Source organism: Capra hircus, chromosome 19 (genome assembly GCF_001704415.2).
Source record: "Capra hircus breed San Clemente chromosome 19, ASM170441v1, whole genome shotgun sequence".
NCBI lineage: Eukaryota > Metazoa > Chordata > Mammalia > Artiodactyla > Bovidae > Capra > Capra hircus.
Window position 1 is genome coordinate 37130129 of NC_030826.1, and position 65778 is coordinate 37195906.

The 65778-nt window shown below is 47.4% G+C and overlaps 1 protein-coding gene across 2 annotated transcripts; it reads right to left on the bottom strand.

Annotated features, from left to right (window-relative positions):
- Window positions 20381–60607, bottom strand: IGF2BP1 (insulin like growth factor 2 mRNA binding protein 1). 2 transcript variants are annotated; one of them, XM_013972119.2, is made up of 15 exons: window positions 60131–60607; window positions 58923–58983; window positions 36386–36434; window positions 35808–35859; window positions 31457–31520; window positions 30034–30315; window positions 29196–29330; window positions 28093–28215; window positions 27243–27378; window positions 26354–26476; window positions 25871–25987; window positions 24987–25061; window positions 24142–24273; window positions 23606–23719; window positions 20381–20931 (listed from the first exon to the last, which is right to left on the bottom strand). In XM_013972119.2, exons 1-15 carry the CDS (start codon window positions 60303–60305, stop codon window positions 20839–20841), a joined length of 1731 nt encoding a protein of 576 aa, XP_013827573.1. In that variant the 5' UTR covers window positions 60306–60607; the 3' UTR covers window positions 20381–20838. The 2 variants fall into 2 exon arrangements, with proteins under 2 accessions (XP_013827573.1, XP_005693752.1); XM_005693695.3 differs by having other exon boundaries at window positions 25871–25990.

Consider the following 65778-nt stretch of genomic DNA (forward strand, 5'->3'; position numbering starts at 1 on the left):
CTTTAGCACCTGATGCAAAGAGCCGACTCATTGGAAAAGACACTGATGCTGTGAAAGATTGAAGGCACGAGCAGAAGGGGGTGACAGAGGATGAGATAGTTGGATAGCATCACCGACTCATTGGGCATGAATCAGAGCAAACTCTAGGCGATACTGAAAGGCAGGGAGGCCTGGCACGCTGCAGTTCATGGGATCGCAGAATCAAACATGACAGAGACTGAACGACAACAAGGGTGACTATAACCAAAAAGACAGACAAGAATAACAGGTATTGGTGAGGGTGTGGAAAAAACTGGAAGCCTCATACATTACTAGTGGGAGAATAAAACAATACAGCTACTTTAGAAAACAGTTTGGCACTTCCTCAAAAAGTTAAACATAAAAAGTTACCATAACCCAGAAATTCTATTCATAGGTATATACTCAAAGAAAGTATTGTACAAACACTTGCACAGAAAGATTTATAGCAGCCTTATTCATAATAACCAAGAAGTAGACACAACCCAAACATCCATCAGCTTATGAATAAACAAAATGTGGCATGTCCATACAGTGCAATAACCTGCAACATGAAGGAACCTTGAAAATATTTTGTTAAGTGAAAGAAACCAGTCATAAAGACCACATATTATATGATTCCATTTTTATGAAATGTCCAAAATAGGCAAATCTATGGAGATAGGAAGTAAACTATGGCTAGGGACTGGAGGATGTGACTTCTAATGCGGTTTCTTTAGAGGGAGGGAGGAAAATGTTCTAAAATTAGATTGTGGTAATAGATGCTCAACTGTATGAATGTACAAAGACCACGGAATTGTATACTTAAATGGGTGAATTTTATGATATGGAATTATATGGATATATGCTTCCCAGGAGAAATATCAATAACCTCAGATATGCAGATGACATCACCCTTATGGCAGAAAGTGAAGAGGAACTAAAAAGCCTCTTGATGAAAGTGAAAGAGGAGAGTGAAAAAGTTGGCTTAAAGCTCAACATTCAGAAAACGAAGATCATGGCATCCAGTCCCATCACTTCATGGGAAATAGATGGGGAAACAGTGGAAACAGTGTCAGACTTTATTTCTTTGGGCTCCAAAATCACTGCAGATGGTGACTGCAGCCATGAAATTAAAAGACGCTTACTCTTTGGAAGAAAAGTTATGACCAACCTAGACAGCATATTGAAAAGCAGAGACATTACTTTGCCGGCTAAGGTCCGTCTAGTCAAGGCTATGGTTTTTCCAGTAGTCATGTATGGATGTGAGAGCTGGACTGTGAAGAAGGCTGAGTGCCGAAGAATTGATGCTTTTGAACTGTGGTGTTGGAGAAGACTCTTGAGGGTCCCTTGGACTGCAAGGAGATCCAACCAGTCCATTCTGAAGGAGATCAGCCCTGGGATTTCTTGGGAAGGAATGATGCTAAAGCTGAAACTCCATTACTTTGGCCACCTCATGCGAAGAGTTGACTCACTGGAAAAGACTCTGATGCTGGGAGGGATTGAGGGCAGGAGGAGAAGGGGATGACAGAGGATGAGATGGCTGGATGGCATCCCTGACTCGATGGACGTGAGTCTGAGTGAGTTGGTGATGGACAGGGAGGCCTGGCGTGCTGCGATTCATGGGGTTGCAAAGAGTCAGACACGACTGAGCGACTGAACTGAACTGATGCTTCCCAGGTGGCTCAGTGGTTACGAATCTACCTGCCAATGCAGGAGACGTGAGTTTGATCCCTGGATCACGAAGATCCCCTCCAGTATTCTTGCCCGGAAAATCCCATAGACAGAGGAGTGTGACAGGCTACAGTCCATCGGGTTGCAAATAGTTGGACATGACTTAGTGACTCAGCACATGGGACTATATTGTTAAAGAGAAGCAATGAGGGCACTTTCCTTTCAGGATGGTTAATCCTACATCTTATCAATACAATTGATGTTGTCTTGGCACTGATTAAATATGGTAGTTTGCTTTCTATTTTTTAATTGAAGGATAATTGCTTTACAATGTTGTGCTGGTTTCTGCCATACAACAAGAAGTCAGCCATAATTATATATATGATCCTTCCCTCTTGAGCCAAGCAGTTTGCTTTCTTCATTATCAAAGCAACCCTGAAACTTAAATATTAATAACCCTATCTTGCAGATGAGTAAACAGCTCTTTTCCTGAGTTTGAGGTTAAGTCTATATGGTTCCGGCACTCTGCCTGAGGAGAGCGATCGCAAACCCAGGGTTAGTGCACAGCAGGAAAGAACTGTGGTCTGAAGGAGCCAAGGTCAAGGCTGAGCCTACAGGGAAAGTAGAGCTGATTTTGACTCTGGGAGTCCAGGTGGAGGACAATTACACAGGTGCTGATTTCTTCTAGTCTAATCAAGAAGGTACGTTCCTGGGGACTTCCCCAGTGATTCACTGGTTAAGAATCTGCCTGCCCATGCTAAGGCTGCAGGTTGGATCCCTAGTCTGGGAACTAAGATTCCCACATATGGCATGGCAACTAAGCTCACATGCCTCAACTTCTGAGCCCACTCCAGAGGCCAAGCTCCACAACAAAAGAAGACTCTGCCATGAGAAGACCACGCATGGCTAGTAGAGAGTAGCCCAGGGTTGCTGCAACTAGAAAGAGCCCACACAGCAAAAATAAGTAAATATCTTTTTTTAAAGAAAGAAAAAGAAGGTAGTTCCTGGCTTTTGGACATGAAAAAAAAAATGGGGCTAGTGACAGAAATAATTACTCTACACCCAGTAATCTCCTCAGGTCCATGCCCAGTGCTAACTCTGAGTAAACACTATGGGCTCCACCCTTGACCCTCAGTGCCAGGATATCTTACTTCTTCCCCCAGGGTTGGTGTGGGGGTTGCACCAGCTCTGGCTCACCCTGGGAAGTTTCTACTCTTCAGTCTGAACTGTAAGACTTTGTGAAGTGAAAGAAACAAAGTGCCCGGGTGCAGGGGCTCTTCCCTCTCAGCACAGTTGGCTTTGGCCCAGGGGAATTTGCAGACACTCTTGCAGGAGAGAGGGGCCTAGTAGACAGCTGTTTGGACAGTTTCTGGACCCTCCTTCCAAGCCATGCCTTGAGACGGTGAAATTTTTGACTTCAAACAATTCACAAACCAGCCACAAAAGCCATTTCAGCAAGGAAGAGATGTGAGATAGGTGTTTGTATCTTAGTATGATTTCATCTCCAGATGATGTCCAGAAACCAAGGACCCTCTGAGCAAAACCCTTATTCCTGGAGAGTGAAAATACTATTGAACTCATTCTGGGTCCCTTCTCTGGATTAGGTTTCCAGCCTTGACCAGTTTTCTAGCCTGTCTTTTCCCCGCATCTCAACTGCCTCCAAAGAAGGAAAATATCACCTTATTTTCCCTTCCTGGATGGCATCACCGACTTGATGGACATGAGTTTGAGCAAGCTCCAGGAGTTGGCGATGGACAGGGACGCCTGACATGCGGTTGCCCATGGGGTTGCAAAGAGTTGCCCATGACTGAGTGACTGAACTGACTAAACTGAGGTTGACTTTGCCCTCAGTGACTTGGTAGATTCGTCTCTGCCCTGGAAACCATTGCCACTGCAAACATTACCACTTCCTTGTTCTTCCCAGTCTCCTGCAGGAACATCTGCTCACAGCTTCCTGCCTCAACCACCCCGTCCTTGCTGAATTCTTGGGACATTATTCCCAGGCTCTCCTCACCCTGCCTTCTCCCTTCAGAGTGGGACAGAGGTAGGGCTGTCCACGTTGGTCAAGAGAGGAAAGACAAAGTTCAACTTGGGATGAATACTGCAGCTCCTGGAATCACACGCCTGCATCAGTTAGGCTACCAGATGGGAAGATGGGAGGTAGAATCTGCACTTAGGGACCTTCTCTCTCCTTGCCGAGAGAGCAGCAAGACCCAATTATAAATAATTGGGAGGCCTACCCAGCCTCACGAGTTGCTGTCCCAGGGCTTACGTCTCTGCCTTGTCGTACTGCCTGATTGAACCTCATCTGCTGGCCTCTTCAGGTCTAAGGTTGTTTCTCTTACCGACCCAGGTTCTTCCTCTCCTTCCACATCCATGTGATTGTATGACGAGCCTCTGCAGGGATCATTCCACCCTTTGTCCTGTCTAGCCTGCATCACACACTCAACTTCATCCCTAGGTGGCTCAGCAGTTTCTTTCTTATACACTTTGTCCCATCCTAGACCATCTCCTGCCTACTGTGTGTGCGTCATGCCACTGTGATATATGCCAGGACCAGCTGCATAGATCACAGAGTTGTCACTTGTATTCTTAACCATTATCTTCATTCAGTGTCCATAACTGCCCAAATCCAGCAAGCATGGGTAGGGGTGAGGGCAGGGGGCAAAAGAATCACTGGGTTGGTGTTGTGAAACTCCCTCCCCGGATCTTCCTTAGCACTCTCAAATTCCAGTGGGCCAGTCTCCTAGGCATAGATGGGGAAAGGGAGAAGGTGAAGTGAGAAGGCTTCATCATGTGGTTTGGGTCTCTTACAGCCATTCTAGATCTCTTCACCTCATCCCTAACCTTGTAATTAAGCAATTTATTTAAATGGGAGGCATCTTCTAGAAAATTTGGAGAAGGAAATGGCAACCCATTCCAATATTCTTGCCTGGAGAAGCCCATGGATGGAGGAGCCGGGTAGGCTACAGTCCACGGGGTTGCAAAGAGTCGGACACGACTGAGCGACTTCACTTCCACTTTATTTCACTTTCTAGAAAATTACCATATTCAGAGACCTAATTGCCATTCTTAAGTGTGCTTTGGTGGAAGCTGAACATCAGTTGTCTGGTTAGTTGTCTTTTCCAGTTTTTCCGGCTGCCTGGGGATGATACAGGGCATGAAAGATCCAGCAAATGTTCCAAGTGTTCCCCACTGCTGGGTACTTTTTGCTGCAAAGGCAATGGCACTCTCTGATTGCATGTGCTCAGGGAATCCAAAGACATGACCCAGTCCATCTGAGAGTTCTTGGATAGTATGATAGCACTCATCTCCTGTGCTACTCCCAAGAACATATTCATGGACCCCCAAAGGTAACCACACTCTAACTGTATGTGGAAACTGTGAACATATGATACCTGGGAAGAGGAATTAAGAGTTGCAGGTGGAATTAAGGTTGCTTAGTTTGAGATGATGTGGGTTTGATCCTTGGTTCGGGAAGATACCCTACAGAAACAAATGGCAACCCATTCCAGTACTCTTGCCTGGAAATTCCATGGACACAGAAGACTGGCAGGCTACAGTCCATGGGGTTGCAAAGAGTCAGATACAATTGAGCACACATGGACACGGTTTGAAATGAGGAGATTATCCTGGACTTTCCAGGTGGCCCTAATGTAATTGCAAAGATTCCTGGAAGTGAAAGAGGGAGCCTGGAGCATCAGCATCAGAACCATGTGTGTGAGAAAGACTGGATCGGCCACTGCTGGCTTTGAAGATGGAAGAGGCTAGGAGTCAAGAGTGGGAGCAGCCTCTAGAAACTAGAGAAGGCAGAGAAAAGGGTTCTCCTTCAGAGCCTCCAGGAAGGAACACAGTCCTGCCAATAACTTGATGTCAGCCCAGCAAGACCTACTTTGAATTTCCAAACTACAAATCTAAGATAGTAACTGTCTGTTGACTTAAGCCTCTAAACATGTGGCAATTTATTACAGCAGCAATAGAGAAAGAACACTTGTCTCCTGTGGCCAGTGCCCTGCAGCACCCTCAAGAGAGAGTAGGGGCCAACACAGTCTACTTGCTAGGGCCAGGCTGGTCTGGTAGCCCTAACTGTACACTCTAAAGTTCCCTTTGCTACTTCACTATGAAGCTGGCAGTCTGGGCACATTTTCCAGGCTTCCTTAGCCTCCTAGGCTGGAATCATTAAGCCTAGTTTTAGGGCCCAGTTCTGAAGATCAGCCCTGGGATTTTTTTGGAAGGAATGATGCTAAAGCTGAAACTCCAGTACTTTGGCCATCTCATGCGAAGAGTTGACTCATTGGAAAAGACTCTGATGCTGGGAGGGATTGGGGGCAGGAGGAGAAGGGGACGACAGAGGATGGGATGGCTGGATGGCCACGTGAGTCTGAGTGAACTCCGGGAGTTGGTGATGGACAGGGAGGACTGGCACGCTGCAATTCATGGGGTTGCAAAGAGACGGACACGACTGAGCGACTGAACTCAACTCAACTCTGAACTGTTGGAGAAGGAAATGGCAACCCACTCCAGTATTCTTGCCTGGAGAATCCCATGGACGGAGGAGCCTGGTGGGCTACAGTCCACGGGGTCACAAAGAGTCAGACACAACTGAGCGACTTCACTTTCACTTTCTGAACTGCATACGGATGACCACGCCCTGTGTGACACTGTATCCATGGAGTTGTAGTCTTCACTTGGGCAGTGTAGATCAGCTTGTTGATTCCACTGATGTTTATCTTTGGAGGGTCTCTTTCTACATGGGTTGTGAACAGGGGGTGTGGGTCTTGTACAATTTGCTGCCATAGTGTTAATCCCCCCAGAGCCTGAGACTTGATGATCCGGTCGCCTCCGGCCAGGCACTAGACCACACCATCGTCCCATGCATTAATAAACAGACCTCAAGGTCCATTTGGGGGAGTGTTTTCAGGACAAGCACCACAGCCTGCACTCTAACCACTGAGCACAGCTCTTCTGCCCATGCAGTCTGAAACCATCTTCTAGGGATGGACAACAAAACACCATACACTGGGTGGCTTAAACAACAGAAATTTATTTTCCCACAGTTCTAGAGGCTAAAGTCCAAGATCAAGTGTCAGTGAGTTTGGTTTCTTCTGAGGCCTCTGTCCTTGGCGTGCAGATGGCCACCTTCTCATTGTGTCCTCATATGGCCCGTGTTGCACTTTCCTGGTATTCCTATGTGTCCAAATTTCCTCTTCTATTTTTTTATTTTTTATTTTTGAAGTTTTTATTTTATATTGAACTATAGTTGATTTACAATGGTGTGGTAGTTTCTTATGTAGAACAAAGTGATTAAGTTATATATATGTATATATAACTTGTTATATATATATATATATATATACTTTTTCTCATTTAAGTTATTACAGACAATGGAGCAGAGTTCCTCGTGTTATACAGTAGGTCCTTGTTGGTTATCTACAAATTTCTCTTCTTATAAGGATACTAGGCAGACTGGATTAGGACCTACTCTAACAGCCTCATTTTAACTTAACCACGTCTTTAAAGCCCCTCTCTCCAAACACAATCTAATTCTGAGGTACTGGGGCTTAGGGGTTTCTGTTTTGTTTTGGCTGCACTGGATGGTTTGCAGGATCTTAGTGCTCTGACCAGGGATTGAACCTGGCCCTCAGCAATGAAAGCACAGAATCCTAACCACTGAACTGCCAGGGAATTCTGGGGGTTAGGGTTTTGATATATGAATTTTAAGGGGACACAGTTCAGACCATAACAGCTTCCAAGAACGTTGGTTAGGTTACTGGTCCCAATTCACGCTGAGGTTAATATTCCCTCCCTGTCAGAATAACGTCTCCAGGTAATGGTACTGGACCCTGCTGGAGAGAGGTCAGCCTCTTCAGGTCTTGGTCTGCCTACCAGAGACAAGTTATGGGAGAGATTAGGTTGCCTTGCAGCAGCCCAGTGACACATTCTAATCTAAGTCACATGAAGGCAAATCGTCTCTGATCACCTGGATGCAGAGAGATGCTGGAGCCAGGGTTAGTGAGGTCTCCAGTGTATGAAGCTGCTCCAGTCTGCACAACAGGGCACTGGGCCACATTCAGTTTGTAGGGATCCACAGGAAGATATCAGCTACTAATGACTTTTTCACTAGCCACACAGGGTTATTATAAGGTGATAACACTTTTTAAACATCTCTGCCTCCATTAGCTTCTTGGTCTAGTGACATCCTGTCCTTCCCTGCCCCCCACCCCCCCGCCCCCAGCATCCTGTGTTGGTTCAGTCCTAAGAGTAGGCTGGGAAGCCTGCTGGAAACAAGACTGTGGACGTGTTCCACTATCACTTTTCCTGCCGTGGCACTTCCCCATTGGGAACCTCCTTTGTGGTCAGCAGCAGTATCAGTGACAGCCACTTGAGTGCCCCAAAGGACCCATTCATCGAGTTACAGTAGTCCACTGTCCAAGCTGAGAGTCTGTCCCAAATTCAATGGCAGTAGTTTTCCAGCCATATCCCTGGGTATTTCCTGGCATCATAGACTTGTACTTCTGTGCCCAAAAGGATTGAAAAGATCTGGTGACCTTGGTTGCCATCAAGTCCCCAGCATACCTTGACCAGCACCATCAGCCCTCCTTAGGGAAAGAGAGGAACTCGGCTTCTGCCCTAGTCTTATTTGTTCTTGAAGGGGTGATGTCTGGTCAGACAGGTGATGTGAAGGCGTCAGACCAGCACCGGTGTGCACAGCGCAGGCCTCAGCAGGGTCTCTCAGCCCTCCTGGCCCTCCTGTTTGTCTACAATGAACAGCACAGCTGGCCTGGCATCTTCACCTGCCACAGCCCAGATCTTTACATTTGTGGCCTTCTACTGGCCTGAGAGTGGGGATTTCCCTCACGGGCAAGTCCTCAATCTCCTGTCTGGGAACTCCCTGGTGTGAATGCTATGCCCACACTGTCCTACAGTGTGAATCTTCAACCCCTTTGTCTCCTCTTTAGTCTGAAGGGCATTTACTTTGCCCTGTGTCAGGCCTCTATTCTGGGGAGTTGGTTGCCCAGTTGTTAAGAGTTTTCTGGACTTAATTGTCTCTGATAATTGGTGCCAACTGAACAATCCAGTCAGACCCTGAGTGACTATCTCATCACCTGGGTTCTCATGGTTTCCATATAATTACAGTTACCTTAAGGAAATGTTTAGGTTCCCCTTCTGTTACCACGGATGCTCATCAGACAAGGTAAGCTCGGGTGAGGTAGGCCACTGTTGTACTGTGGAGGTAAAGACCCACTGAGTGCACTAAACCATTGCATGTTCGTCCAAGGTCTTCCTCCGTGTCCACGTCATCAGCCAGGCAGGCTTCCACATCAGTCATTAGGCAACCACATGTTTTCTACTTTTTCTCACTCCAACACAACTGGTATAGCTTCTTCCTTCACTACAGCTAAAGCGCCAATCCCTCTAGTTTCACTGGGGGCTAGAGATTGAATGTTTGTGTCCCCCAAATCCATATATTGAAACCTAATTCCCAAGTGATGTATTTGGAGGAGGAATCTTTAGGCAGTGATTAGGTCATGGAGTGAAGTCCTCATGAATGTGATTAGTATCATTATAAAAGAAACCCTTTCATCTGATGGGAGGACACAGTGGAAGACATCCATCTATGAACCAGAAAGCAGGTCCTCACCAGACACAAAATCTCTAGGCAACTTGATCTTGGACTTCCCAGCCACAGAAAATTTCTGTGGTTTACAAGGCATGCAATCTATGGTACTGAACTGTTATAGTAGCCCCAGCTAAGATACTGGGCTTTTGTCCAAACCTCATGTTCCTCCTCTTTCACTCTTTGTAAGAGCAAACCACAGGACTGTTCTGCAAAACTGACTGCACCTGGCCACCAGGGAGTATTTTATATCAGGGTACCCCTGTAGGTGGGAGGAAGCAGTTTTGCTTTCCCAGGCAGCAGATGGGTGAACAGCAACTATACTATAGTTTTCTTAGTGTTATAGGATCCTCTAACCATGGGCAACAGTCAAGTGCCACTTTTTTCCTGTCACCAAATGCTTCAGTAACCAGGGTGCCACCATCTGAGAATCCTGATCCACAGCTGCCTTTTTCCAAAAGGGCACTGTGGTCTTATCAACCTCCAGGGGAAGAAGGATTAAAAAATTCCAGGCAGCCAGCCTGTCACTGGCTACAATGACAAGATGGGCCCAAGCCCCATGTGGTATGGCTTCTATAGTGAGTTGCATCGTGTCCCCACAAAAGATATGCCCACCCCAAACCTTAGAATGTGATCTTAACTGAAATAAGGATCTTTGAAGAGGATCACAAGATCATCCTAGATGAGGGGGTCCCTAAACCCAGGGAGGATTATCTTTATTAGACACAAGGACAGAGACACAGAGAAGACCATGTTGGCAGAGACTGGAGGGATCTGTCTTCAAGCCAAGGAGGGCCAATGATTGCTACTAACCACCAGAAGCTAGAAGAGAGACATGAGATACATGTTCCTAAGGGCCTCTGGAAGAAATAGACCTGGTGACAGCCTGATCTGACTTCTTATTCTAAGGCATCAGTTCTGGGGTAACTTGTTACAGGAAACTAATATGGCCTCATTTACAGCAAGATGAATAGGCCAGGACTTCTCTGGTGTACCAGTGGTTAAGAATTCACCTGCAAAAGCACAGGACACAAGTTGGATCCCTGGTCCAGGAGGATCCCACAGGCTGTAGGGAAACTAAGCCCGTGCACCACAACTACCGAGACCACGCTCTAGAAACCAGGAGCCGCAACTGCTGAAGCCCGCACGCCCTCAGTCAGTTCCCTCAGTCATGTCTGACTCTGCGACCCCATGGACTACAGCACGCCAGGCCTCCCTGTCCATCACCAACTCCCAGAGCTTGCTCAAACTCAGGTCCATCAAGTCGGTGATGCCATCCAACCATCTCATCCTCTGTCGTCCCCTTCTCCTCCTGCCTTCAATCTTTCCCAGCATCAGGGTCTTTTACAATGAATCCGTTCTTTATATCAGGTGGCCAAAGTATTGGAGCTTCAGCTTCAGCATCAGTCCTTCCAATGAATATTCAGGACTGATTTCCTTTAGGATGGACTGGTTGGATCTCCTTGCAGTCCCAGGCACTCTCAAGAGCCTTCTCCAACACCACAGTTCAAAAGCATCAATTCTTCGATGCTCAGCTTTCTTTATGGTCCACCTCTCACATCCATACATGACTACTGGAAAAACTATAGTTTTGACTAGAGGACTTTTGTTGGCAAAATGATGTCTCTGCTTTTGAATATGCTATCTAGGTTGGTCATAACTTTTCTTCCAAGGAGTAAGCGTCTTTTAATTTCATGGCTGCAGTCACCATCTGCAGCGATTTTGGAGCCCCAAAAAATAAAGTCTGACACTGTTTCCACTGTTTCCCCATCTATTTCCCATGAAGTGATGGGACCAGATGCCATGATCTTCATTTTCTGAATGTTGAGCTTTAAGCCAACATTTTCGTGTGAGATGAGTGCAATTGTGCGCTAGTTTGAACATTCTTTGGCAATGCCTTTCTTTGGGATTTGAATGAAAACTGACCTTTTCCAGTCCTTTGCCCATTGCTGAGTGCTCCAAATTTGCTGACATATTGAGTGCAGTACTTTAACAGCAAAGGGTTTGAAATACCTCAGCTGGGATTCCATCATCTCCACTAGCTTTGTTCGTAGTGATGCTTCCTCAGGCCCACTTGACTTCACACTCCAGGAGGTCTGGCTCTAGGTGAGTGATCACACCATTAGAGCTTCATAATAAGAAGCTTATACACTGTGACTAGAGAAAACCCTGAATGCAGCAATGAAGACCCAGAGCAACTGCCCCCACCCCTGTGAACAGGCCAACTCTGACCGACTTTTAACAAGAGTTACGTTTAGAATTAGGAACACAGAGTTTTCTTGTTTCGTAAAAAAAAAAAAAAAGTTTTTTCTTGACTATCAGAGAAAATCATTGTTTCAAGACACATGACTTGGTAAGCATGTCTGCGTCTCAATGAGGCTCACAGGTTGTGGTTGCCACCACTGGCAGGCCTCCAAGGCCACTCAGGAGGAGACATTTAACTTGCCAAACAAGACATCAGTATTGAGTGAAAATTTTGGACACCAGAGGAATTTTCTAATACTTCATGCAGTCACAATTCAAACAGGTGACACATTTCCATACCAGCTACACATTTATACAATGAATGGGTTGAACCCTTCACCTGCAAAGTTACTTTTTTTTTTTCCCCTCTCTTCACTTTTTTGCCCAAACTCTAGTAGGTGTTTTTCTCAAGGAAACAAAGGTGAAGCAGTAGCTGAAAGCTGAGTGAGCAACTTGCTCCAATAAGCAGCTCTGCACTTACTTTGGGTTTTAAGTGGCCATTAATTCAGCCTCAAACTTACTTTTAACACCTGAAAGCACCAATCTTACCTCTAGCTGCTTGACCTCCAACATTTATCAAGTGGCAATAGCTATCAGACCCCTGGAAGCCCTGTCCCATGAAGCATGCAGCCCCTGAATAGAAGGACCTCTACCCTCTTGCCCACCACTGAATTACCAGATCTTGGGACACATATATTATTCTCTATCCTGTCCACACATACTCCAGTCTTTTTTTTAATTGGAAGATAACTGCTTTACAATGTTATGTTGGTTTCTGCCATACAATGTCAGTCAGCCCTAAGTATACATATTGCCCCTCCCTCTTGAACCTCCCTCCAACCCCACTCCAGTCTTCTTTCAAGGGCACTTTATGAGCCCCATGCTGGGCACCAAATTTGTCACACTCATGTACCCATGACAAAGCAGGGTCAAGGCCAAGGTCTGATTTGACCAGCAAAGATGGAAAGAAATTTATAGTTTACTACTTACATGGATGGTGAAAAGAAGAAAAAGGTTTTCCAGTAAAACTTTCATCTTGTCTTATATTCACCAATGAAGACTTCTCTTGCAGAGGTGCCAGTCAGCCTTATGAAAGATAGTTTCTAGAATTAAATGTCTATGTGACTCTAGTAACATAACCTCTCTAAACTTCAATTACTTCATTTATAAGATAAGGAATAACATTCACTTTGGGGCTGTCGTCAGGGTTAAATAAATAATACCTCATATAGACTTTAATGCCTTAACAAACACAATATTTATCACAACAAATATTAGCCCCCATTAGGAAATATCCACAGGGTTCCATTCTCATGTTAAACCACCCTAATTATTCCTTTTGGGGGGAGGGGATGGGGGTGGGTGGGCTGTGCTACTAGTGGCTTGTAGAATCTTCGTTCCACAACCAAGGATTGAACCTGGGTCTGGGCAGTGAAAGCACCGCATTCTAACCACTCGACTGCCAAGGAATTCCCTAAAGCCTTTTCTTTTTTCCTTTCCTACCTTAATTATTCCTGAAACAAGTCAGGGAACAAATAAATACTACTCTCCTTGGGCTTCCCTCATAGCTCAGTTGGTAAAGAATCCACCTGCAATGCAGGAGACCCTGGTTCGAATCCTGGTTCAGGAAGATCCCCTGGAGAAAGGATAGGCTACCCACTCCAGTATTCTGGCCTAGAAAATTCCAAGGACTATACACTCCATGGGGTCAGAAAGAGTTGGACACAACTGAGTGACTTTCAGTCACTTTCACTGCTATATAAGGCTTCCCCTAAGGCTTGAGAATCATGCCCCAACATCTACCCAATTATTTGGGAAGGCATCGTAACAGCAACACTAAAACTAATCCAATGACTTCATCCCATCCCATCCAGAGTCACTGCGCAGAGGACGAGAGCAGGTGTGGCGTCAGTATACTTAGTAATTATTCCCCACCTTCCCCTGTGGAAGTCAAGGTTTCACTGATCTGCTCAGTATCTGGGGCTGCTTAAAAAAGTGGGAGGGACAGTTCTTAGTGTGTTCATTCTACCCCAGACTTCTAAGGGTAGCCACATCTGTCCACTCAAAACATAACCTGCATGTGCGCTTAGTGGCTCAGTAATGTCCAACTCTGCAACCCCGTGGACTGTTGCGCACCGAGCTCCTCCATCTATGGTATTTTCCAGGCAGGAATACTGGAATGAGTAGCCATTCCCTTCTCCAAGGGATCTTTCCAACCCTGGGATGGAACCCGTCTCCTGCACCGCAGGCAGATTCTTTACCTTCTGTGCCACCAGGGAAGCCCAAGATAACCTGGAATGACATGACACTTTAAATGGGGAGTTGTTTCTCTTTTAAGGAAAAGGCTGGACCAAGAATCAGGAGAGCCAAGTCAGGGTCCAGGTTGTTTCACACAAGGATGTCCCTCCACCCATCTAGTCTTCAGAAAGGAAAAAAAGAGAGGGCAAGGTCACAGTAGATGGTGATCGAGCTCCCTTCCACCAACCCTCCCCGCGCAAGGCCATTGGCATCGTTCTTCTTACGGTAGGTATCAGGAAGAATAGCTGCAACTCCTCTGCAGACATTACCCAACATTTTTAATAGTGAAGGCCTTATACCAATATGCCAAGGGAATTAAGAGCAAGGCACCATTTAAAAGCCACTCTTGTTTTACTATTCTGTAAATTTAAGAAAAAATGCCTACTTCGAACCTGAGTGGCTCTGGTCCCTGGAAAGCAAGACTCCACCCCCAGAGGTCTGACCATCTCAGCAACCAGATCCCCCAAACCCTCCCTGAGACATAGACTCTCACAGCTTTCAATATGTTTCCTTTTATTTTGAAATTGAAACAGCGGAATCAAGTGATTTGTAGCAGAAACAACTTTCATGGGAAAGAAAACTGGAGTGCTCATCCAGCAAAAGAACAAACTCCAAAAAGTCTGAGCCAGCCGCCCCATCTTCCCAGACCAAACACAGGGCAGATTAAAGGGTGGGAGAAAGGGTACAATCAAAATTTGGTGGTGACGGCTGGCCGATCCCCAGCAAAGTACAATTTTCAAAGTGGCCGCAGTTACAGAACAGGGTCACACAATCACAGGCACAAGCCCCCCCTCCAGTCCCCACCAGGTTTTGCATTCATAAAGATAATTTTCCACTTTCCTAAGTGATGTCTCAGGACTGAACATGATTCACTTTGCCTCAGGAGAAGGGACTCTCTTATTCTGGTTCCTGGGATTAGAATCAACATGTTGGAGGAAGGGGAGGATTCAAGTGGTGGTAGAGAATGCTTATTCCTCCTAACTCATTATCTGCTGAAATTCATTCTGAACACCTTTACACTGCAGTAGGTTACAGAAACTTGACACAAAAGGGTTACAAGTGGCCCCCGCCCCCGCCCCCGCCCTCCACAGGTTGAAATGGTGAGTCCAGACTTCAGCACGGCAGCAACACACACGAAGCCTTTGTTCTGTGGGGCTGAGTGAAGTCAGCTGGCTGAGAAGCAACAGGGAGAGTACAGACAGGAACTCACTGACAGGAATGAGGTGCGGGGTGGGAAAAGCCAGGGGGGCAGACTGCGAAAGCTGTACCTGTTAGAATAGCACATTATCTTAGACCAGGTGCAGAAAATTGCCAAAGAGTGAAACTTATTTGTGGGGGAAAAAAAAGAGAAAAGTTTAGGGAATTAAAACAATCCAGCGGTCACTGGAAAATGTCTCCCTCTTAAGAACTTTTTTTTGGCTTTTTTTTTTTTTTTAATTTTTTGGAAAGTATTTTTAAGGTAATATTTTTTTTTCCTTTGGAAAAAGAAATCTTTTTCCCCCCCCTAATCTAAGCAAGTGGAGTTGCCACTACCTAATTTCTCTCTATTGTCTTGCTAAGAGGTAGATAAAACAAAAGTGAAATGGGGCTTCTATGAGGAGGTCCATTAGAGGGTGGGGAGGGGCTGGGATCGCCCAGTGGAACTCCCCGACTAAAAAGGCTCCTGACGACCAGAGGACAGGCCCTCGGCCTCTCAGGATAAGGGATCCTGCTCCACCTCCAGAGCCCACCGTCCCTGTGAACACTGGGAAGGGGTAGAGAGGTGGAGAATCTCAGAGAAACCCTGTTGAAGACGTCTTAACTTCGGCTTCCCCAGGCTTCCTGGCTGTGGGGCCGAGTGGCGGGTTCCAGGCCAGGCCCCACATCTCACTTCCTGGCAGCCTCCTCTGGTAGAAGACAGGAGGCTGCCCCCCTCTGGTAGAAGACAGGAGGCCCGTCCTCTCCCCCTCTGGTCCAACAAGATATGGCAGGTGAGGGCAGGGCAGGCTGCAGGGAAGAGGTGAAGCAAGGGTCCCCAGGCCGAGGAAGGCAGAAAGGGGGGGCCTCATGACCAGTCCTCTCAACCCAACCAATGAGTATCTAGCAGGCATGCCTATTCCTCAAGAACAAACCTTCTGTGGCACAAGCCTCAGCTCACTCCTCCTGGCTGGGATCCACCCCCTCATTCTCCAGTCCCAGCCCTCGGTTCTAATCTCACTGTGAGGATTGAGGTAGTTAATCCATTTATACTCGTAGCATCCATCATCTGTGGTTACTCAAAACACATGCCCCGAGGAGCTTCCTGCTATTTCATTTAAGAAAAAAATTCTTTTGTCTCGTCCATCCAGATTCAACCAGACAAGGCACCAGTAATGGTGCCATCAGACTGTGCCCCCAAGGAGGTGCACAGGGCTGAGGGTCAGGGCTGGGGCTCTGGCCCTCACCCTCCGAATCCACCTTCAGTCATGAGGCCTCCTCCCTGTCCTGTACCCCAATAGAGAAGCCTTATGTATCCAAAAGAAAGAAACTGCAGTTTTCAGCTGGTGTTGCCCTAAGTCTGAATACAAGAGAAAAGCCCTGCCTCTAAATCACCGAGAGTTTGGAAGGGAAATGGCTTTATGTCCCCTGGCACCGAGGATCCCTCTTCCATCTTCCTGCAGTTACGGGGGCAGGCTGTGCTGTTTTCCTCCTACCGGTTTTCAACAAATAGGCGAAAAGTTGGCATGTTTTGAACATCAAAGCCTCTAGGACCTCCGCATCAACACTTCAGGGGGAAGGGGGACCCCCACCCTTGAGTGAGAGGAAGGAGGGAAGGGGGACTAGAGGCAGAAGCTCGGGCGGTCCCTCGGGGGCTCTGTGAGGTAGTTACACAGCACCGCTGTTCCCAGTGTGGCAGAGAGTATGTCTGGGGTGGGAGGAGGGGAAGGCACCCTGGAGAGTTAACTGAGGCCCCTCCTCGCTGCCAGTCTGCCGGGCCTGAAGGGAACTGCAGTGCTGTCTCTGCAGTGGGGGCGGGGGATGGAGCGCAGCCTCACAGGGAGCAGCCCCAAACCCCCTCCTTCCCCAAAGTGCAACCGGAGCCACTGGACCCCTTCTCAGCTCCCCGTGCCCTGGCACGTACCGCCCCCACACCCCCCGGGAGCCTCAGAAGGGAAGGGCCGGGTCTCTTAGCCCTTACAGTTCCCGGGACCGCTCCCCCTCTCAGACAGCCCAGGTACGGGTTCAAAGGATGGTTATTGCTTCGATTCAGAGATGGCGTCTCTCACAGCCTGTCTTTGGCACAGGGGAAAATGGTCACACAGAACCAGCTGGAGGCTCCCCCTCCAGTGTTCTCTGGATTTCACACGGGGTCTCCTCTGCCAATCGTGAGGCATAACTTAACAGAACAGCCCCCACCCGTCCCAGGAGTGGAGAGCTCAGGGTAAAGGAAAAGAAGACTGAGAAAGGACCGAGAGGAGCGCAGGAAAGAGTAGAAGGTGATGAAACTCCCTGTCCCTAACAACGGCTTTCTCCTCCCCAGGCCCCTCCGAGGAGCCAAGTCCACGACCCAAACTGAAAAAGGCAACCAGGCCCTCAAGGGCCATTGGGTGTCACTGTCAGACGCAGCTTCAAAGTCAGGGAATCAAACCATTTTGGTTTTTTCACATGTTCCACAGAATTAAAAAATACATCCTAAAAGTGATGGTCTTTTCTTAAAAATATATATGTAGCTCACACACATATCAGAGCACAGAAGTTGTTTTTTTAAAAGTCACTGTTTTCAGATCATCCAAATCTCTCAAGTGCATTTCACATTAACTTGTTATCTCACCAAGGATGGGGAAATGGAGGTGATGTGCAGGGGGCGGAGTTGCCCCAAGACCTTGCCCAGAGGTCAAAGGTGGAACCACCAAGACAAGCCCTTTATCCTGCTAAACTTTAACCACCAAACCATATTCCTTTGCTTTCCGGTAGTGTAACTTGCACAATTTTGCTGCTGGGCAAATATCAGCCATGCCGAATCCAGGTTTGACAGTCCCTTGCCACACTCCTGGTCTCTTCTGGGAGCTGAACCAGCCAGAGGGAAAGGATGTGGGCTGCAGGTGTGATGGGAGCAGGATCCCAAGGAAACTGAACACTGCAACAATCACATTTCAGGTACTGTGGGGGGTTTTATTCTGATGGCAGTTTGAACCAGATATCAAAGCATGCTTGCTGCTGGAAATTCACCTTAAATCACTAAATGGCCGATGTCTGAAGTTATCTGCTTCATTTTGGAATAAAGCATATAGAGCCAGAAACACAAGTTGGGAGACCCTTTTCTGTGGTTTGGACAGGTGGGAAGCTTAAATAAACTGGCCTCGTATCATCTCTAAAGGCTTTCCTGCTTCCTCCTCTTTGGGGCAGACAGTTCTGGGGGTCTACAAAGGAACGTCATGGGAAGAAAGTGACAAGACACCAACGAGGCAGGAACCCGTCCCCAGTTACATTCCCAAATCCCTTGCCCCTCCTTGCCACCCACCACCCTAAATCAAGGATTTGTTAAGTGTGGGTCCACTGTTAGAATCAATCATATCAATCGAAAGAAGGGCCAGTTTGTCCCTTGGTCTACTGATAAAGACCAAAAATGGCAAGATGGGACTGAAATGAAAAAACAGTCACAATAAATGAAAAGCACTGCAACGACAAACCAGATGGACCTCTCTGAGGCTGAGAGGGTGGCTTTGTCTCGTCCACCAATGGAATCTTGGCTCCCATATTTTTAGAGAAGTATACATTTTTTTAAGGGTATGTTTTTTAGTTATTATTTCTCTCCTCGATAAAACGGAGGCAATACTTTAAAATATCTCAACAGCACCACTGGTGGGAAAAAACAACCGGGGTGCCCTTTAACCAAAGGGGGGAGGGGAGACCACAGGCCAGCTGTTGGAGGCTGTTGCTTCGCCCTTGGGGCCACAGCTCTGCTGGGCCTGTCAATCTCATCAGGCAAGATTTTCCTGGGAGAGGTGGGTGGCTTAGCGATCAGAGCCTGGCCCTGGGCTCTCTCACATTCGGGCCTTCCCTCTGGGCCCGGCCTCCCTCCAAGGGGCAGCGCCGGCTGCCTTTCCCACAGGGCCTGTTCTCCATAGAGACTTCCTAAAGAGTTACACTGGCTCATGTTGTAAGAAATTATGAAACATAACTTTCTCATTTTTTTCTTTTCATTAAAAAAATAAAATATTCAAGACTATCAGCTTCTCTTTTGCTTTGCTTTTCTTTTTTATATAAAATATCAGCAAGCCGCAAAGAAAAAAAAGATTAAAAAAAAAAAGAGGTGGGGGGAACAAAAAGGAAAGTAATTGCTGAGGTAACTTCATACCTTGAGGTAGTTTACTTTGCGCACAGCATTACCTGACTGACTCCGCCCACATGTCACGGTTGTCTGGTTGTTACTGTTGTTGCAATGTTGCAAGGAGGGGAGTCCCGAGCATGGGCTCTTCCACACGCAGAGGCCTTCCTCCCTTCCCAGCACACTGGATAGCATTGTCCAAGGCAGCTAAAGTGCACCACCTGGCTAATATGCACTGACGATCAGCACATGAGGAGGGGAGGCCAAACCTCATTTAACTGATGCCTGCTGTCTTCCACGAGGGCTGAACTTAAAATGGGACCTTACTGAGCCTGGAAAAAATTAATAAATTAAGCTTGTTTACCCTTTTGTGCATAATGCTGCTGGTATTTTGAATTTTGTTTCTTTTAGGCACACATAACATTACGCCAATGACTCGTGGAGGCAGAAACCATCAGTTAAATATGCCTCTAGGATAAACACAGAAGCAAATACTCTCCGATTTACTGAATATTCATAACAGATGCCAAATGATGGACTTCAGCTTTTTCAGGAGCTCAGGGTCGGGTTGCACATCCCACCACCACCAAGGGAACAGTGCCGTGGTGGGGGAGTGCCCCACAACCCCCGCTTCTGGGAACCAGCCCTTATGAGAGCACACAGGCCGGGGTGAGGGCACAGTGGCAGCCTTTGGGGCCACTCAAGTCCTCCATGGAACTGAGACTTTATCAAGGGGAGTGAGGGTCCCCTTCCCAGTGCTCGTATCCAATCATTAAAATAGACTTTAAAAAAATATAAAATCTGCCTGAGAATGGCAGGAATCAGGGACAGTACAGTGGTCAGCCCCTGTCCCGCTGAGCAGTCAGTACCAGCCATGCGCTCCTGGACATGACGTGGGACTTTCATGGTTAGAGGGACATGAACAGGGCGGGAATCTTGGTGGGGAAGCCCCGACCGTGCGGGCAATTTGAACTGCACCAGTTTCTCAAGGTGGTGATCTGGAATCCATCAGCCACAAGGGCACTCCTTTTAAACGTGGATTACTATATATTTTAATCATCTGTCTCTCCCATTTTTTATTACTCGCTGTTCCTATAGGTTGGTTAGGAAGGGATTGGAATTAATCTACAGATGCCGATGTGTCTTCTCCCTTCGAGTCAATGATATACACAAAGCAATGCATTGGTTCCCACTTTTGCCAGTAGCAGAAAGATGAGCTAACCAGTGTGAATACAGGAAGAGGTTATGTCAGGGCACGAGAATAGAGGTATTTTAATCAATAAACCAAGGAGGAGAAGGCTGGAAGGGCTTTAGGGTCAAGAAGTAAATCATCCTTTGAGATTGATTAAAACACCCCTCTGCATGTTTTAAAAACCTGAAGGAAATTTTATTTCTCTTCCCACTGGGGTCTGACCAACCCTCTCGATGGGACCTGGAGAACTTAAAACAATCCACGTTTAAAAGCACCCTGAGCTAGAATTTCCAAGGTGACACCCTCAGGGGTGGGCAGTGTTGGGCCAATTGGTTGGGTGTTTGGGGCTGAGAGATCAGGGTTCCTCACTGGAACAACTTTCTCAAGCACGTGGGCAAACCTGATCTACACCCCGGCCCAAGTGTCCCTGATTCCCGCTCATTCTCAGGCCTGCGGGGGAGATCATGCTCTCGATTTCGGCCTGTTGTCCTTCAGCCGACACGATGGGGGTCGACGTGAAGGCGCTGGTCACTTCCTCCGGGCCTGGGCCTGGTTACTCTGTCCCTTTTGGTGCAGCTGTTTGACTTGGGCCAAGATGTCTCGTATCTTCCGCTGAGCCATCTGCAGAGAGAACACGTGAGAGTGAGGATCTTCAAAGGTGGGGAGAGACAGCCCTACTGGGGAGAGGAGGCCACCAGGGTCTGGATCCCGGCAACAAATAGATCACATGGGACTTAGAAGAAAGGTAAGAGAAGGCTGAGGGTTGGAGTGACAGAAAGTTTCTTTGCCTCTGAGTAGACCCTGAGCACCCACTGGATTCATACAGGGGAATGGAGGAGAAAAGCAGTATAAAGTCATTCATCAGAATTTAAAACATGACCAAGCTGACCCACATTTCTGAACTCAAGGGGGAACTCCCTAAGTTTCCAGGGGTATGTGTTGTCAGAAGGTCAAAAATCAGGAGGCCTTGTCACCAATCACAACTCCACTATGCACATAAATATCCCGGGAAAGGGGATGAAATGGAATAACCAAAAGGTAGTGAAGTAAGCTCCACCGTGAAAGTGGAGAAGACAAAGGACCAGTATCTTTAACTCTTTCCTTCTTAAAAATATCTCCCCTATGAACAAAAGTTTGGTGAGCGAAACCAACTGCCAACTGTGATTCACTTGACAGAAAAATATCAGAATGTCCGCTTTCCATAAGCTGAGTGACTGATTTTCTTGGTAAGAGAGAAAAGTTGGTCTACGTTGGAGAACAAACGTGAAGTCGATATTTTTATATGTTAATGCCTCCTGGCAGCACTGTGCATAATGGTTTTATAAACTTTTTCATTTAGTTCTCATTCTAACCAACAAAAACTACCCGCCTTCAGTATTTAATACATCCTGGCTCCTCTGCATCCCTGAATACATCATTTCCTCTCTTAACCTCATGTTCTTCACTTGTACCATGAGGTTGTTATGAGGATGACATGAGTTAACAAAGACCACATAGAATGGTGCTTGGGGTAGCAGGAGCACCCACAAATCTTAAGACAGTTTCAGTGGCTATTCAGTTCAGTCCAGTCGCTCAGTCATGTCCGAATCTTTGCGACCCCATGAGTCGCAGCACACCAGGCCTCCCTGTCCATCACCAACTCCCGGAGTTCACTAAGACTCATTTCCATCGAGTCAGTGATGCCATCCAGCCATCTCATCCTTGGTCATCCCCTTCTCCTCCTGCCCTCAATCCCTCCCAGCATCAGGGTCTTTCCAATGAGTCAGCTCTTCGCATCAGGTGGCCAAAGTACTGGAGTTTCAGCTTTAGCATCAGTCCTTCCAATGAACACCCAGGACTGATCTCTTTTAGGATGGACTGGTTGGATCTCCTTGCAGTCCAAGGGACTCTCCAGAGTCTTCTCCAATACTACAGTTCAAAAGCATCAATTCTTTGGCGCTCAGCTTTCTTCACAGTCCAACTCTCACATCCATACAGGACCACTGGAAAAACCACAGCCTTGACTAGACGGACCTTTGTTGGCAAAGTAGTATCTCTGCTTTTCAATATACTATCTAGGTTGGTCATAACTTTCCTTCCAAGGAGCAAGCGTCTTTTAATTTCATGGCTGCAATCACCATCTGCAGTGATTTTGGAGCCCCCCCCCCAAAAAAAGTCTGACACTGTTTCCACTGTTTCCTCATCTACTTCCCATGAAGTGATGGGACCAGATGCCATAATCTTTGTTTTCTGAATGTTGAGCTTTAAGCCAACTTTTTCACTTTCCTCTCTCACTTTCATCAAGAGGCTTTTTAGTTCCTCTTCACTTTCTGCAACAAGGGTGGTGTCATCTGCATATCTGAGGTTATTGATATTTCTCCCAGCAATCTTGATTTCAGCTTGTGCTTCTTCCAGCCCAGTGTTTCTCATGATGTACTCTGCATATAAGTTAAATAAGCAGGGTGACAACAGACAGCCTTGACGTACTCCTTTTCCTATTTGCAACCAGTCTGTTGTGACACGTCCAGTTCTAACTGTTGCTTCCTGACCTGAATATAGGTTTCTATTAATGGCTCCCACAGGACTGTCAGAGAAAGTTACCACACCACACTGGGGTCTGGGTTCCTGTTTGGCCCTTGATTTCATGAGCAGCCTCAGGTGGGCCACAAACCTGCTGTTAACAAGCTTATCCTCTGGGAATGAAAGGGGTGGCATCCAACAGCCTTCACAGCCTTCTAGCTCCAACAATCGGGGGTTTTAGGAAAACCCCACTAGTTTCAGTCATCCTGTAATGTGAATCTGATATCTGCCTCCTTTCTAGACTCTGGGGTCAGTCACAATGCTGGGCACTGCTGACGGGCTCACTGGAAGCAGCACAGAAATGGATGGTGAGTGCCAGGACGAGACCAGGAAGCTGGAAGAACTGGAAGCAAGGATGGAGCAGTGGTTCTGGGAAAGGTGAAGGAAATGCCCTGGAAAAGGGCAACCCATGGTGTCACCCCACAAACCAGACTGGGCAGCGCTAAGACCCATTTCTCTTCTCCAGTGCAAAAGAGAAGGACCACGTGGTTAGACGACAGCAAAGACTATCAACATATAACATACGACATGTAACATTAATAGTTACTGTACATAACATACCTACGAAAATAGTCAAATCACTGTTCCTACAGTCTTAAGAGGGAATAAGACATCTACACATCACACCCTACACCTGGAAGAGAAGAGTGACCCAGGCCAGAGGCAGGCAGAGTCCCGCTCCTCTGATCCCCAAGTTCCTGCCACCCTCCTGTGATGGGGGGAGTGCCACATGTACCTGGCTGGCATAGAAATGCCCAATGATCTTGACGATGACCTGGTCGTTCTCATCAGGGGTCTGGTCTCTTGGCACCACCACTTCAGCTGCTGTCAAATTTTGCAGCTCGTTCACCTGGGGGCAGGGGTGGGGGCAGGAGGACAGGTCAGAGAGGCGCTTGAGTGCTGACAGTGTCAAACGTGGATGGCAGTGGAGGAAGGGGCAAGAAGTTTAGTCACTAGCTGGTAGAAACTGGAGGATTCAGGAGCTGAGCTTGGAGAGCAGAATCAAGTAAAGGGGCAAAGTGCAAGAACTAAGGCTGAGCAGACCTGGAAGAGCCCCTGGAGAAGGGGATGGCCGCCCACGCCAGCATGCTTGCCTGGAGAATCTCATGGACAGAGGAGCCCGACAGGCTACAGTCCATGTTGCAAAGAGTCAGACACAAAGAAGTGACTCACACTCAGAGGTCACTCAGCGTGGGGAAGTGGGGGCCAGGGCAGAGCTGTCAGGCTCAGGGACTAACATCCAGAGCTTCCAACCTGACCCTCATGGCTCACCGTCTTGCCACCTTTGCCAATGACCCGGCCGGCTGCTGACGCTGGTACCCGGATATGGGTCTCCAGCTTTACTTCTTCCTTGGGACCAAAGAAGTTCTCCTCCTTGAGTTTTCCATAAATTCTTCCCTGAGCCTGAGAAAAGGAGGTCACTGTTATGTTGGCAATACACGTATACATGACAGAACGAAGCTCCCCACGCCCCACTCCCTCGCGAGGGGCAGATCACCGCCTAGGACAGGTGGCGTGAAAGGTCCACAGCACTGACCTGTCAACACTCCTTCTGCTCACTTGTAACACTGGGAGGCCTGGGCAAAGTAACTGAATATGAATATGTAACTCCCCAGACGAATACAGTACCTAAACCACAAACCAGACCTAAGGGGTCTGGGAGGCTTGCTTGGACTCGGACAAGCAGTGAATGGCAAGTCAAGCCCTGAGTGGCAAGTGGAGGAGTCACTCAGTGGCAGGCTGCTGGTCACTGTACACAGCCTAGGGCTGTCCCCATTCTCCATCCCTCCCTAGATCAGAGCAAGTGACTTTCTTAGCTCTTTGGCTGTCTGTCAGAAGTCCGAGAACCTAGGAACGCAGCAAGGACATAAAGGAGAGAAGAGCCTTCCTTAATCATTACAGCAGAGGGCAAGGAGAGGGCCTTTTTTTCTGTGTGCCTATCCACTCTCAGGAAGCAGAGAGGGAAGGCAAAAGAATGCAAGTTGGATGTCAGTCTGAAAGCAGCTGTGCAGCCCCGAATTTACAGGGAAGCTTAAAATCTGATGCAGATTTGCACTCCCACGCAAACTTGATTCCCCTGGGTGGGTCCTACTCGAAAAAACAATAAAGATCAGAACCTTGAATTGGGCTTCTGGGGGTCCAGTGATGATGACCATACGAACTTTGGAGTCTGGAGTTTCAGGAGGAGCAATCTACAAAGCAAACAGTGGTCACAGATAAGCGCTCTATCGCCTCTTCCTCCAGAACCCTACCAACACCCTGCTTCGACTTCCCACTTCTGATGGCCTAGAGAGTGAAGAACAAACACCCCGGACCCACGGCTATTGCGCCTGTGTCAAAACTCTTACGAGGGCACAAGCGCATTTGTTTCTTGACGTTTTCTAAGTAGGACCTCCCTGCTCACTGCCCAGAGGGGTTCAGTTGAGTCCTGCCAAGAGGGACCACTGGTGATGGGGGCAGTAGAGGGGAACGGACTGATCTCCTAGACAATCTCTGGGAGCCCTTATTCACCAGAGAACATACACTCCATCTGACCAAAACCTTGCAGACCACTAAAACCAATGGCTTTAGACTTGTGAAATTTAACAAAGTATTTGTTCACTGTGACAGGTTCTCCCTGACCAGGGAAGGTGGAAACAGCTAAAATTTACCAAGCAACCACTGTGCACCAAGCACTGAGCTGGGGGCTTTGGCTGCATCATCTCAGATTATTCTCATCACTACTATACTGACGGGGAAATGAAGGCTCAGGTACTATAGCTCAAAAACTGGGATTGAACCCAGTCAGTCTTGCCTGAACTGAAGCTCTCCTGTGCTACGATACCACTTCCTCCCTTAGTCTGAAAGTGAAGTCGAAAGCAAAAGGAACTGGGAGCCCACAGGAAAGAGCCCTAACGCTAGGCAGATGGGGTGTCTGAGAACCAAAGGAGAGGGGGATGGGAGCAGAGCGCCGCCCCCCCCCCCGCCACCCCGGGAACCAGAAGAGAACAGAGCTGGTCACCTTGATGGAGGCGCTGGCGAAGCGGGAGAGCTGTTTAATGTGCTGCCCCTTCTTGCCGATGATGGCGCCCACCGCCTGGGCGGGAATGAACACCTGGACCATCTCCTGCTCTGGAGCCTGCTGCCAAGACAGGACATGTCATTAATGCAGCTCGAATCAAGGCGCACAGCCCGGAAGCCCCTCCATGGCCCTGCCCTGCACTGTCAAGGAAGAAAAGGGGTGCAGCATCCAGACACCAGCCTGGGCGACCTGCTCTGCAGCTCTCCCAAGGCCCCACAGGGACAAACAAAAGCAGCTGGACCAGATGAAGACGAAGAGTGCTCCCAGCATCCGAGGCTGCTGTCCACAGGGCTGATGCTCCGGACAGCTAGCGCTAGTGGCTGGGAGCCCTTCCCGCTCCCTGTAAATTACCAAGTATCAGGCTCCCACAAGGAGTTGGGCCCTAAGTGAGCTCACGGACAGCCCAGGGTCCCCTGCACCTACCATAAAGGAGCTGTAAGGTGCAGCTCCAGTGACGCTGCTGGGAGGTGGTGGGACTGCACTGGAGGAGGCTGGAAAAAGACCCACAGCTGCCAAGTTCAGTCCAGGGATGAGATGTGACTGCAGCTGGGGAAAAGAAGGCGAAGAGAAAGAGTTGGCTCATTCGGATGGGGCCTGGTAGCTCTTGTACATGGTGCTGGCTGAACAGGAGGGTGAATGGGCCAAAACAGGAGAACGGCATGCTTTTGCCCCAAACCTGCCTGCCCCTCTGGTATTCACAACACTCACGTGTACACGAGCGTTCCCACCTCAGAGGTGAAGGGACACTGTTTTAGACCCTCAGACGTCCTTCTGCTCCAGCAGTCCCTCCCCTCTGATGGAGGCAGACCTCGGACTCACAGCCCGCGACCAGGTGGGGGAGACGGGTCTCTGACTTCTGCTGCTGCTGCTGCTAAGTCGCCTCAGTCGTGTCCGACTCTGTGCGACCCCCGAGATAGCAGCCCACCAGGCTCCCCCATCCCTGGGATTCTCCAGGCAAGAACACTGGAGTGGGCTGCCACTTTCTTCTCCACTCTGACTTCTAGGACTCACATTTTTGGTCATGTGACCCACATCCTCACTCACCCTTAAAAACCAGATGAAAACTAGGAACCCTCTCCCCCACTAAAGTGCACATAAACACGAAGCTTACAGGGGAACCACAGACCTCCAAGCCCAAGACTGGATCCCCACTTGCACCCAGGAATCAAATGAAGAACCCCTATTAAAAGGACTGATCAATCTTGAGGTCCAAAAGCAAAGTCAACGTTCCCAGGACCGCAGCATGTGAACGCCCACCCATTTGGAGACCCACTTCTGCTGTGGCTCCGGCTCAGAGGCCTCCGACACTCACGCTCATGGCAGCCACGTCATTCTCATAGGCTTCCCGCACTTTCTTCATGATCTCCTGCTCGGCCCTGCAGCAGTTCTCGATGGCGCCCTTCACAGTGATGGTCCTCTCAGGGTTATAGAGGGTGAGATCCTGCAGCCTGAGGCAGGGAGCAGAGCAGCGTCAAGCTTCCAACTGACAAGCCCGGACCAGGAAAAGAGCCTGGCTGAGGACAGCTCCCCCACGCCATTTCCACAGGCTGTTTAGTTTGGGGCAAATATGAATAACTGTCTCTGGCTTTGAGCAAGGTTTCCCTACAGGGAGGTGAGGACACTGGGCACAGACTAAGCAAGGAGGGGGCTCCTGGCTGGAAATTCCCCAGTGGCGCCAACAATCCATTTTCTGAGCCCTTCTGAAGCAGAGCAGGTAATCTGCCCACAGGTAAGTCTCTTGACACAGTCAAGAGACACAGTGTCCACAGAGGGGCTAACGGATTCCTCCTGAGAAGCAGGCCACCACACGGAGCACCTGCTCAAGCCTCAGGAAAGGATCTGGGTCCGTCCTCTCCCTGTGGCCTGGCGGTGTGCCGGGAGACCCCCCGTCCTGGCCCCTGGCTGCAGGCTCTCTCCCCCAGATGCAGAGCAAAAGAGGCAGCATGCGGCAGCCGAGGACTGAAGAGGCAGCACCCTAACCACAGCGGTGATGGAAGGACTCCGGCCCTTACAGAAAAATGCTCTTCATTGCTGCTTTAACTATTCTTCGATAAGCAGAAACTGTATCCGACTTAGGGGGCAGGTGTTAAGGATGGATAATGAAATATGCCACCGTGGGGGCCCAGGCATCCCACTCGCAGAGGGAGAGGAAAGTGCCTTACGAGGAAATGGTGATTTTTGTCTCCGTGTCCTGCTCCACCTTCTTCAGGTTGCGCCCTTCCTTGCCAATGAGTCGCCCCACAAAGTTATTATGGGCCAGGATCTTCAGGGGAACCTCGTCAGCCCTTGGGAAGAGGTGAGGGACAAAAGCTCCTTAGATGGTAGGCCGCTGCAGATGAGGGTTTCCGAGACAAACATCAGAACCAAATCGTGTTTTCAAACAGAACCATGACGATCAGTGGAAGAGAAATGGGAAGTAGGAACAGATGGCAAAGGCACACGGTCACTATGGGTGATGGGTATGTTCCTCGTCTTAACTGTGGTGATGGTTTTTGTAAATATACTAGTATTAAAAACTCATCCAAGTGTATACTCTCAAATGGGCATACTATACAATTTAGCTCAGCTGGTAAAGAATCCACCTGCAATGCAGGAGACCCCAGTTCGATTCCTAGGTCAGGAAGATCCACTGGAGAAGGGAAAGGCTACCCACTCCAGTATTCTGGCCTAGAGAATTCCACGGACTGTACAGTCCACGGGGTCACAGACAGTTGGGCATGACTGAGCAACTTTCACTTTCACAGAATTCTATGTACCTTTGGGTTAGTGGCTCAGTTGGTAAAGAATCCACCTGCGATGCAGGAGGATCTGGCTTCAATCCCAGGGTCGGGAAGAGTCCTTAGAGAAAGGAATGGCAACCCACTCCAGTATTCTTGCCTGGAGAATCCCAAGAACAGAGGAGCCTGGCGGGCTACAGTCCATGGGACTGCCAAGAGTCGGACACAACTGTGCAACTTTCTTTCACAGAGTTCTATGCAGCTAATAAAGAACAAGGTGAGCCTACGTACTGATGCACAGCAATGGAAAAAACAGACTGTACAACAGTCTGTTCACGATGATCCTATTTGTGCTAAACATGCACACACATATACATACATGTGCGCATGCCTACGAGGGCACAGCACTGCTAGGATACACAGGCCCTTATTTACAAGGAGGAGGATTCGTTCTTCAGCTTTTACCCTGCTGTACAATTTCTGTGTCCCCTGTTTGTCTGTGTTACGAGTTGAGGAGGTGGCAGTGCCCAGAGACGCTAACGCCTTACGTTTTGGTGTCCTTGGCCTCCTTGTGCATAATCTCCAGGATCATCTTACAAGCAGAAGAGCAGCCCTCAGGGGTCGAGTGGACACTGATGGCCTTCTCGGCAGCACCTGCATTCTCCTTCCTGTGTACGTCGATCCTAACAAGCACATGGATGGTTAGCTGTCCCTGGTGAAGCTCCTCAAAACAAACTACAGGCCTGCTCTTCCTGGAACAAGGCCAAGTGTGGAACTGAGACAGGCAAGGAAAGGGCAGCCTGTTGCTATGGATTCTGTCTCAGTCAGGAGGCGGCAGCCGAGAACGATGGCATCTTTCATGGGAATCCAGGGCTGGGGATCAACAGCCCTCAGCTCTGAAGCTGCGTTTTCCCCTTGAAACAACTATAAAGGGAAGGTACACTGTGTCAAATCAAAAGCAAATAATAAAAGGGTGCATTATGAATCAGAACACAAAATGACCTGTTCTGTTCCACAGATCGGCTATAAAGCTTAGAGAAGAGCGGTGGCTATGTGCAATGGGAGACAGGTCAGAACCACGCCCTCTCACTGAGGTCCCTGACTGGCCTGTCCTGCTGCCACTGATAATCAGTGTTGAGGTCACAGAGCACTAAGGAGGGGCTTTCTTCCCAAGATTAGTTTTGCTCCATGAGAAGTTCTACCAAGAAACCCTTCTTACAACTACAGTGTGTGGCCCAGCCACTGCCACCAAATGGCACATCCCAGGCTTATTCTATCTCCCAACATTTCCTAAGAGGTAAAGTCGAGTTGAAACCCCTCCATGCGTTTCCAGGAGGGGCCTCGCCTCCTGGCCCCACCTCTACATCCCCTGCAGCCAAGACTCACTTGGACTGGGTCTGTTTTGTGATATTGCGGATGGTGGCGCCCTCCTTGCCAATGATGGCGCCCACATACTGTGTGGGCACCAGGAGCCGCAGGGGGATGTCCACTTGCTGCTGTTTGGCTGGGGCCCCAGCTGCCACAGGGGAGCCCTGGCGGGGCTGACCCCGAGAGCCAAAGCCTCCTCGGCGCCCATTCTCAGGACCCTGTGTGATCTGCTCATCAGGAATGTAAGAGACCTTCAAGGCATGGTTCTCTAGCTGGTGGCCGTTCAGCTTCAAGATGGCTCTGAGGACAGACAGAAAATCTACTGGTCACTCCAATCCATGCCAATCACACCAAATGCTCTCCAGGTAATAAAGCACTCAGCTGGGTTACAACATGGAATATTCCAGAAGAAAGGGAGATGACCACCTGCCCACACTCCCACCTCCACCTTAGAGACACCTCCAGTCTAAATAGGACATCAAATAAGGTAGCATAGCAAAATAAGCTATTTCCATTGAATTTGGGGATCGGCTTGTTAATTTCAAGTTTCCAAGTAAACTCCATGGAAACAGAAGAAGTGGAAACAGAGTGGCTTGCAGAAGTTTGAATCTATCTGGAATGTCCACAAACCAAGACTAGTGAACACTGAAGGGAGAGGCCATGCGCCATCCATTCCCTGGGCTGACGCTGGTTAGAAATGTTAACAAAGCAACAATATGCAGTAAGACGCAAGCAAGTGTGGACTTAAAGCCAAGTTAAGGCCCATAGATTGGCCACAGGGACCTCCAGAAAATTCTCAGCCCAGCGGACACCTGAAAGAAAACTGAAGGTCTGAGAAAGTGGTACAGTTTTAAACTAGGTTGGAGGAAACAAATGGGATAGAGGCAACACGTTGAAGGAACGAGAAAGCCATCAATAGCAAAATGTGGCAAAAGGCCTATAAATGAAGTCTATCAGTACCAATGGGGTGGGGCAGGGTGACAAAACCAAATGGCTAGAGAGCCAGAAATTGTGGATGTGATGGGACTCAAGGTGATTCCGGAGATGATATTAATAAAATGTCTGCTTCTGCCACATCACAAATCTTTTAGGTCTCAGTTCCTCCTCATCACCACTAGATGGCACCATCAACACAGCAAAGGACCCTATGGTTCTGCAACCAGAGATCTATCAAAAGCCAGCATCTTCTAAAAAGGATTTCCCACTTTCTCTGGGGAAGTCTTTGGGTCTCTCCGTTCAAAGTTTATCCTATCAATCCCAGGGAGGTTTCTGAACCTTTGAGATTCCTACACCAAAAGACAAGAGTCTGGCACTGGTTGCAACAAAATGAGAGGTTAGGAGGGGACTGGTGCCCACACACACCCTATCCTTGTCAAAGCAGGGGCACCTGGCTCCCAACAACCACAAAGACCCTCCCTATCCCACTTTAGGGTCCACTCACTGCCTGGTCTGTTCCCGGTTGGAATAGGTGACATTGACTACTGCCGTCTCACTCTCCGTGTTCACTGGGGGAGCAAAAACAGAGATCAGGGTTAGAGCAGTGAGTCCTGGAGATGGCACCAAAGACATTCTTAAAAGGCTCATCTTTGAGGGCCATGCACTCAAGAAGGAAATACTTCAGTGACAAAGCAGAGCATTTCCCCTACAAGCCCCTTTCATCACGACTCCTGGAAAATTCAAATTAGCTTATCATTTTCCTTTAACTTTAATATGCCTTCCTTAGATTTCCCTGCCAGGCCTCAAGAGAGCAGGCATACACACGATGTGCAGTCAACATATCAGCAGTTATGCGGCAGAGCGCACACACATACACATATACCCCGATCTGGAAATAAATTTATTCTTAGAAAGAAATTTATACTAGTTAAAAATCACACACTGAAATCAGACAAAGAAAAGGTCTGTAAGGACATCCCTGAAGAGATTTGAGAAAACACCTAAATCCATTTTAGAGTACCCTCAAGTATTCATTGATCAGATGTAAGTGTATCATCACCTAGCTGAATAAGTTGACAAGAGTGGCTGCCATGGAGTCCAGGGGGCAGGATTTGGGAATGGACTTGGGTTGGATGTTAAGAGTTCCATGTGATCTGGCCACATACTCTTCCCCCATTTTGAATTAATAAAATTAACCTCTGCTTTATGTATCACTGTCTTGTGATTTCGGGTCCCCTAGACCTGCTCAAGAAAGCAGGGCTCTTTCTTAGGCTCAAAAATCACTGCAGATGGTGACTGCAGCCATGAAATTCAAAGATGCTTGCTCCTTGGGAAAAAAGCTATGACCAACCTAGGTAGCATATTAAAAAGCAGAGACCTTACTTTGCTAATAAAGGTCCATCTAGTCAGAGCTATGGTTTTTCCAGGAGTCATGTATGGATGTGAGAGGTGGACCATAAAGAAAGCTAAGCACCGAAGAACTGATGCTTTTGAACTGTGGTGTTGGAGAAGACTCTTGAGAATCCCTTGGACTGCAAGGAGATCCAACCAGTCCATCCTAAAGGAAATCAGTTCTAAATAGTCATTGGAAGGACTGATGCTGAAGCTGAAGCTCCAATACTTGGCCCACCTGATATACAGAACTGACTCACTGGAAAAGACCCTGATGCTGGGAAAGACTGAAGGCAGGAGGAGAAGGGGACGATAGAGGATGAGATGGTTGGATGGCATTACTGACTCAATGGACATGAGTTTGAGCAAGCTCTGGGAGTTGGTGATGGACAGGGAAGCCTGGCATGCTTCAGGCTACAGGGTCGCAAAGAGTCGGACTCAACTGAGCAACTGAACTGAACTGAGACTGCCCAGCCCTGGAGTGGGGGACTTGAAGAACAACAACAACAACAAAACCCACCCCTTCCCCTACAATACCAAAGCCACTTATCACCACAAAACTGCAGTGCAGACCACTCTCAGCCCCTCTGGCCTGTCAGTAGAGCTCTCCCATCTCAATGGAGAGGAAGATTGTGCAAGAATCTTCTACCAGTTAAGTGGAAGTACAGGAGTGAATCAAACAAACAAAACCTCTGCTCTCATGGAGCTTAAACATACTAGTAAGAAGAGAAAGCAAAAAACATAATAAGCAAAGATGGTGAAAAGATGGTATGATAATGAACTATTACTCAACCATAAAAAAAGTATTAAATCTTGCCATTTTCAGAGATGTGGATGGACCAAGAGCATATTACGCTTAGTGAAATGTCAAAGAAAGACAAATACTGTGTGATATCACCCATGAGAAATCTAAAAAATACAGATGAATATACGTGCAAAACAGAAACACAGATACAGAAGAGAAACTAGTGATTACTAAAAAGGAGGGGGGCATCAAGGGTATGGGGGTATGGACTGACAGATACAAACTACTATGTATGAAGTAAAATGATAGGAACTCTCTGGCAATCCTGAGGTTGGGACCCAGCGCTTTCACTGCCAAGGTTGGATCTCTGGTCAGGGAACTAAGATCCCACAAGCCAATAAATAAATAAGTAAACGAAACAGTCAAAGGACAAAAATATATTGCACAGCACAGGGAGTTATAGACATTATCTTGTAATGACATTCAATTGAGTATAATCTTAAAAAATGCTGAATCACTATGGTATGTAATTGAAACTAATATATTATAATCAACAATACTTCAAGAAAAAAAAAAAAAATTCATGTTCTCCCTGAAAAAAAGTAGAAGGGGTTGAGTGCTATGGAGAAATATAAACCAGGGAAAAGAAGTGGTGGTTAGGGGTATAATTTCACGTAGGGTGGACAGAAAGGGCATTGCTTAGTAAGCTGCATTTGAGCAGATGAAGAGTTTATTGTTACAAAAGCAAACACTTCCCATTCTGTTTTTTCCAGGGAGCAGGCATCGCCCCCAGATTAGGTGTGTTATGGTTCTCTGGTGAGCCTTTGAACTAGCAGTGACCCCTGCCGGGCACCCCTCGTGAAGCTCTCCAACGTGCTCCCAAGCCACTGCTGTCTGTCCAGGAGTAACTGAGTCATCAGTCTAAGATGTAAGCAGGCCTGGACAATGGATATCAAGGACTGAGCAATGGCTATCAGTGCTTCCAGTTATGCCCTGGTGCTTACAGTAAAAGCAAGCTCCAGGGTCAGAGCAGAAGAAAACCTGTTCCACTGATTCAGCACCTCAGATCTTTGTGCAGGCGAGTGTTTGATTTACAGCTTGGCCCTTAAGAATTTGGAGATGAATATTTTGTCTTGTCTAGGTTTCTTAAAGATCTGCAAACTCAAACCATTTTGTCTGCCTAACGACCAAGCTCTACTTTATGTCCAGCCCAGATCACTTCAAATTTTCATTCATTAACTCATTTGCTTTTGGCTGAGCTGGGTCTTCACTGCTGCACATGGGCTTTTTTCTAGTTGCATCAAGCAGGGACTACTCTCCATTACAGTAGGCGGGCTTCTCATTGCTCTGGCTCCTCTTGCTGCAGAGCGTGGGCCAGAGGCGCAAGGGCTTCAGCAGCTGCAGCTCAAGGGCTCTAGACAGCCAGCTTCAGGAGTTGTGGCACCCGGGGCTTTGTTGCACCATGCCCCATGGCATGTGGAATCTTCCCTCTTCCCAGACCAGATGAAACCCACATTCCCTGCATTGGCAGGTGGACTCCTAACCACTGGACCACCAGGGAAGTCCTCCAAATTTTACTTTAGCTCATATCCTCTGAAAATAATTTATAATCCTAAGCAATTTGAGAAGAACTTAAGAAGTTTTTGGAGAAACTTCAAAAATCATAGCAAATGTTTTATGATCTAGAATTCCCTTTTATTATTTCTCCTTCTGCAAGGAGATCCAACCAGTCTATCCTAAAGGTAATCAGTCCTGGGTGTTCATTGGAAGGACTGATATTGAAGCTGAAACTCCAATATTTTGGCCACCTGCTGCAAAGAGCTGACTCATTTGAAAAGACCTTGATGTTGGGAAAGATTGAAGGCAGGAAGAGAAGGGGATGACAGAGGATGAGATGGTTGGATGGCATCACGAACTCAATGGACATGAGTCTGGATAAACTCCAGGAGTTGGTGATAGACAGGGAAGCCTGGCGTGCTGCAGTTCATGGGGTCGCAAAGAGTCGGACATGACTGAGTGACTGAACTGAACTGGGGGCCTACTGGTTTTTTTCTGGCTGCACCAGGTCTTAGCTGTGGTATGTGGGATCTAGTTCCCTGACTAGGGATCAAACCCAAGCCCCCTGCATTGGGAGACGGAGTCTTAGCCACTGGACCAGCAGGGAAGTTCCCGTGGGCCCAGACTTGAGAAACATTTTGCCTGCCCATCAGTATGTGCAAAAGTTTTCTGCCTTTTTTTTTTTTTTAATTAACCAAAGACATGTAGCTGACAATCAGTTTCTATCCTTTCCGCCCACCCCCACCCAAAAAAGACAACCTGTTGATTATTTCAGACAAAAACCAAGAGTCATGAAGCTTTTAAAATGAAAGGGCTACAGATCTACTTAGTGCACAGCTTCCATTCTTAACCTATTTCTAAAATCTGGGGAACCTGTTTCTACCTTGGCTGGCTCACGCAGACTCCATGCTGGGAATGAGTGATTTTGCTGATTCTCTTATTAACCAGAGGAGAAACCAGTTCCAGAGAAGTAGCAGAGCCAGCGCTGGGACACTCCACTCTACCTCCCTCCACGGTACCCTCTGGCTGTCTTTGTTTGGTGTTCCAGAGAGATGTGGCACCAGAAAAGGAAGCAGAGCAGATTTCCGCCCTTCCGCCCCCCACAACTCCTCCAACAGCCATCTACCCCTACCCCACTACCGCCGCCTCTATCCACTCTTACCTTGCTCGCAGTTCTCCACTGTACCATACTGAGCCAGCAAGCTGTCCAGTACCTGAGAGCAGGGGAAGGGAGTACGGCTAACCTGAGTACCCCAGGAACTCACCAAGTCACCACTGGGCACACCCCTCACCCCAAAGCACTGGGAAAGCCTTTGGTGGGGACTGAACATGTTACCTGCTTGGTTTGCCCTTTCTCAGGTACTAATGCTGGTGGTAATCCATCAGAATTTCTTCACAGAATGTACTTGAGCTCAAAAAGGAACTTAAGGTCCTTTTGGGAAGCAGACCTGTAGCACCTGGGTCTCCAGCCGGTCCTCTGTCATCTCTAAGCTTGGGGTTCAGGAATACCCCTCCCACCTCCCTGATGCCTCTCACCAGAGGGAATGCCCAAGAACTCATGCTGGAAGTCTTAGGCTGAGGATGCAATCCAACTGTCCACCCCGCCACCCCCTCCCTCAGAATCTCTGGCCTAGAACCAAGCCCCCAGGACACCTCCCAGTCATCTCTGCCACCTCAGGCTAACCAAGACTTCCCTCCCAGTCTCCATGAGCCCACTAACAGTTTCCCCTAATCACTTACTTCCCATCGAAGCTGGGGTGGAATATTTCGGATCTGTATTTTTCGACTCCTGAAATTAGAGAGAAAACATCAGTGACAGCTCTGGATACTTTAGGGGCCTGTGACCTTGTAGGTTTTACTCCTCGTTCCAGTCTCTCTTCCTACCTTCTACTCAACACCAAAGCCTTAAGAGTCTAAGGATGATAACCTTTGGGAATGGAAATCTGGCCTCTTTAGAGAGCGAAATACAGTGCGCCCACAGCTAGGAAAGCCAAAACCAGGTGCCCTAAGCGCTAGGATAACTAATTCCCCCCAGTCATACCTGCTTTGTTCATCTCTCTTAGGTTCCTCACTAGTTATATCTTACTCAGTAACCATCCGTTACCATCCACCGGGTTTCAGCCTCTAGGAATACAGAGCTAGCTATGTGAATTATTGTATGAATCATTCACCTGATACCTTTTTAAATCGGGGTCTACTCCATGCTGGATGACTTTGTTCTACATGCTGAGGACACAACTGATAAACAAAACAAAGTGCCTGGCCTCAAGCTGCTCACAGTTTATTAGGGGAAACATATATGCAAACAAATTGCAGCAGGATAGTTGGCAGTAGCTAAGCTCTTTCTTTGATACAGATTTAAACTTGCGCTTCACTTAGCACTGATCTTTAAAAGGTTATTTAACTCGAGGCTCAGTTTTCTCCTTTGTAAAACAGGGATAATACCTATACACAGGGAGGTATAAAGTGATGTTAGATAATATTATCAAGAGCTTAGCAAAGGGTTTCGAGTAAGCATCGTACTTAAAATGTAATAATAGACACACGTGTGGATACTAAGGTGGAGTGATTAACACACACAATCCAGCATCGTGACCACCCCCTTCCCTCCTCCCAGTTTATTATAGTTCCTCCTTCCCATCTTTCAAACCCCTCTTAAAAATGTAATTTTCCCTGAGGAAGGCTTTCAGGTTCGAGGTTGATTCCCAGGGCAATTAATTGCTCACCACCCAAATCAATGCCCTAATCCCTGGGCTTAAAACATTTCAATTGACTTGATCTGCATTGGTCAACTGTCACTTGTCTTTGTGTATCCTTGATTACAGTTTCGGGACATGGTCCAACGAAATTCCAGTGGCACGAGGGAAAAATGAGAGCAGGAAGCAAGAAAGTCCAGTTCCAGCCCTTCAACTGCCCCCGACTGGCTGTCCTGACTAAGCCACTCAAGCTTTAGGCCCCGTGTTCCTGGCTGACATGCAACAGGGCCAAGTCAGTTCTTGCCAAGTTAGGGGGAAATCAGGCTCAAAACACATGAGAGTGAGACTTCCTTGGTGGTCCAGACTCCACGCTTCCAATGCAAGGGGCATGGGTTCCATCCCTGGTAGGGGAACTAAGATCCCACATGCCACGTGGCGTGGACAAGAAAATATAAAAAACAAAACCCTACACACACATGAGGGCAAGGGAAGGGATGCTAAACTCTTAACTGTAAATGTTTTGATCTTGGCTCTCTGCCCTCGGCCAGCTCACTCATTTCACCCGTGACCAAGTCTTTCTTTAGATGTAGAACGGAAACAGAAGGGTCTTTAAGACCCCTTCTAGCTCTGCAGTTTTGGGGGTAGAAGAGTCTTTATCAATGAAATACACTAACGAAATCTCTTCTGGGGTTGAAACAACTTAAGGGAAATGTGGCATAATGGTTCTTTACTTTGGTTTGGTTCGTGAACCTGATCTAAGGAGGATAGATCATAGCAGGACAAAAGAACAAGCATCAGAAACAAGCCCCATTCCAGGGCCTCGGGTCCCACACCTCGCCAGCTTCTCGGGATCCAATTCATGGCCAAGAGTGAGCTTCACGGTATCTGCATCACATGCTATATGGGATTTCCCATAAACAACTCATTTTGTGATGAAATGGGCAAAGAAAACACAGGAGCTCTCGCGGGAGGAAAGTCAAACTTGGCGATTGATTTACACCAATAGAAGACTGAGAACACTGATCTACCTTAATGCTAGTGACAGGGGTCACCAAGGTGAGTGAGGACCTCTCTCAAGCAAATGCTTCTGGAAGGACCACAAGGGGATGGGCAGCTGACAGCCTGGAGTTCAAACCAGTAAGGGCTTAAAGCAACCCCCTGCGGAAGTTTAGTTTGAAGAGCACTCTTTCAGGATGGTCCCTTACTATAATTTCAGGTCAAGGGTCAAAAATACCCTCTTCAAAAAATATATATATCCTCTTCTTATTTCAAACTCCCTCTTTTAGGGGCTTTCTTTTAGGGTAGGGAAGAGTTGGGAGGGGATGGGGAGGTGAAATCAAATCTCAGTTTGGGATGTTAATCCATATCCTGAAAGCAATGGCAGTCTGGAATGTCTGGAATGTTCCAGGAGAAGGAGGGGGTAGGAGGGCAGGGACACCCAACCAATGAAAGAAAAGACATCCTGCAGCCCTCCCCCACCCCCAAAAGGCATGGCTCACCCACCTCTCCAGGGCAAACACACCCAATCCTGGGAACCCACACAAGGCCACTTCAGGCCTCCAAACCTGGCCAGCAAGGCAAACCCTGACAAAAACACAGAGACCACGAGCTTTTGTCTTTTAAGCCCTTGGCCTGGTTTGTATTAAGTATTGCTATTGTTAAGTCGCTTCAGTCGTGTCCGACTCTGTGTGACCCCATAGACGGCAGCCAACCAGGCTCCCCCGTCCCTGGGATTCTCCAGGCAATAACACTGGAGTGGGCTGCCATTTCCTTCTCCAATGCATGAAAGTGAAAAGTGAAAGTGAACTCGCTCAGTCATGTCCGACTTAGTGACCCCATGGACTGAAGCCTTCCAGGCTCCTCCATCCATGGGATTTTCCAGGCAAGAGTACTGGAGTAGGGTGCCATTGCCTTCATGTATTAAGTATGGTGCTACCTAATTTCTTTCAGGCCCAAGGCACATGGGGCCATGTTGAGAACTGGACCCAGTACTCAAGTCCCTTCCAGGAACCCATGGCTAACTCATTCACCCTACAGGCATTTCCGGTTGCCCAGTACAAGCTGGGCCAGGGCAGGGTGCTGAGGGCTTAGAGGGTCAGGATGGAAGTTAAGAATCCCTGACTTCTTTACTCGGTACTTTAGTTTCCTCCTGTGGAAAACTGATAGGGCTTTTGTGAGGACTTAGAACAGGCAGGAGGCCTGCTAAGTCATGGTCCCAGTCCCAATTCCGGTCAGTCCCCAGGACACTGGCATGGGAAGAGGCTACACGTCTGACAAGGAGTGGCTACCTGTGACTGTAAAATGGTTAGGCTTCTGCACTGATGGGGAAATAGCGGGAAATACCACAGCCCACACCTCCACCTCCTGTGACAACCAAAGGGTCCCAATCCAGCACTCGACTGATGGACAGGTCTCCACTAGATTAGAGTGGAGCCTCTGCACTACAGGCACACAGGGCACTGCACACTGAGCAGGACCCTACATGCCAATACCTACTGTTCGGAAAAGCAAGAGAACTCCCAGAGGTTCAGGAGCCACCACCCATCCTGGAGCTGATAAACTCGTCAAGGGAAAGAGTAAAGCCTCCAGCCCCTGGCAATGAAGGCAATGGTTGCACAAGTCAAATTATTTCCCTGGATGCCAACACCCTGAGGCTTCTGACCCCCTCTGCCTGCCCTAACCAGCAGGCCCTGGGGCAGCTCCCCAGACACAGAGCAATCATAGGGGACGCTCCCTTCTGATGTGGTTGGGGGCAAGCAGGGGACACGAGGGCCACAGGGACCAAGTGACCTCCTTTGAGCCCAGGGGAGATTCCAGGAGAGACCAGAGCGAGAGAGCATCTGAGCAACAGCTAAGGAGATAAATAGGAAAACAAGAGATTCAGGAAGAACAGGAGCTGGACACCTGAAAGTATGACTGGAAGCTCCCCGGGGCAGGGACCTCTGGTCCTTTTTACTTTTTGAGAGACATGTCATTGACCTTGAATGGGAAGGAAAACAGTTCATTAAGGAAGACACTAACATGTCAGGAGTGCTTACCAGACGCCAGGTGCAGATTCTACACCTCCAAGAAGCCTCCCACTATCCATGCCCATGGTAACTGCAACTCCACTTTACAGACTGAGGCCCTGAGACTGAGGGCTTGGGTATCTGCCAAGTCAGATACCCAGAGTCAGAGTCTGAAACACAGAGGCTGTCTGGTTCCAGGCTCTTCCAGGCTTGTCCCCTTGTGCTGCCTTTTTGATGACAGAAAGGAAACAAAAGTCTTTGCCAAAATACAGGAAAGGTTTGGCTTGAGGACAAATTTAAAACACTCATAGAGTTCAACCATCAGAGTGAAGAGCAGACGTACTGAGTGGGTACTGCTCTCCAGGAAGTCAAAACACCTCACCTATAACTTCTCAAGACATATATTTCCATAGTTAGTTGAAAAGGGATTCATGGGTTTTGAACATTGACTAGGTATTTGATAATATTAGAACAGGCTTTGGTAACCGTATGTTTGTTTTTGATATCTGTGAGTCTATTTGTTTTGTATATAGGTTCATTTGTACCATTTTTTAAAAAATCAAGATTCTAACCCTCCAGTGGTTAGAGGGTTTCCAGGTGGCAAAGTGGTAAAGATTCCATCTGCCAATGCAGGAGATGCAAGAGACACGGGTTCGATCCCTGGGTTGGGAAGATCCCCTGGAGTAGGAAATAGCAACCCACTCCAGTATTCTTGCCTGGAAAATCCCATGGACAGGGGAGCCTGGCGCTACAGCCTATGGGGTGGCAAAGAGTCAGACACCCCTGAGAGACTGAGCGCAGAGGCACTCACAGCAGCAGTTAGGACTCTGAGCAGCTCTCACCATCAGAGGTGAAGAGCTCAATCCCTGGCAGGGGAGCTAAGATCCCACAAGCCTCAAGGCATGGCCAAAAAGATCAAATGCTGATTTTTAGAAATACATACTGAAACAGTTACAGATAAAATGTCATGTCTAGGTTTAAAGTAACCAGGGGTAAAATTAATACAGATCAAATATGATTTGGTAATTTTTGGTGATGGGTACATGGGGGAATTATTTAATTATCCTTTCTACTTTTCAAAAATTTTTTTTCCATAACAAAAACTTTTTTTAAAAAGATAATTCTAGCTCACCCAATTTTAATGTCATCACAGATTCAAAATTAATGAGTCTAAGCCAATGAAGTTTTTTCTTATTTTATTTTTATTATTTTCGTTAGCAAGAATCCAGGCCCTGGTGAGGAGCCTCATGGGGGCAGGGAGGATGGGTCTGAGGTCCAGTGGAGAGACAAGCAGACGCACAGGCCCCCTTTCAGAAGGGGGCCTCCCCAGACGACAGAACACACACCTGGACAGAACACACCCTGGGAGGTCTTTAGGTCTTCGGGAGGACCGCTAAAAACTGCCTGCCCTAGAAGTGTTCTTTTTCTAACCCCTGCAGACAAACCACCTCCTCCCTCCTTCCACCCCCATGTCCAGAGGGTAGGATGCGACCTTCAATTATGCTAGCGACCTCATCTTGCTCTAGTGGGAAGACTCCCTTTACATCAAGGTGGAGCAAGCCAGTTGTGGAGAGAGGCAACAGCAGGTTTTGGAAAACTGTTCAGGCTTGGGGCCCCAACCCCCAGAGCCCCCTATCAGAATCAAATTAAGGCTTTCATCTCTCCAGAGAACTAGGATTAAGTCAGATTCTCCAGATTAGACCCTCATCTCCACCTCTCCCCCAGGTCACGGTTCTGACTAGCAGGCTGCATGCTCTTGAGCAAATCAGGCCTCCAACTCTACAGACTTCAGTTTCTCACATCACAGAAACAAAGGATTAGGATTAGCCCATTTTACTGGATCTTGTATTCCCAGATAGAGATCAACCCTGTCCACCTATAGTGATACACTTTCCTTTTTTTTTTACAAATATTTATTTAGTTGTGGCATGCAGGATCTTCACTGTGGCATCTTTGCTGTGGAATGCGGGATCTTAGTTCCCTGATCAGGGATCAAACCCAGGCCACTCTGCATTGGGAGCATGCAGTTCTAACCACTGGACCACTAATTTTAAAAGTTCCTACACCTTTTTAATTAGAGTGATTTTCTGTGTCTTAATGGTCTACAGAAGTGGTTGTGAACCAATTTTTCCTCTGGAGATTCTCATTAGGAAATATGATAAAAGGTAAGAACACTCTTCACCAGAAAGATGCAAACATTCTGCACACAATTTAAAGATTTCATGGGTTAATGAAAGCTTTGGAATCCATCCATAGCCCAAAGTTAAGACACTCACTCACACATCCACACTAACTTCATCCCCAGTGATACCCAAATTCACTCCAGCCTCCAGGCATCTCCTCGAAAATGTGGGAAGAAACAGCCCAAGGCAATTAGAAAACTAAGCTTGCCTGGTGATGGGGTTGGGGTTATTACTTGGCCATTTTAAAAGAGTGAGCAACTAATTAAGATTTTTCAAACTTGCAATGATACCATGTTCTTTTCATTCTAATCAGCAGTCAAGGTCATTACCACTTTCTTAAGGTCTCTGGTGTCCAGCTGCTGGAGTCATTCATTCCAGACTTTCTTGGCACCTGCTAGGCACTGAACCTGTGTTATCCACACTGCAGTAGCCATTAGTCTAGTCACGTGTGGCTACTGAGCACTTCAAATCAGCGACTGAATTTTTTCTTTAAACTAAAGGTTTCATATAATTTAACTTTTTCGTCTCTAAATTTTATGAACTCTAAATACAGATAAAATGCGTCCAATGAAAATTTATCATATGAATTGGAACAGGCTCTAACAGTAAAATAAAATACACATTGGGTTCCTAAGACTTCATGCTCATCATGATCAGTTATTCAGTTATGTCCGACTCTTTCTGAACCTGCAACCCAGCAGGCTGCTCCGTCCATGGGATTTCCCAGGCAAAGAATACTGGAGTGGGTTGCCACTTCCTTCTCCAGGGGATCTTCCTGACCCAGGGACCAAACCTGAGTCTGCTGCATTATAGGAGGATTCTTTACTGCCAAGCCACCAGGGAAGGTAGTATCCCCCAAAATTAATAATAATAAAGTAGTAAAAGTAAGTTTATACAGATTGCATGCTGACAATAATCTCTGAATAAATTAAAAAAATAATTTGTTGAGTTAACCTTCTACATTACTTTCACTTTTTTTGAACTTCCCTGGTGGTCCGGTGGTTAAGAATCCACCTGCCAATGCAGGGGACATGAGTTCGATCCCTGTCCAGGAAGATTCCTCATGCCTCAGAGCAACTAAGCCCGGGAACCACAACTAGTGAGGCCATGTTATGCACAAGAGAAGAAACAGAAATGAGAAAGCCCTCGAAAAGCAACGAAGACCCAGCACAGCCAAAAATAAATTTAATTTTTTTCCACTTTTTCCTCAATGTGGCTATTAGAAAATTTACACTTAGATGTGTGCCTTGCCTCACATTTCTATTGGACTGTGCGAGGCACTGTGCTGCAGTACAGAGCATGGAGTGATGAGGAAGCTAGGCAAGCCTCCTGCTTTCAGTTTACAGTCCAGCAGGACACCCTAGCTTGGTTAGGGATGGAAGAAGGGAACAGACAAGGTTAACTGCGTTGAGGAGGTGGGCTGGGCACAGTAACCCTTCAGAAGTGATACTGTCAACTCCTCAACAAGAGAGTCCCATGCAGCTGACACCAGAGAAGAGGCACCGACCCCCTCTCCCAAAGCTGGCTCCCATCCCAGTTGCTTTGCCCAACTGAAAAATCACACATAAAAGATGTCCTAATGTGCCAACCTCTGCCCTTCCCATAAGATCACCATTGACCTAGTCCTTCCTCCCCACCCTGCCTCCTTATCCCTGTAGAGTGGAGAGGTGGAGAAAAAAATAATTGTGGAGGAAAGCTTCTGAAGGGGGCGGACCTGGCACGCTCCAAGCATGGCAGTAGCTGAGAAAGGGGGCGGGGCTGGGGAGGGGAGGAGAAGCTGGCGCAAAGCCCAGGGCTCTGTGCCAGGCTGATCCAGAGGTAGGGCAGCCAGACAGGCAGGCAGCCGGGTGGGTTGACGGGCAGGGTAGGGGCTGGAAAGGAAAACACAGACCTGCTGGAAGATGCAGGACCAGGCAGAGCAGATGCCACCACCAAGGGGTCAAAGTATTGGGGAAACAGGACAGCAGGGACACCGCTGGAATGTATCTCTGGTCCCTCAAACATGGTCTTTTAAAGGTATGCAGCACACACACACCGTCCGTGTGCTCCTGAACTAATGCTGAGGACAGGAAGCAAATTCCGGGGAGAAACTCTGGGACAAATCATAGCCCCTCTTTGGAAGGCTCTTGTACTGTGTTTAAAGTGCTCCTGGCCCGCCTGGAATCAGGGAAGAAGACGGGGATTCATTAGGCTTCTCAGATGACCAAGGACACACACACATCATTAACCCAGCAATAGCAAGTTCCAGTTGAAGAAAATCAGATTCCAACACCGAGGAAATCAGATGTAGACACTGAGGTCTAACAGAGTCCTAAATAGTCCGTCTCATTTTATAGAAGGAGAAACTGAGGCACAGGAAAAGGAAAGAGACTTGGAAACTGAGGTAGGACTAGAACTCAGCTCTCCTCCCAGGCTGGTTTCTGCTCATCTCACCAAACTTCGGTTCTTTCTCTCTGACAAGAAGTGTTAACACAGCAGAAGCTTGTATAGCCCCAATGTCAGCAGCAGGAAAAATGCCCATATTCTGTATGGCTAAGTGCGTGCCAACTGGCTTTTACTGCATGCGGCTCCAATTTGGGCACAGGATTTAACTTGCAGAAGAGCTAACTACACTATAATACGGCTGGATGATTGTCAGAGAGATTTGTTAGCAGGGAAAAAGTATAGTCACCAAATATTGTCTTGCAAAATTTCATCTTGGTTTGGGATAGGCAGGAGTGCAGAGGTGACAGGCAGTTGGGAAGGCGCTACCTGGTGTTGGAGAGCAAGCAAAGGAGGAATAAATCTTTTGCTCAATTTACTCATCTCGGAAATACATGGTTTGACTAGAGAGCCCACTTTTTTTTTTCCTTGCCCATCTGGGCAGCGCCAGAGGAAGCCAAAACAGAAGCTAAAGCAGCGTAGCTCTTTCGAGACAAATTCCAAGTCAGCCTGGGCCAATTGCCACTCCCTGCCTCCACAGTGCTCTCTCTGCCTAGAATCCATGCGCTTTCACCTGAGGGCTGCCTAGAGCCCGAGATGGCCTCCTGAGCTCAACAGATGAAGTGCGAGGTGAAGGAGCCATGCGCTAAACTGGATGCATGGAGACAAACAGGAGAGGTGCCCACTGTGAGTAGCACAACCCTGCTGGTAGAGGGAGCAACGCTGTGGCTAAGAAATGAACCATTGGGGACACTGCTCACCTTCATTCTCTGGCCGGTAATGGGAAGCGTTCCCAGGATCTTCCCTCAGAGTGGGGGAGGCTAATACACTCTGACAGAGGGAAAGGTAGAGGGGGCTAGAAAGACCTCACGGAGAGACTGATTTAGCTTTCATCCCCTCAGTGGAGATATCAGCATCTCTTGAAGCTTTAGAGCCAAAAGGTCTGGCCTCAGGGGCCAGAGACCTGGCTGAGGATGGAGCTGACACTCAGGGGAACGCACTACCAAGGTGTGCCTCAGAAATGAAGCAAGGGGGCGGCAGGGTGGGGGGGTCCCTCCCCTCATGAGGGACCAGCAAGCTCTGAAGCACAGCTCCAGGCTAAGATTTTGAGGCAGAGAAGCAAAGAAATGAAAACTAGATCAGTCTTAACAGAAACCTTCTTCTCTTCTTCTGCAACTCAAAATTTGCACTGAGAAAGACCTTGGTGTCACTTGGGCGCTTCTTGGAATTGCTAGTTTTCCTGTGAAAGGATGGGGACGTATGCCAGTAGACGTTGAAAAATACAATTCACCCTGTTGGTGGGAAGGCGCTCTGGTTGTGTTCCTCCAACAGGAGGTTAACAACTCAAGGAATTCTCTCCTCCAGCTACCAACGCAGACCTGTTGGTGGTGGAAAACTTCAGGAACTGCTGTTTCTTTCTAGTGGGTAGTGCATCAAAACAATTCTCCCCTGCCACGGACGCGCAGCCCTGAGTTCTGCCCCGGCTTGGGCGGGAGCGACATGCCCTCTCTGTTAAAGGCCTTTCTCCCCAGCCCCAGACTCTGCCAGGACGTCCCATCAGCGTCATGCGAGATGGTTCTCACCATCCTGGGCCAGGAGCAGGAGCAAGGGCTCGAAGAGCCCAAGGGACCCAGGGCGGCGAGGACAACGGGGAGCAGGCGCGGCAAGGCAAAGGAGAAAGAGGTGCCTGGGAAGGGCGGCAGCAGCTGAGGGTGGGGGAGGGCTGGCAGCAGCTGGGGGGGAGGAGGGGAGTCCTCATGAACGGGCAATTGAGAAGGGCCGAGCAGCTGAGCGGCCGGGCTGGCGTCGCCGGGCCTGTGCCCCACGTGGGCCGGCCCCTTCCCCCAGCCCCTCTCACCTCAGCCGGCAGAAGCCGAGCGCTCGGCCCCCCAACCCGGCTGCTGGGTGGGCCGAGTTGGCAGAGCACAAGGAGGGGGACCGAGGGTGTGCCCGGGCCCGCGGGGGCCCGGCGGTCTAGAACGTTCTGCCGCCAGAACCCCCTCGGCTTCCCGACTCGCCACAGCCGGTCCCACCCGGCCCAGGGGGCCCCGGGCTACCCGCGCAGGGCCCGGAGGGGGAGGGGACAGCCGCCGGGGGCTGCCGGGTGGGGGTGGGGACCAGGACTTTGCCCTTTGTCTCTCTCTCCAGAGCCACCGGCCGAAACCCGACCCCATCAGCGAGCCAGGCAGCCAGCGAGGGGCAGGCTCCCCCTCTGGGGTCCTTTAGTAAATCCAGACCCGACCTCCCTGTGGTCAGGGCTGTGACTGAGGTGGTCCTGTGGGGGAGGGGGCTTCCCGCCTGCAAACAGGCCTGCAAGCATTTAAGTGGGAACCGGTTGGGGGTAGGGGGCTGGAAGTGGGGCCGCAGAAGCAGGAGGGGAGAAAATGGCCCGGGAGGCGGCATTCCTTAGAGACCTCGGCTGGGCTGTGGGAGGAGGCAGGACCCGGGCCGGGAGGCCTCCCACTGAGAAGGCAGGAACTGAGGCCTGGGAGTGGGGTGGGCTGGGGGCGCGGAACCAAGAGGCCTTCCGGGCCTCGAGAAAAAAGACCCTCCTCCCTGGGCGTTCTGGGAGCCTCTATAGAAAATTTATAATCAAAGAGTCACACCTCCACGCAGAGTAGGGCATTTGTCTGGGGGTGCAAATGACATTCTTTTGTCCGCCCTCTTGGGGTGTCATCAGTTAAAGATAGTCTTATTAATAAACTCACGTTTACACAGTACTTCAGCAAAGAGGCGGACACAACAGACTCTTTGGGTTTACAACCCACACTCTCCTATGAGCCTAGAACACAAGAGGTTGATTTGAGCCTCTAAACCACAGAATATTGAGAATATTTTTACTTTCATTCTGCAGCTCAAAAACAGGCTCAGGGGTTAAGTGCCTAGTCCCAAGTTGACACTAGCCCACCAAGTGTCACCACACCATGAAGCCTGCTCCTGCTCACCAGGAAAAGGTAACTGGGTTCTCGCTCCTCAAAAACATGTATGAGCTATGAATTATGATTCTGTAGGCTTGTAACAAAGGTTAACTCTTTGTCCTTTCCTGCTAGGAGGAGGCAGGGTGGGAGGGGAAGCCACTTGGGCCCTGCCCTTCCCCCCAGCCTCCCATTTTCCCCAGGTTTGAACCTAAACAAAAGGAAAAGGGAAAGAAAAAAAAAATCAACCTAAAGCTCCAGCCCTGGCACCTCCAAGAATGCCAAAGGATGGAAGCTCTTAGAACTCAAAATACATACATACCCAGTTTATTTTCCGGGTTTAGGAGATGGGGAGGTTTCAGATGGCAGGAGGCCCAAGAAGATACTGACCCCAGATCCCAAAGTGTACCCACATCTGGCCAAAGGGCAAGCTGAGATGGACATCTGAATCCTAAACCACTCAAGTCCTTCTCCAATTCATTCAACTCCCTTTCCGTAGGTTTTTCATTAAGAGAAGAATTCCCATTTCCTATCACAGCTGCCCAGACACAGGGAGAACACCTAGTTTTCTTCAGTCAAGATTGCCTGAAAATCCCAGTGATGAGAAGAAAATACAATGCAAGCCAGGTATAAAACATCTAGTCAGGAGACTCAGAACACAGGAAAAATTAATGCCAAGCATGTTCTTATTTGCTAACCTTATGCTCTCCCCCCAAAAAACATTCAACTTCTCTTAAAGGATCACCTGCTCCCACCTTCTAAGAGAGCTCAGCCTTGAACGTACAAAGGTCTGAGTTTGAATCTCAGCACTCCTTATTCAAGGTACAACCTTGGCTAAGCTACCATAACCACTTAGAGGTTCAGCTTCTTCTGTGGAATGAAGACTAATGCCTGCAGGGTTCTTAGAAGTCAAAACAGGAACAGTGCCTACATCTGAGTAGGTACTCAATAAATGCTTATCATTGCAAAAGGCACTCATCTTTTGACCTACAGCACAAAGAAGATGCTCAATAGGGGAAATAACAGTGACTATTCAGTGTCTACCTGGAGGGGGGCTCTGCTCTCCCCACTAGGATACCACCGCTCTCTTCCAGAAGAGTTATCACCCCACAAACATCTCGCTGCCTGCCCACAGTTTTCTCCCGAATCCACTCCTATTTTTTCTGCCCATCCTTCGAAACACAGCTCACACTCACTCAAAGCCTACCTCCTGCTAGTTCCTGAGGTTGTGTGCCTCGCATTGCAGCCTCTTGGTTTCTGTGGTCCCACAGCTTTTCTTGGATCTAAAGTGAAAATGCTGGGGGAGCAGGAATGTTATCTTGCACCTTTTTTGTGCAGCTCCTTCTCCCTATGTCTCCATTCCCTGCCCTGAAAAAGACCAAATAATGCTAGATAAAAAAACCAATGAATAATCAAATATTTAATTCAGGAGAAGGGTCAGGCAAAGACTCCCATTTTATATAAAATGGGGAGACAACCACCATGTAAGAAAGTCAAAACCGATGATGCAAATACGGCTGGAGGGAGGTAGGAATGGGCTGTTACTGTTTATGGGGTACAGTTTCAATCTTGCGAGATGAAAGGATTTCTAGAGATAAGTGGAGAGGATGGCTGCACGCCAATGTGAATATTCTTAGTACACCTGAATTGTATACTTAAAAATGGTCAATTTTATGCTCTATATATTTTACTTCATAAAATTGTTTTAATTATTGCTTACTAATTTTAATATAAAATTTAATTTAAAATTAATTTTTTTTACTATGCCACAGCTTATACAAAAAAAAAAAAAAAAAAAGGATAGAGGAGGAAACCTAAAATCTCCAGGAGAAAAATGATCTGATAAAGTGTACTTCCTTGCATCTCCACACTAAAGACTAAGGTCTGTCTTTGTATTATATCTTGTCCTTTGTATTTCTGGTACCTGGCAGAGGGGATGTCAATAGCAGACTCTGAACAGATAAAAATAAGTGCATGCATGCATACATGCATGAATAGAGGTACCAAGCTTTGGAGCAATATGCAAACTATCAGATGTCTAGTTAAATATTTTCTTACATGATTTAGTTGTAAATATGTATTTTAAAAATTATACCCCACTTCATCCCCTAAAATGGCTGATGACTGAATGGCAAGACCCCCACACACTCAGACTGAAGTGGCTGACTGTGTGGTGCTTTAGAGGAGAAGAGAGGAACTTGGGCCTAGACAGGCACTATTCTTCTAGTTAGAATTTCAGGGAATTCCCTAGGGGTCCAGTGGCTAAGACTCTACACTTTCAATGTACAGGGCAGGTGTTCCATCCCTGGTTAAGGAACTAAGATCCCACACACCATGGGGCACAGCCAAAAAAAAGAAGTTTAAAGGAAGCTACCCAAGATGGTCAGGGCAAGGGTGGGAAAGTGAAATAAAGAAGATCTGAGAGATCTGCGAGGTTGTGAGGTTTGTGAAATCATTTTATTCCCCCTCCTGCCTCCCACAGCTTATTATTCTGGACTTATATCATTCCAACCTATTCTAAAAAGTCAGCAGAAGCAGCTTTGAACCAAATGGTAATAAACATTGGGAGGAAACCCCTCTATATAAAATGAAACTTCAGCCAGCTAGATTTTCCCTTCTTCCACATTAAATAAAAAGTTGCTGGAGTGGACATGAAAAGATTATTCTTCTGAACCCTGCTGTCTCCCCAGCCAACATCTTATTTACATCCAGTCCTCGCTCAGAACAAACTGGCTGCAGCCACCAACAGCCACGTCTGTGAAGGATCGTCTTTGCCCTTTAATTTAGGGTTCCGTCTCCAAATCCTGCCAAGGCAACTGCTCTCTATTACAGTTGGACTTCTCCTCCCAAGCAACTTAGAGACCTGGAGGAGGAAGTGGCATAAATGTCTAATTCTGAATAGATAGCCCCAACAAGTTTACTCCACCCAACAGCCCCCACTTGAGTTCCTGTCTCCCCTCATTTTCTCCTCCTCAAGAGTACCTAATGGAAAGTTGACAAGCCCCAAGCAATCCCAAATGCCACTCCAGAAAAGAGGCAACACACATCATTCCACATAAACTAATTGTAAAATCCTTTATAGTAACTGATTAAAGTCACAAGCCTGTTAAATGGTCAAAAACCACATCCGGATTGAAAGCCCTACCCCTCCCCACCCCACTAAGAGAAGATTCAATCCTCACTCTCTGGACTGAGATGTGGAGAGGGACTCTAAGTCTGTGGGTAGGTATGCTTGTACCTTTTGAGCAGAAAGGGCTGAAGAAAGGAAGTGGACATGAAGGTGGGTCCAGAGTACACCTCTGGAGAGTATTTCCAGACCAGGGAAACAGACTGAGACCACCACAGCCTTGCCATCTAAGAGGGCACAGGGAGGGGAGCCAGGGATGCAGTCACTACCTCTGAATCCAAGGGACCCCCGACTCCTGAATGCCTACTTTGTTAGCCTAAGTAAGAGCAGAACTTCAAGACAAACATGCCCATCTCCTACCAGGTAGGGGAAGCTGCTTATTTCTTCCTTCCTCAGCCCTTATAGAGGACTTAAGAGTCCCCTTCACCCGGAATTCTCACAGCACCTACCTCATCTGCAGAATTAGGGGAGTTCTCTTCTCATCAGTTTCCCTACCCTACAAGCACCTTTGACAGTAGCACCAGAGTAAAATTTCAGTGAGAAACCTGGTCCAGGCTGAGGGCATCAACAATGGAAAATATGCTCTATTCTCCTAAAAGGATGGTTAAGAGACAATGGTAGGGCCCATATCTAGGGATTCCTGGCAGTTGCCCTGATGAGCTTCATCTCTATCTCCCAAAAGGTGGCCTTTCCTTTTAGCACACAGGTTATCAAAAGCATCCTACACACAAATCCCCTTAAATATGCCTATCCATCATTGTTGCACATAAAATGCACACCATATTCACAGAAGTGGACTTGAATACCCTACCTACTGCCTTCGGAAAATAGCCCAATGGTTACACCCAGTCCAAAGACAGGAGGCACAAGTCCATATCGAAAACAAAGGATAGGAATAGCTAATGTGTGGTAGCACCAGTTTACAGTTAAGGTAATGGTGGCTGCTCAAGGAGATTAACTAACTTTCCAGTTTCCCACTCATTGCCGGACTCCAAAACTCTCCGGAGATCTCTGGCGACACCTGGAAAGGTGTCCACACTTCTGTAGGACTGAGTAAGGGACCTAGGGAAGGACGTGAGACTCTGACCTAATAACAGTGCTTCCTCTCTCCTTGAGCCTCAAGAATTCTGAAAATGATTCCTGTCCTCCCTGCTCCTGTTGCCAAAGAACTCAGACTCCATAAACAACCTTTACACAAAACAATCTTTTAAAAATTTCTAAATTCTCTCATTTCTCCTCTTAAAGATTCTAACTATATCCAATTAACTAAATTAAACCATCCAATCAAACTTCACTCAGACTTAACATTTTCCATTCCAAGTGGCCAAAACATCTGGATGAAAAACTAATTTTTTAACTGAACTAACTCAAAATGAGTAAAAATGAAGCCTTCCTTAACCCACTTTTCCTAGGAAATGTTCAAAGGATTGACTAACATCCACAAAACAGATATGCTGTAGAGGCAAAGAGAAAATGAAGAGAGATCCTTCACTTCTTCTGTCTCCTCTCTAACAGGGATCTTCTCCACAACCTCCCCCACTAAACTATGAACAAAGTTCCCACCCATCCTGACCGATCACTTATATATGCCTTTAGCCCCCAAAATGCCACTTGTCTAATAAATCAGACTTGTCCTTAGGGGTTTTGAAAATATCTGGACAGTCTAGTAAAAAAATTCTTTTTTTACTCTTCCAGTTATTTGCTCTGTATTTCATACAAAAGCAGTTTACTGATGGCTCGCCATGCTCTCTGCTCTCTGCCACACGACCAGAACATCAGATCCTGGAAGCCTGGACTTCTGCACTAGCACTGCGTTTCTGGTGGTGTTTGTTCTGTATACAGTTACATTTCAGCGTTTCGCAATCAAGTTTTCTCCAACTATATTAAAATGATGAGGTCCAGACCTACTCTTCTCCTGTGATTTACCCATAATCAACACACATCTTATTTCAGCGGTCTGCATTTAGGGTGAAAGGTTGTTCAAGCCTCTTCTTCCTTCACTCCATGCCACTTTATTGCAAACCTACTGACTGCAAAGGAGAAGCAGGTCTTACAAAGCTGACTCTGCTTGTTCAATACTAGGATGACCCATTGGACCTGCTAAAAAGTACAGAGCCCCCTGTGAACAAACTCCAGGTGGTTCTACTGGAACGCAGTTAACAAACCAAGGACTGGACATCTCCCTGTTTGTGCTGCCATCACAGGCGCTCTCCTGGACGATTGTCTTCCAGCCAAATCAAATCAATTTCCAAAAAAGCATACATTTTGATTCCACGTTTTTTCAAGGACAGACCTTTTCTTATTTCCTTTGACAGACATTTTAAAAGGTATGGACTAGACACAGGTGGAAATAGTATGCAAATCTGACGTTAAGGTGGAGTCAAACACATGGTGGATCTCCGCAGCCTCACCAGTGGCCAACTGAAAGACCTACTGTCAATCATTCACAACTAAATAAAACCCATGGTAGATCCTCTGGTTACTATTACTCCCTTTGTTATTGTTTCAGTCAGCCTTTGGGAGGTGGGGACACACAGTCCATCTACTAAAGATTAAATATTATCCCACTCTGTTAACTCTTCAAGGTTCTATGCCCCATGGCTAAGGACCTCAGGTCTATGGGACAGGGCAGCAACTAGAGGCACTTCCATTTTCTCTCCACCTCTCTCATCCTCTTTCCCCTGGACCGCTCTTTTCCTGTCTCCTCTGCCTCTTCACTCCACATTCACCCACCAGCCTTTAGCTTTTGCCTTAGAATGGAAAGGTCTTGAGACAGCGCGGGTGCTAGAAGGTCTGCACCATGGGGCCTGGGACCTCTCCGCGTGCGGAAGGCCGGGTAAGCCGCGGCGAGGTTTGGGATCTGGGGGCTCCCAGGACCAAGACGAGGCTGTGGGCCGATGCGTCGCAGCCAGGGGTCTCGGGGACCCTGGGAAAGGAAGCCCTCCTCGGAGACCCAGGCCTGCGGCTGTTCCCGGGCAGGGGCTGGCTCAGAGGCAGGCGGGGGCCCCTGCGCGGAGCGGGCAGAGATTGCGAGGCCGGGGCTGGGCTGGGGCTGCGGCGGGCGGGGAAGGGTTAGGGCAGCGGGGCCGGCGCGGGCTCTCCAGGAAGCGCCTCCAGCGCCGCCTCGACTTTCTCTGCTTTTTGAAAAAGCGAAGAGAAGGCAGGCAACTCCGAAAGCAAAAATCGCCTTGCCCTGGGCTGAATCTAACACCGTCTTCCAAACCTGGTGTCTAAGAGCCCCTCTCCCGTCGGTCGCTGTGCGCCTCCGGCCGCTCCTCTTTAAAAGAGAAGCGGGCAATCCACCCCAACCCCCATCTCTCTTTCTTTTTTTTCCCCGTCTGGAATTTCCAACCCAGGACTAACTCGTCTGATTTTTCCAGTCTCCCCTGCTGCTTTTTTCCTCCCCTTTTCTCTCCCAAACACTCCCATCCCAAAATCTAAGCGGCACTTTCTGGAAGGCATTAGCCACATTTTAAGAATCTTTTAAGAGGATGGGGAGCGAACAAGACAGAATTTAAATTCTAACAGTTGGCGAAATGTCTGTTCTTCAAACGCCTTTGGTTCATACATTTATTCTAATGACAACATGACCAACACCAACACCAGCCCCCCACACCCACACACACAAATCAACACACGTATAAATCAACACACGTATAAATAATCTATATCTCTTCATCACAAAAACCCTTAAACGTCTACAAATAGCACTTAGGTCTCCTTCTTTTCACTTTAAACCAGATCTGAAAAAAAAAATTTAGTGTTTAAAAATTTTATACTCACAAGCCTATCTCAATGGTGCCTTTGTCAACTGTTGTTACACATTATAGAATAAATAAGCTAAAAAAATGAGGCTTAAAAGTACTCAAACACATAAAGTAAGATTCAAATGACATATATTAAGGTAATTTTAAAAGATTAGATGCTCTGAAGCTTTGAATCAAGATTTTTCCAATGATTAACATCACGTATTTCACCTCTAAAACATAATTACAAGAAAGAACGTTTTGCTCTTGTTCCAGCAAAGTCTATGCCATTACAATTTTACATTTTGACCAGTTAACTATACTTTGAATAAATTAGTGATGGGAATTACAATTCTTCCACCTCTTTACTCAAAAGTTCTCCATCTGGGAAATCATTGGAGTAAAATTTCATCTACTTTGGGTTAGAAAGCCAAGGGTTCTGGAAACCTACAGCTCTTCCAAAGGACAGTCTTATACCACTGTCTTTAGCAAAGTCATCTTCAAATACTAAGCACTAAATGCTAAGTTAAAGATTTCTCTAGCAGTGAAAAAAATAAATTTGCAAACATTTACTTTCTAGGTGACAATTAAAATGGAAAGAGTGAATTGATTTCCACCTTTTCTCCAAACAGTGCAGAAAAATTAAGAATCAACTGATTTTTTTCAACTTATTTAAAACTCAAAAAAACTGCTATTAGTTAAGAAAACCTTTTTACTAAAAGTGTAAAACTATTTCTACTTTCAACTTACTTGTTGAAGACCTGGTCAAATGTACCTTTCAGCTATAACCACTATGGCAAAAGTGCCTGCAAATACTCCCACTCTAGTACTTTTCCTCCTTTGAAGGTTTTTTTTTTTTTTTTAAGACATTCCCTTGCTTCTCTTATAATTCATTTCAGCCCATAAGAACAATTTTCCTTAAAGGCAAACCCATTCCTGAAGGCAAAATTTTTGTCTGTTTTGAATATACTCAGTGATCCAATTATTTCTTCAGCGTCTCCATAAATCACTTAAAAATATTTGTTGCCATTCACAAGCCATCCCTTTACAGAGATTTTTAAAGCAACCAACTTTTAAAAACTAAACCGTACAATGAGAATAAAGTTTGAATACATACTCTTCTGAGTTCTCACACTTCATTTGGCTGGAAGACCACTTTTTGTGTGTTTTTTGATAGTCAGAAATACAAGGGAAAGTGTTCAATTAGCCCACCTCATTTTAAATCAGAAAAAAACAACACTAACCTGCCTAAGAAAATCAAAGTCTTCATCTTGAACACATTTCACCTAGAGAAATGGAGTACATCTTTTTTTTCCCTTAACAACACCTTTTATTTTGATGACACCAGTTGACAGGAGGTATGCTATCTTTAGGCCACATTCCTCTAGAAAAAGTCACACACAGTGGTCAATTAAACAAAAATTTAATTCCCTTTTAAGGAATTTTCTTCCAAAATACCCAAGTCTCATTAGGATGATACCCTTTTACCTTCACTACTCAAGTGTCTCAAATTTAAAAATAAATAAATACAAATGCTTTCCACAATTGTTTCTAAAACGTTTTTGCTTTCCCTCCTTTGTCTTAACACTTGGCAGTAAATTTATATAGATTCTCAACAATAAGCTGAAACTCTTGACTGAAATTCCAACACTGACTAAGAGCGTATTTGGAAAGGTGATCTCAAGAGAAATGTAATGCCATTCATCTAAAAAATTCAATTTAATGTTTTCAGTGTTAATGTATATTGTTCATTCTCTTGAGTTCTTAAAAAGGAACAAACTATTTATCAAATAGATACAAGGTTAAAACAAAATATATTAATACTTCAAAATCAGTTACTCAGAGGGAACTGCTAAAAAATATTGTATCTTTTGCTTGCTAACCCCCATCCTCTAAAAACAAAAACAAAACAAAACAAAAAACCCCTAGGAACTAGGTTGGAAGGTTTCTATGAATTTCTTGGAAATCTTTAAAGCCATAGTTCATTTGGAACTGAGTACATCAAGAAGAGTTCTCCTCCATTTTTAAACAGTGAAAACAACACACACACACACACACACACGCCCCACATATATATATATATGCACCATTGTTCATTTTGCTTAAAATACATTAGTCATAGTTAATTAACTAGTTCCTGTCCTATACATCCACAAAACTAAAAAAGCCAGGAACAAACCAACTGAAGAAATACTTTTCAGACAGACTGAAAACACATACCACAACATGCTTCCTCAAAGAACACAAAATGATAGAGCAAACCGACTTCAGGAAAACAAACATTTTTTTAAATCCTAAAACTTCAAAAATTGATTCATTCTAGAAAAATGAAGTGCCTTACCACCACTCAGAGGAACAAAACACAACTGACTCAATGTTTGTGCTCAAAAATTGTTTCAGGAAGGGGGGAGAACACACAAAAGTTTGAATATGGGTGTGGAAAGGAAGATTTTGTACCCAGTCCTCACAAACCCCACCCTTTCCCAACTCAAAGAAGCTCTCAGTAATACATTTTGGAGGGAACAAGAAGCAGCCTAAAAATGGCTTTAAAGCAAGCAGATGGCTTAGGAGAAAAGATCCATAAAATACAGAGCACCATGAAAATTAAAATATAAATGTTTTGGGTTCCATTTCATCACATTTTGCTGTTTTTCTTGCTTTTCACTTCATTCCCTTTAAAATTTAAACCATCCTTTAAAGCAAAAGGAAAAATTCCACATTATTCAGAATTCCAGTTATTCTGGTTATTTCCCATCAACAAGTTTCAAACACTCAGCTTTCAGTTCAAAAATCCACTATCTTCTCAGTAAATCTACTGATGTCAGTGTACATACTTCTCTTATTCCCATCTCCAGGAAATGCTTCCAAATAATAATACTTTTTTTTCTTTCTTCTGCTTTTATTGCCTCTTTATTCCTTAACCATAATTGCCTTTCCAATAACAGAGTATTTCAAGCACTGGAGGTTAAATCACAAGCTCTATAAACATAGTTACAAGTCATATTGATCATCTATAGATACAACAGTTCCATGTTACTTAAATATCTCAACCTAAAGCACTGAACAGATTTTTCTCACATTAAACTTTGTAGATCCTCTTAACTGCCTTCAAAAAAGCACAGTCACCCACACTTCCACCCTCCCACCCAGAAAAAGCCAGGGACTATCCTGAAATGCAGCAAGTTTCCAGTTGAAATGGGGGGGGGGGGGGAGATCATAGATTTTCTGGGGACTGCAACACGAGAGAAAATTCTGCACTGTCAACACGTTTAAAGTGAGGTTTGCAGAAAGACTGCCCTTATACTTCCCAGCCAGAGTTCAATGAAAGATATGAACCATGAATCAGTTTTGGGGATAACATGATAGAGGTACTCCCTTTGCTAAAGAGAGAACAGGAAGGTATTGAACAGTCTCTTTCTTACACACATACACACACACACACACCCATTCATCCAGGGAGTTCTAGACCCTCCAAAGAGCCCCAGCTCACAGCCTGAACACAAAGCTCTCACCCCAGATGGTCCCCTTGTAACAATGGACTGAAGGAGTGGGGGTGGGGGGCTCGGAAAGGATAGTACAGCCAAAGCGTATTTGCAAAATCCAGTTGGAAGGGGTGGACTAGGTCTGAGGGGAGGGACTAGAGGTAGGGGTCTGTGAAAAAAAATTATGCCTTTGCCTGTTCCAGAAATATAAATAAAGCGCAAGCATAGAATTCTTTAGGGGGCAGGAACTCATTCCACTTCCCCTAGGAAGTCAAAGGGGACCCCTCTCCCAATTCACTTAAGAATTATGGTGAGAGAAGGGTGGAAAAAACAGGCCTGCTAAAAAGTTGCTGAATGTCCATGAGTCTAAACTCTTGAAAAGATTTTTAGCTTCCCTACAAAAATAGCCCCATACACCTGAACAAACTCCAAAAGGTTTCTCCCCTATTGATCTTTTCTCCCTTTACTTCTCCAAGTAACATCTCCTAGTCCACCCCAGCCCCAGCCTTTTTTTTTTTACAAGCTGTAAACCACCCATTACAAGATCTTAGCCAATCTTCCCTCCCTGCCCCCAACATCCGGAGTTGGGGGTAGGAAGGCCAGTAAAGGATTTCTTCCCCTGGAAACACGATGGACCCCTAAACACAGCCTCTCAGCATCCCCAGGCTGACCCCTCCCCAGAGAAAAGCTCATTCCTACCTTTGTTTTTTGGGAACGGAGTGTTCAATCTCTAGGCGTTTTCCTTGCAGCTCCACTTTCCCTACAGATTAAATTGAAAAAGACAATATGAGGGCTTGGACAGGGGGTAGGGGGGCGGGAAAAGGAAGGAGAAAGACACTAGGGTGATTCACGGGTTACTGGGATTTGAGATCTTCCTAGGAATCCAGGTAGTGGGTTCCGCAGCCGGATGTGAGAAGGTCGCTGGAGGAATGGTGGACTCTATAAATTCATTATCGTGTTTTCTGAATTTGTGTTTTGTTCTCTCACGGAAGCTAGCTGAGTAGTGGACGGCTCTGGGAGCCGGATTTGGGAGATGCGAGGGCGTCCGTGTGGGCCGGCTACCTTTCCAGCTCCCAGATGTGGGGAGAGGGGGCCGAGAAAGGGCTCCCCGTTTCTCCTAAAGTGTGTGGCGGGGGGTGGGGGGGTGGGGTGCAGAATGAAACTTTATCTTCCTGCCTAGCCAGGGAGAAGGGCTTCGGGTGGCGGGGTGGTCACCTGTCGGGACCGGCCCGGAGGCGAGGCCCGGGGAAGCGGAGCGGGGGCCCCGCGGGAGGGTCCCCGGCGGCCGCGGCGCGCGCCTTTCGGCCCAGCCTGGGTCTCGGGAAGCAGCATGGCGACCCGCCGCCGCCGCCGCGCCACCCCGCTCACGCCCCACTTTCAAATCAAAATGGCTCAAGCCCCGGGCCCTGGGCGGGAGGCGGAACCCCGCTGCTCTCAGGTCGAGCCCGAAAGCTGCAGTCCCCACGGAAACCCTGGAGATCGGGAACCGAGCGAGGACCCTTCCCCGCCCGGAAAGGCCTAGGGCGGAGAAAAGGGAGGGAGTGCTGGGCGGGGGGGGGGGGGGTGTCCAGCCTTGGACATCGAGGGCCTGACTTAGAACGACGCCCACGCGGTGGTCGTCTTGGTGGCGAGTTCCCCCCCTCCTGCCAGCGGGGGCTCCCGTCCCGTCGTTGGGGGGGTACGGGGATCACCTCACTAAAACCTCCAGCTCTTCATCTAGGGCTGGGAGGGACCGGCGAGGGGTCAAAGGGGGAACCGAGAGGGCGTCGGAGGAGGTGGGTGGAAGTCGGTACCCAGGCCAAGCCCCGCAGGCCGGGAGCAGAGAGGAGTTGGCGGGCAGGGGAAGAGGAGGAGCAGGTCCCCGTTGTTCAGGCGGTGCTTTCTCCGGGGAGGCGGTGGACTCTTACCCGAGAAAGTTTCGATGGCCTTCATCGCCCAGTGCTCGTCGGGGCAGTCCACGAAGGCATAGCCGGATTTGACCAAGAACTGGCCGCTGTAGGAGATCTTGTGCTCCGCAAACACTTTCTCCAAGTCCGCGGGGGTCACGCTCTCGTTGAGATTGCCGATGTACAGCTTGTTCATGGTGGCGGTCTCGGGCAGGACGCGGTCCCGGGCAAGGCCGAGCAGACGGGCGCGGGCGGTGAGCCTCCTAGGCCGAGGCGGGAGGCGGCGGCAGCAGACACAAACTTTCTTTGCACCCCACCCCTCAAGTTGTCCGGAGCCGGGGCGGGGAGAGCGGCCGGAGGGCGCGCAGAGGTCGCGGGAGAGTTCGGGGAGGCCCGGGAGAAGTGCCCGCGGCGCGCTGGGAGGCGGACGACGCGGCGCGGCTCCTTCCCTTCTGTCCGAAACCCCTCCGAGCGGGCTGGTGTGTCACGTTTCTCCGCGGCCGCCCTGGCGCCGCCTCTAAATAAAATCGACTTGAAAAAAAATGGAGCGGAAAAAAAAAAAAGGCAAAGCCACGTGGTGAAAGCCCCCACCCACCCTGCAGGGGAAGACCCCCGACGCCTCAGGGCCCTTGGGCCCTCCAATCCAACCCAGCCTAGCAAACTCCCACCCTGGGGGGGTGGGGGGTGGGCTCTCAACTCACCCCCCGGGTAAGCTGGGTAGGAGGGGGCTGCTTTCGTGTAGCTCTACTTGCCCCCTCCCCCTCGCAAGAATCTGGCCCCTAGGGAGGCGCCCCGCCCCCCCCACACCCATCCCCCTACCCGGGCCCTAGCTGGGGGAGGGTGGTCCAGCCCCAAATCTCCCTCCTCTTACGAGGTTGGGTAAAATGTGCGGTTATTTTTTATTCAAGTGGTCGGGGCTGGGGGGGAGTTTGCCCACCCTACCCCAGCTAACTGCTAGCGACTGACAGGCGGGGGACGGCCGAGAGAGACAAAGAGAATGAGGACTCTGGGGTCTTCAGGAGGGGGTCGCGCGAGCCGGTGATTTCAAAAGAAAGGCGCTTTTCCCCTAGATCTTTAAGGGTGTGTGTGGGGGGGTGGGGGTCTCGGCCTCCCCTACCCCAGCTCTAGGAGACTGTCTTGCCTCGGGGAGTCTGGGACTGAGGGGCCCCGAAAGCGCGGGACTGGGAAGCTGGAAAACACGGGGGATCGCGGCTGGAAACCAGGGATCCGCAGAAAATCGTGTTTCGGGATTCTCTCGGGAGAAAGGATGGCTCACACCCGGGGTTCGGCTGTTGAACTCTTAACGTCTCGGGGTCCTGGGGGAAAGCGCGGCTCCGGCCCAAGATGACCCCGAGAGAGGGAGGGGTGGAGAGAAGGAAGAGGAGTGGTCGCACGAGCGGACCCGGGCTAACCGAAGGGGGAGGTCTCAGGGAGGGAGTGACAGGGTGGAGATCCGAAGGATCTCCTTCTCGCTCCCAGACGCGGGGGCAGACAGGTGGAGTCCCCTCCGCCCGTCCCTCTCGCGACAGCGACGGCAGCTTTCCCAGCTCCGGGTTCGGGTCTCGGAACTTTTTTGGGGTGCGGGATTTGGATCCTGGCTGGAAGGCGGGAGAAGGGCCGAGGGCTGGGGGGGGGGCCGAGCGCTAAGCCCCGCCCACGTCCCCAGGTCAGGCCCGCGGGGGGAGGGGGTAATTTCCGCTCCGCGCTCGGGGAAGCGAGGGGCGGGAGCTCAGCTTGGAGGAGGGGGCGGCGGCGCCTCCCCCGCCCGCCTGGGGAGGGGGAAGCGGATCCGCCCTGGTCCCTTTCCTCGCCTTTGACCAACTCGTTCCGGATCCTCTGGCCCCGGGAGCCCGAGGGAAGGACCCGACTGGGCGAGGGGCGACACGTGGGCGGTCGCACCCCGTCTCGGCGGTGGGGGAGGGGGCGGTTGGCCGCGCGTCTCGGAGTCCCGGGTGCGCGGCGCAGAGCCGGGCGTGCGGTCCACGCGCAGCCGTGATCCCAGGCCGATGGGCGAGCGAGGCCAACGAGTTTCCAGCGGCGGGGGCTGGGACGGCGCCAGCGGGTGGTGGAGAGCGCGGCCCTGGGACCCCGGAGCCCCTTTCCCCAGCAAACCAGGGCAAGAGGGGGGTGGACCCCCAGTAATGCCGGAGTCTCCCCGAACTGGGCGGAAGCTGGGGGTTTGCTCCTGGTTCTGCGAGAGGGAGAAATAATTTTGTCGGGGGCACGCGTGCTGCGAGGGCAGGTGAGGAAGGGGGTCACTCTCCCTTTCCCGGTCCCCGACCCCATTGTCTCAGTCGCCGGCGGCCCGGGCCGACTCCGCAACACGTGTTAGCTGCACCGATATGAATGCCTTGGATTTTTTTTTTTCTTGTTATTATTTGGTGTTTGCAGAGTCAGTGAGCCGGCTCCGACTTCGGCGCACCGCCCTTCTGGCAGACGATTTCCCACCGTTCAGAAGTCGGGAGTTAAAGGACCGCACGCTGCACCTTTGTCCCCCACCCCGTTTTCCCCGCGCACTGGAAAGAAATGGGGGTGGGGGAGGGCTTCCAACTCGGTTTCTCCATCTCCACCACCTTCCAAACCCACCCTCCAAATCCGCGTTTTGTTCTTGCCAGCCACGTGTTTCTCGAATTTTTACTTGTGATTTTTTTTTCTTTCCATGGATCTACAGAAATCTGAATACTATAAGCCATCAGTTGCTGAGTAGACAAAAAGTGTTTTCTATCCAAGAAGGTGGGCGATATCTGTATTCCACCCCCCAATTCCTCCGACCCTATCTGTTTCAGACTCTTAATACTTGGCTCTTGACATAAACAATTTTAAACAAGCCAACGAGTTTCCACTGCCTGCCACATAGTAGGTATTCAATAAATAATTTCTCTTAAGTGAAAAGCAAGCTAATGCAAGCTGTAGAGCGAAGAAAATTAAGAGGAAAATTAGGAGGCTAGGGGGGAAAAATTATCTTGGCCAGAATGTGTGGGTCTGTTGCCCGGGGACTCTTCTTGGTGCTGTGTGTTTACTTTTGAAAGGGCTAAAAGATGGTCTCAGAAAGGCTGTTGTGTTCCTTGGCCTTTCCCTAAATAGGAACCCAGCTTCCTGAAACCTTTTCTGTTACATTGGGGAACAAGGAAGAGGGTACTCGGTGGGGCATTCCAGGTCCCAGCAACCTTAAGTGCTGTTTCCCTCATTTAATTTAAATCTTCAGGAATTAATAGAAGCACCTCTCAGGTTTTCTCCCTGGGGAACATATCCACTACTCTATCTCTTTATTCCTAAAACAAAGGCAAGTTACACCCCACAAAAATCTCCATTCAGCTCCCTAAACGCCTGTAAAACGCAGCCCACATTTTCCTATCCTAAATTCAAAGGGAAACAAATTAAAGTTAATGATTGAATATTATTCAGTTTGCTTTTAGCTTGATTTTTTCTATTTAAAAGTATAATAGAAGTGTAAAGGTTAGCTGCAATTACTCAGTTTTTCATATGTTTTAAAATGACAAAGGAAAAAGTATAAACGTATTAAACAAAAAATTTACCAAATGCTGATAAACTGATTAGTGCTTTTTAAAAATCAGCTGTTTTACTGAATTCTAACCCTCCCCCACCCCCCACCACCAAGAGCTTCTGTGTGTAGTCAGAGGCTGCAAGAACACAAGGGAAAGGAGACAGCTGGGTGAGATGCAGACCTTTTTAGCCCCCCAAATCAGTTTTGCCTCAGTGACCTGGCTATTTTAGGCTGAGGTTGGGGGGACTGAATGATGTTGATTGGTGCTTCATATTTTCCTCTGAGTGAGTCTAGCTCTAAAATTAACCTGAGAGAGGGGTTATTTCTTGTCAAGACTCACTCCCAGGTTAGGAATAGGGGTGGGAAGACTTGGGATGCCATAATTTGTCATCATTCTTTTCCTTGGCTTTTTTAAAAATTAAAGACAGCTAGTAAACATTGTATTTGTTACATTTTTTTTTCCTACATCACTTCTGTGGGAAAATTTAATCTTCACTGCAGAGTTAAATTTACTTTGTGAGAGTTTAAAAGTACAGCTGCAGGGTAAATTGTCTTGAGAATAATGATTTTTAAAAGTATTACCATAATTTTTGTTCTCCTCCTCCTCTTCCTCCTTTATTTTTGCTGAAGAAGTGTTTGGTCTAGTTACATAATTCAGTTTTCTGAATTCAGAAACACTGAAACTTGACTCCATTTTAAAGATGGGGGTTCTGATCCATTTTTCTTTAGTGCAAACATACAAATACTCGCAGACAGAAAAAAAAATTTAAGAGGATAATACAGCTTAAAAATTTTAAATATAAAGTGAAAAAAATCATTTCCATAAATTAATTTTAATATTTCTTTTCAGTTTTTTTATAAATAGTTTTATATTTTTTATTTTGTCATCTTATTTGTATATCTTGATTTTTTACTCACTCCTGTACCATAAGTATTTTCCCATACTGCTTCCAAGCTTTGATAATGACCTTTTTTAGCCAAAATGTTATATTCAGCCCAATAGATGTGTTAATCATGAATCATTATTCTTAGGTGTATAAGTTACATCAAATCTTTTACTTTTGTTAGTAGTGCTGACTAGGTATTTGAGGGCATATAACTTTTTCCTCTTTTAAATTAGCTCCTTTGGATAAATCCCCAGAATGTATATTGCATTTTAAATCTAAAAGTTATCAATGGCTTCCTATTTCAAAAACTTCACATGCTTTACAAAAAAGAAGACACAAATTGGAAAGCACTTAAAAGGAAAATACATTAAAATAGAATTTTTACAATTTTTGTTTTCTAATGAATCATGATCAATATTGAAATAAACTTATGGTTTCTATGAAATACAGAAAAAGGAGACTACACATTTCCTGACATATGGCCACTTTGACTTCAAAGTTTTTGAAAGAATTTGTCTTTTGTTTGCTTGGTTTTTGTTTATTTTGTTGTTTGCTTGTTTTTTATTGTTATTGTCTTGAGATATTTTATTTCTTCCTGCAACTTGAAGTTTTAGTGTGGTTCTTTTAAATGCCTACAAACTTTGAAAAAGTGTAAATTTATCCCAATATTAAAGCACATTCAGCATTTTCTCCTGTCAATAAGGATAATTATATGATTAAGATAACTCATAAAATGTAAGAGAATTATAAGCAGAAAAGGAAATTCCCTCCTTCAAATTATTATTTAAGTGTTCAGTATTCAAAGCCTTTAAAAGAAATGTGTTTATTCCAGAGATAGAAGAGATTCATGGAGGGAAAAAACTTTAAGAACAGTCATTTGTTTTTCTATGAGTCACACAATGTGTATGACAAAAACTGCTTAACTTTTGGTTTTGGCTCAGGTTTACGATGTAGAAACTTTTAGATAAGGGAGAGAATAATTTATTTAATTAACTTTTAAAAAATAAATGCTTCCAAATTCAATTTGTTAGTCAATTAAACTTCACCACAGTAACCCCTATTCACACACGTAAAAGAAATGGTGATAACATTCCTCAGATTACACAAGTTTTTTTACAGCAAAATCATTTGGTTAAAAGATAATAAGTTTATTTAGTCCTTATTTTGCACAAAATGTAAAATAGATAGTTGGTATGTTTGGGGCAAAATTGTACAACTGAATAAAAGACAAGGAAATAAATGTTATTTCTTGAAGTAAATGTTACTTTCCCAAATAA

Bases quoted from the DNA above. Each gene is read 5' to 3' on its own strand.
- IGF2BP1 (XM_005693695.3), bottom strand. From the start codon at position 60,305: ATGAACAAGCTGTACATCGGCAATCTCAACGAGAGCGTGACCCCCGCG. The intron at 35,860-36,385 runs GTAAGTGATTAG...CCCTGCTCTCAG, and splicing joins CACCCCAGCTTCGATGGGAA to GTACTGGACAGCTTGCTGGC. The intron at 30,316-31,456 runs GTGAGTGGACCC...GTCTGTCCTCAG, and splicing joins AACCGGGAACAGACCAGGCA to AGCCATCTTGAAGCTGAACG.